Below are 72,089 nucleotides of genomic sequence, written 5' to 3'. Positions count from 1 at the left end.
CTATCTGGCATGAATCCCAGGCTGACAAGCGGTACTCAGGTATCGGTCGAAAGAGTGTTTTGCAAGGTACCTCTTCTCCGGGTGGTGTGGGTGGACTACACTTCCTGACGATTCTTCCGATGAATCTGTCTGGCGTCTGCCTTACTTGCAGTTAGTTTTATGTGGGCGTTCCAATTTACTTCACTCTTTGCGCATGCCCTTAGGTAGTCAATGAATGTGACTGCTTTCACTGATTGTCTTGCAGGCATATAATCATGCAACAATCGATATTAGTGTCTGTTCAGGCAGAGTACGTAAAATTACTTTGCGTTGTGTGTCAGCCGCCAGTCCTCGTACCAAGCATCGATCTTCTGCAGGCCTTTATATATTTCTTTACAGTTTCCTAGTGCTGCGATCTCTGTGTGTGCAACAGCATCTTGATGGAGCTTTCAACGTTATCCACTCGGTCGTTCACATGTTTTGTGGAAAGTAATGGCCTACAACACTCCATTAGTCTACGCCTGAAATTATTTTTACATGACATCCTGTGTTATCTTTACTACGAACTCTTCAATCAATCGAACCGCTGAACCGCTTAAATGATATTCCGTACGATCGTACGCGGCGGTGCGGGGCTGTGTCAAACTGCCATCTGGAATTCAAGGAGATCGGTATCAACCATGGCACCGCTATGTACTAGTTTGTGAGACTGGTGGACCAAAGTAGCGAGCTGATTTTCAACCATAGTTGTTTCAGAATCCATGATTGATTCGTACGAAGACATTCGGTCTCTGTAACTGTCATAATACGACAACAAATTTCACAATCCTGCAACACATAACATCAGCAATATAAGCCTGCACAATTATGCGTCTGATGAACGAATCTTCTTGAAATGGGAATGATCTGCGCTCTCTTCCTATTACTTGGAACGTGTCGGTCCTCGAACAACCTACAGTAGACTGCTGCTAGAAAGGAGCAAGTTCTTCTGTAAACTTTGTTTAAAGCCCCAGAGATATCCTTCTAGATCCTGGGGAATTTTCTGTGTTTAGCAGTTTCACTTGTATTTCTCTCCCGTAGATACCTGTCATACTGACGCTGGTAAAAAGATTTGAAGGAGGAACCACCGAACGATATTCCTCATTGAACCACTTTTGGAAAAAAAGTCAAGAAATCTAATGTTCGAAGATTTTAGCGTTGTATACCAAGGGGGAAGACGCATCTACTTCAAAGACAGTCGTTGTGAGATTTGAAACAACTACACTTTATTGCACGAATACAAGATGCAATGAACGAGGGAATGGAACACGGAGTTCACCCAACAGCGTAACAATACCGTACAAATCTTGGAAAGCAACTCGTTGCTCAGAGTAGAGTAGTCGACTGAACAGGCACCAACAAACAAAGCTGAGTCCATTTCAGAGAACAGAGTTTACAACAGAGCACGTGTTGACGTTTCTCAGGTAGATCGTGATGGTAAACAGCACTGACACAGTATCATGAGTATGTTTATAATGCCATAGTGGATCCCTTTTATCCCAGGTATGAGGCGACAGGCCGCGGCGACGTAACACGGCGTGGCCTGTGACGTCGTCGCTTGGTTCGAGTCTGGCGGTGTGGGGCCCCTGCCGACACACCACCCCAATACCCGCGCAACTATCACTGGTCGGTCTGCACTGCTGCATACTAAAACGACAACAGACGTAAAGCAAAGAAAGAAATGACGTCTTCGTCCTTAAGGAGAGGTGTCATTGTTGGTCTTTTCGCTATGAGGACGATTCAACCTCCACCAGAAGTATTTATGTGAGCAAACTAATTCGCAATATACGAGTTTTCTGTTTCGTCAAATCACTTCACTTTGAACTATGTAGCTTTCAGTCATGTGTTATACGCCTTATACTCACACTAAAAACTTTATTTTTGCTAACACGTGGCAAGCAAAGAACACAATATTTCAGCATTTCTCTAGCGGAAACTTTTCCACAGTGGCTGGCACCGCTAGGAATTTCTGAGGAGAAAGAAGACCACACTGCGACTTCCGGGCATCATCATTACAACAAGATCTGCTCCCACAAGGTGCTGCAGCACACTGTGAAGACCTCTGATGATTCCAGTGCTAAAATATTCCTTTTGGTACCAAGAAAGTCTAAGAGTCCAAATATATAGTAGAGCTTAAAAGACATTACAGTAGCAGTGTTTTTGCTATATAATCATAAACAATTAATCCCAAAGTAAGATTAATCATGATGGTACAAAATCTTAGATATTTGATGATCTAGTCAAAATTGGCCCTCAAGAGGCGCCAAGCATATGAGACTCCAAGGGATCTAGCCTTAATCCGTTTATAAAGCTGTATATGCTACTGAGTAATTCGCCGTTAAGCTAAAACTGAGTTCAGGCCTCAACTGGAGGATTATACTGTGACATGAACATGTATGTCATGAGGAATTACTGACTCCTGCTTTATTCTGGAATCTTTAGATATGGATCTTGAAATGCAGTGAAATAAAGTGGCAATTAAGTGAGCATATCTGCTCTTACCAATGCATACCAACCCAGTTACAATTAAATCATAAAAAGTCTACCAGCCAGATACTAATGTGTCAAGATCATTTGGACTGGAACAAGTTGGAGATAGACGAATGTTCGAGTGGCTCCGAGTACTATGGGACTTAACATCTGAGATCATCAGTCCCCTACAACTTAGAACTACTTAAACCTAACTAACCTAAGGACATCACACACATCCATGCCCAAGGCTGGATTCGGTCCTGTGACCGTAGCTGTCGCGCAGTTCCGGACTGAAGCGCCTAGAAATTCTGAGCCACCGGATAGAGGAATGTATATAGAAACTATGTCTGAGCTGTCAGCAGAAGTGAGAAACGCCATTCAAAAATGAGGAGCTCCTCAGTATTGTCAGCTTCATTATTGTTGTTTACCAGGTCGTCCTGAGCGCCGTCCTGGCCGTGGCCCTCGCTAAGCCTGGCTACCTGGGAGCAGCTCGCGCCATCGCCGCCGCCCCCGCTATCGCCGCCGCCCCCGCACTGGCCTACGGTGCTGCTCCTGCACTGGCCTACAGCACTGCCCCCGCCGTCGTCGCCGCCCCCATCCACGGCGGATACGCCGCCTACGGCCCTGCCAACATCGTCGTCGGAGCCGACGGCATCCCCCTGGACACCCCAGAGGTGGCCGCCTCCAAGGCAGCCCACCTGAACGCCGTGGCTGAGACGCGCGCTCGTGACGCCATCGTGAACAGCGCCGCCACCATTGCCTCCGCCCCCGCCATCGCCGCCGCCGCCCCCGCTGTCATCGACGCCAGGACCGTCGCCGCCCACGCCATCGCCGCCCCCGCCTTGCGCTATGCTGCTGCCGCCCCCGCCGTGACCTACTCCGCCGTCCACCCTGGGTACGCCGCGTACGGACCTGCCAACATTGTCATCGGCCCTAACGGCGTGCCTCTGGACACCCCTGAGGTGGCTGCTGGCAAGGTGGCCGACGCCGTCGCGCACCTGGAGGCTAAGGCCCGAAACGGCCTGATCCTCTGAACTGTCACGAATATCTTGACAAACTGCAAAAGTGTCTGTCGAAGATTTGGGCTACAACATTTTGGACTACTTGCTGTGATATTTAAATAAACTGCTGTGTACAAAGATACTTCATATTTCTTCATTTGCTTTCCTTGCATCTTATGTGCAGGAACGCCAAAATTCAGATATAATACTACCAGTTCCCTTATCCCTACTGTATGTATGTTCAAATTCAATAATTATGTTACTTTTACATAAGTTTGATATCCAGGTTCTTCTTATAAGACACTACGAGCTGGACATGTACCCCAATATTTAGTGAATTGTATCCAGAAACGAATTCGATTACTTATTGCTGATACTTGAGGAGACTTACAGCACTGCCGAATAGGTCGCCAGTAAATGTTCACTTGCTGTTCAAAAATTCTTACTTATTGACGTAATTTGGTCACATTGCTCGAGCTAAGGCCACACTAAAAGCAGAGACACTACCCATTGATATTAAACATTACATACAAAAGTATTTCGATTAACTAACATGTGTCGTAATTATTCTGCCCCAGAGCTCAACCTCCTACAGGCCGTTGGCATCATATTGTGTCCGTAGATCCATCGACCTCCGACAGGCTCAACTGATGGTATACACACACACACACACACACACACACACACACATATTGCTCGTTACAAAGAGAGAGTCCCGTTTTCCAAAGTGCAGCGGAATACTTCACTGGCGTAGCGCGTACATCGCGTTGGAGCAGCATTTACTCGTAAATCACAGCGGACGTATGAAGTCTCGTGAAGCCACAGCAAATCATCAGTAGGTAACTTGAACCTGTTACGCAGTGTACCACCACAACATTATTTTCTAACCTGAACCTCATACGACAAATGAATTTTGTTTCTGGGTTCTCCTTAAGCAGTACACTACTTGTTCGGAAGTATCTGGTCACCCGTATGTACTAAGCAACTGACCACTAGATGTCACAGAAGGTGGACACGCCAGCGCAAGATGAAGAGGAAAGTATTGTTTCGTCTGTAGAGAAGAAGTAGCAGTAGGTTGGGTCGGAGAATTCAAGGGACCTCAAACGTAGATTAGTTACTGGATGTCACTCGAATATGAAACTCATGAAGTACATATCAGCCCTACTAAAGATGCGTAGGTCGACTGTTGATGATGTGAATGGGTGGAAACACAAAGGGACAACCACACTTAAACCAAGACCGGGGAGACCTCATGTCTCATGTAGTGACGGACAGCGATCATCAAGCATTCCTGACAGTGGTCGTTAAAAATCGCTTAAAATCAGCTTTATGAATCAGCCATGAGTTCCAGAGTGCTAACAACGGTCCATCTAGCGCAATGACTGCACGTAGGGACTTAAAAAGAATGGGTACAGTGGTCGAGCAGCTGCTCATAAGCCACACATTTCCATAGTTAGAGCTAAGCGACGCTAAAGATGATGTAAAGAACGACACCAGTGAGCCGTGTGCGACTCGTGTTCGTGCCGTTTATTGCTTGACATCTTGTCTTTGCGGTACCGCCGTCCCGTTTCTTATTCGATTTACTGGCGTCACTAAGTTACTGGCCTGCCTGCCCGTGAGTGACAGCAGCAGCGCTATAGACTGTCATACTGTCTTTGGAGCGACCACTTGTATTTCCGGGTCGTGGTGTGCGACGAGTTCAGTCGGGATTGAGAACCAGTGAGGCCCAGACAGCGAGTACTCGCCCGACCGTTTCCAGGCCCCTTCAGTTTGTCATCTTGCGGGACGTGGGTCGGTTCCTTATTTATGCGGAGATGTCGGGTGGCCAATAGCCAAGTGTTCACTCGGCATGGTTGGGTCCGAGCCAGTGTCTCCGGGTCGTCGTACGTCCGAAGGCAGTCGCGACGGACCAGCAGTGAGATCCAGACAGCCATGACTCGCCCGACCCTTGCCGACACAAATGACTTGAGTGGGGGCGATCTTGGTTGGTTGTTCGTCTCATTGGACGACTTGTATTTGGTCGCCGACCGCTTCTGGGTTCTCTGTGTGTGTCGACTTGTGATTCGTCCTTGTGGTTCCACAGTGACCGTTTTAGTATTGTTCGAGTTGTTTGTGGAAGTGTTCCGCAGAACCGTGTGTAGCTTGTGTGGTTTTGACTGAGCAGTTATTTAAATGCTGCCTGCGTGCTGGATTGGGTGAGTCGGTTGGGACGGAGCAGCAAGCAAGTCTCCGCGGCACAAGCCCAGGGCCTCTCCCACGTCGTGTTGTTGCTGTCCAGCACGGTGTGTAGTTCGAGAGCCTTTTAAGTTGTTTGGTTCGTATTTGCTTAGAGTGGTTATTGTTTCCCTGTCTGTTTTTAGACGGCATTTTAAGTAGGCGTAGGGCTGTTCGTATTCTCGTTCTCGGTCGGTATTCTCCATTGTTGTGCCGTTGGTCGGACGGAAGAGAATTGGTTAAATTGTTGGTCAGTCCTTGAGCCGTCTCTAATTTTGATTGCCATCCGATTACCTAACTTTAACTCTTGGCTGGCCTGTCTGACTTGTTGTTCAGGCCCTCAGCCGTTGTTTCAAATTTGTTTGTGGCCTTCAGCCGAGCAATAAGTTAATCGGGTTTCGGCCGTTCTGTTGTAAGTTTAAAAAGAAATTTTCTTGCTTAAAAATTGTTTATTAATGTGCCTTAATTATAGCTGTCGTTCAGACGTATAGTGTAGGCCTTCAGCCGTTAACTGTTTTCATTGCATGTTTTTTAAAAGAAAAAAAATTACCTTCTATTTTTAATAATATTGCTTTAGATTTCTGAGCCATGCCTTCATCCGTTCTTGTGTTTGCTGTGTGGTTTTGGGCCTTCAGCCCAGAAAGCATCTCAAGTTTTCTTTAACTAGGCCTTCAGCCGTATTGTTTAGTTGTGATCTTTTAAGCCAATGTGTAAATAAGTTGTTCTTAGAAAAATAAAGTTGTGTGTTTGATAGTGCAACTCACAGTATCTTTTACGTCCCCATCCACAACCTTAACCTTATCTTGTGCGCTCTCTGACTACCTACCAACCAGGTTTCAACTAGTGAACAGTGGGCGACAAAACGAGTGATTTCGAGTGATGAATCACGCTATACACTATCATTCCGATGGAAGTGTTTGGGTTCGGCGAGTGTCTCGAGAACATGACATGCCATCAAGTGTAGTGCCAACGCTGAAGTAGAGAGGTGGTGGTACAATGGTATCGTGGGTTATTCGTAGTCAGAGTGTGGTCTCTGTACTGTGGTCGAGAAAACGCTAAATGCTGGAGGATATGAAAACATTTTGCAACATTACGTACTGTGTAAAGCAAACTAACAGTTCAGAGAGGATAATTATTTGTATCAGCATAACAATGCAACCTGTTATACAGCAGCATCTGTGAGGCAGCGGTTTGTGGGCAGTAGCATTCCTTAAAAGGACTGGCTGGCCCAGAGTCCGTACTTGAACCCAATGGAACATCTTTTGTGGTGAGGTAGAACATAGACGTCGCTCCAGATCCTGGCGATCTTCTACAGTTTGGCTCTTGAGGAAGAATCGGCTGTCAGTCCTCTATACATAGACAACTCACTGAAAGAGTTCCCAGGAGAGCTGAAGCCATCATAAAGACGGACGATGTGCACATACCGTGTTAATGCTCACTAGATGTCTGTATACGTTTGATCAGACAGTTTATGTCCAATCTGTACAAATTTATGAAACGATTCAGAGATGTAAGACTAGAAAGAAGGATGTGAACTCTATGGTAAAACACTGTCAGTCAAATTAATGTGACAACGTATCAAAAGCCTGAATAGGCACCTTTTGCAGCACGTACTTGCAGGGGGACAACCAGTGAGGTTCCGGAAGGTACCGACAGGGATGTGTAACCATGTTGACTCCAATGTCCTGTTCAGCAGCGCTAGGTTTCTCGGTTGAGGATCCATGGCGCGAACAACGCGTTAAAGGTGGTCTCACAGATTCTCGACTGGGTTTAGAGCCGGGCCGTTCGATGGATAGGGGAATACTGTAAACTCATCCCGGTGCACTTCGAACCAACACGTACACTGCGAGCTGTGTGACACGTTGCTTTGTCTTGCTGATAGACGTCATCGTGCCGAGGAAAAAACAAACTGCATGTAGGAGTGGATCTAGTCCCCAAAGAAGCATGCATACTTCTGTTGATCCACTGTACCTTCCAGAGTGAGGAGGTCACCCAGGGAATGATAGTAATACATTCCCCAGATCACAGCGCTTCCTCCTTGGAGCTGGACCCTTTCGACGATTGTTCCAGGGCCGCATACGTCAAGGCCACCTGTCCGATGGAACATAAAACGTGATTCACCTGGAAAAACCAACTGTCGCCACTCAGTTGGCGTGCAAATTCCAGCCTTCGTTGTCGACGAACAGCAGTCATAACGGGTGCATTAACTAGGCGGTGAAGGCTCATATGCTGAACGGTTGTTGAGGACATGCAACTGGCAGCCCCTTGGTTCATCTGGGAGGTCAGCTGCTCGACAGTTGCACGTCTGGGTGCATTAACGAGACGGTGAAGGCTCATATGCTGCACGGTTGGTGAGGACATGCAACTGGCAGCCCCTTGGTTCATCTGGGAGGTCAGCTGCTCGACAGTTGCACGTCTAGGTGCATTAACTAGGCGGTGAAGGCTCATATGCTGCACGGTTGGTGAGGACATACAACTAGCAGCCCCTTTGTTTATCTGGGAGGTCAGCTGCTTGACAGTTGCACGTCTGTTCTACGGTACATATCTCCACAGCCTTTACTCACTCCTGTAACTATGGATTGTGTTGCGCCACAGTTGCCTCAACCCAGGTTTTGGATAGCTTCCTTTTTCCATGCATGATATGCCTTAACCATGGCGGCACGTGAACGATCTACAAACTTAGCTGTATCAAAAATATTCCATCCTTGGCCTGAAAGCAAAGGATCATGCACTTTTGGACGTCAAATAAATCCCACATTATTACCAAGATTGCACTGTTATGTGCGTCTGTCTGACATGCTTTATACCCTCCACTGCAAATGCTGCCACCTACCGTCTGCGATTGGTTATCACACGATGATGGGCGGGGGTCACGTTAATGTGGATGAACCGTGTAACAATGTTTGTGAAGGCCGTAACCAGAGTGACTGAGGAATGAGGAACTAAGTACATGAGACATTCTAACCACCACTGTAACAAAATCATCCAGATAATTTACACCAACTACCATTGTGGAACTATGTGTTCCCACAACAAGAAGAAATTACGAAATAGAGATTAATACGCAAGAAGCCGAATAAGTAATTAGATGTGCAAAATAGAAATGAAAAACTGGTAATAATCGTTGACAGCTGAGTAATAGTGTCGTTGGAAAGTGGGGGATTATTACTGGAAAAGGAGTTAGTTGCATCGAAGAGAAGGAGTTAGAATGAGAAGGAGATTTGTGTTCTTTGAAAGGTTTCAATCTGTTAGTGCATATAGGCATTTTACAAACTTGAAAAGAAATGGTATGATCAAAATACGCTGGCTAATATGGAAACATATCCACAGCTCTACACAAAGACAGATATAAATTCATAAACCACGTACTGGACTCTGGATTATATGGAGGCACAGATACGGACATAGACTGTCAGAAGTAAAGATGATTGGGCGCGTAAAAGCCAAACCAGGACAGGAGTAGAGAAATTACGATATAGTCATGTAGACGTTTAAGAAAGATGTGAAATATTCAGAACAAACAAAAAGTGATTGTAACGGCAAAGAACATCCAGGATTATTTATACGGAACTTCTATATAATGTAAGTTGCATAACATCTTTGATTACAAAATAACAGACACAATACTATTGAGACACGTCTTTTAGCAATTCCTCGCATACTCCCCGCTCTGGACGACGTCCAGAGGTAGGCAGGCAGTACAGACCTGGTGAGGTGTCTTCCATCGGCAGCTACGAGGATGGCAGTGCTTGGAACTCCATCTGGTTATGAAACTGGTCCATGATCCTAATCCCACGACGAACTGTAACACGTGATCCAGTCAAAAAACTGGAATATTCGAATGCTCTGAGTACCCGGTACCTTCAGACAACCAGATTAATCGGTAGACAAAAATAATTCAGAAATCTTATATTTTATCTTATGGTTAAATCAATTATGCAAAATTATTTCACTTTGCTGCTAAGGTACTGAACTTTACAATAAGATAATATTTCAAAATGTGATGATGGTGTCCTCTTGGGGAAAATATACCGGAGGTAAAATAGTCCGCCATTCGGATCTCCGGGCGGGGACTACTCAGGAGGACGTTGTTATCAGGAGAAAGAAAACTGGTGTTCTACGGATCGGAGCGTGGAATGTCAGATCCCTTAATCGGACAGGTAGGTTAGAAAATTTAAAAAGGGAAATGGATAGGTTAAACTTAGATATGGTGGGAATTAGTGAAGTTCCGTGGCAGGAGGAACAAGACTTTTGCTCCGGTGAATACAGGGTTATAAACACAAAATCAATTAGCGGTAATGCAGGAGTAGGTTTAATAATGAATTAAAAAATAGGAGTGGGAGTAAGCTACTACAAACAGCAAAGTGAACGCATTATTGCGACCAAGATAGACACGAAGACCAGGCCTACTACAGTAGTACAAGTTTATTTGCCAACTAGCTCTGCAGATGAGGAAGAAACTAATGAATTGTGTGACGTGATAAAAGAAATTATTCAGGTAGTGAAGGGAGACGAAAATTTAATAGTGATGGGTAACTGGAATTCGACAGTAGGAAAAGGAAGAGAAGGAAACGTAGTAGGTGAATATGGATTGGGGCTAAGAAATGCAAGAGGAAGCCGCCTGTTAGAATTTTGCACAGAGCATAACTTAATCATACCTTACACTTGGTTCAAGAATCATGAAAGAAGGTTGTATACATTGAAGAACCCTGGAGATACTAAAAGGTTTCAGATAGATTATATAATGTAAGTCAGAAATTTAGGAACCAGATGTGGACTCTGACCACAATCTGTAGTTTAAAACTGAAGAAACTGCAAAAAGGTGAGAATTTAAGGAGATGGGACCTGTATAAACTGAAAGAACTATAGGCTGTACTGAGGTTCAGGGAGAGCATAAGGGAAAAATTGACAGGAATGTGGGAAAGAAATACAATAGAAGAAGAATGGGTAGCTTTGAGGAATGAAATAGTGAAGCCAGCAGAGGATCAAGTAGGTAACGAGGGCTAGTAGAAATCCTTGGGTAACAGAAGAGATACTGAATTTAATTGATCATTGGAGAAAATACAAAAATGCAGTAAGTGAAGCAGGCAAAAAGGAATACAAACGTCTCAAAAATGAGATCGACAGGAAGTGCAAAATGGCTAAGCAGGGATGGCTAGAGGACAGATGTAAGGATGTAGAGGCTTATCTCACGAGGGGTAAGATAGATACTGCCTACAGGAAAATTAGAGAGCCTTCTGGAGAAAAGAGACCCACTTGCATGAATATCAAGAGCTCAGATGGAAACCCAGTTCTAAGCAAAGAAGGGAAAGCAGAAAGGTGGAAGGAGTATATAGAGGGTCTATACAGATGCGATGTTCTTGAGGACAATATTATGGAACTCGAAGAGGACGTAGACGAAGATGAAATGGGAGATATGATACTGTGTGAAGAGTTTGACAGAGCACTGAAAGACCTAAGTCGAAACAAGGCCCCGGGAGTAGACAACATTCCATTAGAACTACTGACAGCCTTGGGAGAGCCAGTCCTGACAAAACTCTACCATCTGGTGAGCAAGATGTATGAGACAGGCGAAATTCCCTCAGACTTCAAGAAGAATATAATAATTCCAATCCCAAAGAAAGCAGGTGTTGACACATGTGAAAATTACCGAACTATCAGTTTAATAAGTCACAGCTGCAAAATACTAACACGAATTCTTTACAGACGAATGAAAAAATTGGTAGAAGCCGACCTCGGGGAAGATCAGTTTGGATTCCGTAGAAATGTTGGAACATGTGAGGCCATACTGACCCTACGGCTTATCTTAGAAGCTAGATTAAGAAAAGGCAAACCTACGTTTCTAGCATTTGTAGACTTAGAGAAAGATTTTGGCAATGTTGACTGGAATACTCTCTTTCAGATTCTGAAGCTGGCAGGGGTAAAATACAGGGAGGGAAATGCTATGTACAATTTGTAGCAGATGGCAGTTATAAGAGTTGAGGGACATGAAAGGGAGGCACTGGTTGGGAAGGGAGTGAGACAGGGTTGTAGCCTCTCCCTGATGCTTATCAAAATGGCTCTGAGCACTATGGGACTTAACGTCTGAGGTCATCAGTCCCCTAGAACTTAGAACTACTTAAACCTAACTAACCTAAGGACACCACACACATCCATGCCTGAGGCAGGATTCGAACCTGCGACCGTAGCAGTGGCGCGGTTCCGGACTGAAGCGCCTAGAACCGCTCGGCCACCGCGGCGGCCTGATGCTATTCAATCTGTATATTGAGAATGCAGTAAAGGAAACGAAAGAAAAGATATAAGTGTCAGGAGGTCGTTTCTGTAAGTATTTGTATGGAGTGTAGCCATGTATGGAAGTGAACCATGGACGATAAATAGTTTGCACAAGAAGAGAATAGAAGCTTTCGAAATGAGGTGCTACAGAAGAATGCTGAAGATTGGATGGGTCGATCACATAACTTAGATGAGGTATTGAATAGAATTGGGGAGGAGTTTGTGGCACCATTTGACTAGAAGAAGGGAACGATTGGTAGTACATGTTCTGAAGCATCAAGGGATCACCAATTTAGTACTGGAGGGCAGCGTGGAGGGTAAAGAACGTAGAGGGAGGCCAAGAGATGAATAAACAGATTGAGAAGGATGTAGGCTGCAGTAGGTACTGGGAGATGAAGAACCTTGCACAGGATAGAGTAGCATGGAGAGCTGCATCAAACCAGTCTCAGGACTGAAAACCACAACATCAACAACAACAAGTAGTATCTTTCGTTATAAACAATATGTGTATATAGCAACCTAAACTGGCGATGCGACATGAAGATGGTTGATTCTGTGCTTGTAAAGAGTTCATGTGCTATTGCATGATGGAAGTTGAGAAATGGTTGTAAAGAAGTTATTATTCTTTTCTGATGCGTCACGAAAGGTTATATGCCATTTTGTGTAAAAGAGAATTTATGTGTAAGAAGTTTATTTCGAGTACATATTGTGAAGTTAAACCCTATCACCCTCCAGCATGCAAGAACTTTATCCTTCTGGACGAGCCAACAAAGACAACGAAGACATCAAATCACGAAAAGGAGTTAAGTAATGTATTAACTGTCAACTAATTATGTTCACAACCCATAATAAATGATCAATTCTACATGTTCTTCTTACTTGCTAAATCCATTACGTAAACAAATGCAATGAACTGAATTGCGAGGTAAGTCATAACCTGCTAACTATAATTTAAAAGTAAGGAGAAGCACGTTTGAACGCATGCCTTCTTTCGGCTTGCACTGTTGTCTTCTTCCACATGTGCTGTTGGATAGCTTCTTCTTGCAGAACGAGGATGCCAGCGACTCAAATATTCATCGATCTTCCATTTGGGTGTTTGACTCGATGGAAGTTGCGCAAGAGCATGAGATGGTTCTTACTCCAGCGCTTCCACAAACCTTCTCCCATTGTCTGACTGAGTCTGAACTCTCTTGTGAAATCTGTTACGATTGGTGGCTCGCATACTCCTGGCAATTTCCTGAGCTTCTCTGCCACGAGAAAGTGTGCTGGAGTGAACACTTCCTCTTCAATTTCAGAGATTGGCCTCATGTTGAGGGCAGTTTCACTATACAAGAGCACAGTTTGTAGTCCCTTTGTCGTCCACACTGGAGGTCAAATGGCTCTGAGCACTATGGGACTTAAAATCTGAGGTCATCAGTCCCCTAGAATTTAGAACTTCTTAAATCTAACTAACCTAAGGGTATCACACACATTCATACCGGAGGCAGGATTCGCACCTGCGACCGTAGCGGTCGCGCGGTTCCAGACTGAAGCGCCTAGAACCGCTCGGCCACTCTGGCCGGCAGAGACAGCATGAAGGTGGTTCATTGGACTCTCTTCCAGGCACTTTATTGTGAATAGCAGAGTAATCACGTTGATGTAGATGTAGTTCAGTTAAAGCTGGAATTGATCCACGTAGCCTCTTCTCTATCAATCATAATTTTCTTCCCTTTTTACTGCGGTAACACCATTCCACTGCTAATACGTACATATTTGGTGGAGGGTCACAAGGCCACTTACACTATCTACGGTGCCTCAAAGCGGCCAGCGTGCTGTTTTAGCGGAATGAATAAAACTTTGTCCAGTGAGAGTAAGTGTTTTTCGATCAAAGAGTTATAACACCCCTCTGCTTCCCGGGATTTGTGAAATTACAAGTTAACAATAACCGTGAATTATGAATTTTTACCCGTGTCGGGATAAGGCATCCGAATCCGAAGCAAATAATGATTATTCCACGGGAAACAGGAGACGTTATAACATGATCGTTATTGAATGAGTAATTTCATTCAATAACGATCGATAAATGAAATAATGGAAATAATTTGGAAATAAATTTTGCCAGTGGAAATTTTGCCGAAAGAAATGATTAAATTGTAAAAGCAATTAAAAAATCGGTCGCCAGCTCAAATGATGAGTGACAGTACTGTTAAGTACGTGAATAATTGTGTCAAAAATAAAGGCAGCACACCCGTGGATATTTTGACTAAAGGTTACCTGTTTGTAGCGCAGCAGGTGGAACGGGAACTTTTACGTAAGTGCTGTGTCAGGCTCAGTAGTCATAAAAATAATGTCATAACAATCTAACTACACTTAAACATTAATGGTTAACTTTCAATAAGAATTTTGATAGTTATTTTGTTCATAATTTGTCAGCTAAGTGCAATGCTGACAACACAGATAATTATCTATCGAGATTTTGAATAATGGACTGTCATTCTGTCTTTAAAATTACGCACTTTGCACAGTTTAATCTACTGACAATGGAATATATTGCCAATAATTGATTAATTATGTTTTGAATGATAATAATTGATTAATTGGGCGATTGTCAGGTGGAATAAGCTTTATAGTTTCATGAAATATCCTTGAATTAACTTCAGCTGAATATGCATTGAAATAAATCTTAATAATCAAATTTATTACTTCAGTCTATTATTAAGTTACTACGGTTGGCGTAAGCTTATTACGTGCAACAGATAATTACGATAACCAATCGTTCAAAACAGTCTGAAATTTACTCTTCGCCGTCTATGCAAATAATTTGGTAATTAACATATCTTCTCTTGTTAATGGCGTAACACACTCGGTTCGCCGGCCGGAGTGGCCGTACGGTTCTAGGCGCTACAGTCTGGAGCCGAGTGACGGCTACGGTCGCAGGTTCGAATCCTGCCTCGGGCGTGGATGTGCCTGATGTCCTTAGGTTAGTTAGGTTTAATTAGTTCAAAGTTCTAGGCGACTGATGACCTCAGAAGTTCAGTCGCATAGTGTTCAGAGCCATTTGAACACAGTTCAATAAAGTAAGGATCGGAAGGGACCTACTTGCTGTTATTGTCGGGTGGAATGTAACTGCAACACTTCGATGATAAAGTGCTTATTATTATTTTTTCACCTTCAGAGAAAAGCACAGTCACTGGCAAGCCTTCTACAATTTTATCCTACGAAAATTACGTAGATCTTACTTCGCTCGTGGTCGGTGGATCGACGGAAGTACACGGCGGCGATCCAATGTGGCAGCGGGCTTTTACTGTTGCGACTTGGGCCCACAGTGCGCTTCACATTTAAGCCCTCGTTTCTTCAGTACTGTGATCATTAATCCATAATAACTTGCACGGCCATGCTCCCAGATATGCCAACCATTACTTTCCCGTCGTACTTAGATCCACACACTAGCCGTTAGACGTAACACAGCTAGGACTAGCAGCACTCGACTGTACGTCTTACTCCGAGCACGGCGTCACTGCTACTACTGCCCGCTGGCGCGCTCCCGCGACCAGCGGCACGACCAAACAATCTACATCTACATCTACATCCATACTCCGCATGCCACCTGACGGTGTGTGGCGGAGGGTACCCTGAGTACCTCTATCGGTTCTCCCTTCTATCCCAGTCTCGAATTGTTCGTGGAAAGAAGGATTGTCGGTATGCTACTGTGTGGGCTCTAATCTCTCTGATTTTATCCTCATGGTCTCTTCGCGAGATATACGTAGGAGAGAGCAATATACTGTTTGACTCTTCGGTGAAGGTATGTTCTCGAAAGTTTAACAAAAGCCCATACCGAGCTACTGAGCGTCTCTCAAATGGTTCAAATGGCTCTGAGCACTATGAGACTTAACAGCTGAGGTCATCAGTCCCCTAGAACTTAGAACTACTTAAACCTAACTAACCTAAGGACATCACACACATCCATGCCCGAGGCAGGATTCGAACCTGCGACCGTAGCGGTTGCGCGGTTCCAGACTGAAGCGCCTAGAACCGCTCGGCCACACCGGCCGGCGAGCGTCTCTCCTGCAGAGTCTTCCACTGGAGTTTATCTATCATCTCCGTAACGCTTTCGCGATTACTAAATGATCCTGTAACGAAGCGTGCTGCTCTCCGTTGGATCTTCTCTATCTTCTATCAATCCTATCTGGTACGGATCCCACAGTGCTGAGCAGTATTCAAGCACTGGGCGAACAAGCGTACTGTAATCTACTTCCTTTGTCTTCGGGTTGCATTTTCTTAGGATTCTTCCAATGAATCTCAGTCTGGCATCTGCTTTACCGACGATCAACTTTATATGATCATTCCATTTTAAATCACTCCTAATGCGTACTCCCACATAATTTATCGAATTAACTGCTTCCAGATGCTGGCCTGCTATTTTGTAGCTAATTGATAAGGGATCTACCTTTCTATGTATTCCCAGCACATTACACTTGTCTACATTGAGATTCAATTGCAATTCCCTGCACCATGCGTAAATTCGCTGCAGATCCTCCTACATTTCAGTACAATTTTCCATTGTTACAACCTCTCGATACACCACAGCATCACCTGCAAAAAGCCTCAGTAAACTTCCAATGTTATCCACAAGGTCATTTATGTATATTGTGAATAGCAACGGTCCTACGACACTCCCCTGCTGCACACCTGAAATCACTCTTACTTCAGAAGACTACTCTCCATTGAGAATGACATGCTGCATTCTGTTATTTTGGAACTTTTCAATCCAATCACACAATTGGTCTGATAGTCCATATTCTCTTACTTTGTTCATTAAACGACTGTGTTGAACTGATCGAACGCCTTGCGGAAGTCAAGAAACACGGCATCTACCTGTGAACCCGTGTCTATGGCCCTCTGAGTCTCGTGGACGAATAGCGCGAGCTGGGTTTCACATGACCGTCTTTTTCGAAACCCATGCTGATTCCTACAGAGTAGATTCCTAGTCAAAAGAAAAGTCACTATACTCGGACATAATACGTGTTCCAAAATTCCACAACTAATCGACGTTAGAGATATAGGTCTATAGTTCTGCACATCTGTTCGACGTCCCTTCTTGAAAACGGAAATGACCTGGGCCCTTTTCCAATCCTTTGGAATGCTACGCTCTTCTAGAGACGTACGGTACACCGCTGCAAAAAGGGGGGCAAGTTCCTTCGCGTCCGCAGCTCGTGGTCGTGCGGTAGCGTTCTCGCTTCCCGCGCCCGGGGTCCCGGGTTCGATTCCCGGCGGGGTCAGGGATTTTCTCTGCCTCGTGATGGCTGGGTGCTGTGTGCTGTCCTTAGGTTAGTTAGGTTTAAGTAGTTCTATGTTCTAGGGGACTGATGACCATAGATGTTAAGTCCCATAGTGCTCAAAGCCATTTTTGAAGTTCCTTCGCGTACTCTGTGTAAAATCGAACTGCTGTCCCCAGTATCTCTTTGACTTCAACGTTAACTAAATGTGCTCTGACTTGCCAGTGTTAAATACTACATAATTTAAACATAGTATTTACAATACATATTTACACTAGACAGTACATCATATACAAACAGTTTCATGTTTTAAGTAAGCAAAAAAAAAAATCGTAGCAGGGACTGCGCTGTAGCGTCACAGAAGCGTTTTCCAGCACGTGCCCTCGAGATGTCCAGACACCTGCCAGCGGCTAAGCAGTCATTAGCCTCCTCTGAGCGCGGCTGCCTAATAGCGGCCGCCCGGTCCACCTGCAGCCGGCATTGCGCCAGGGCGGGGTCTGGCCATGGGCGACGCCTCCCTCCCTACCAGGGGGACCGCCGCCCGCCGCCCACCTCGTTCTCACGGTCGGGGACGCGACTTGCTATATATACCGTCTGCCGAGCCGATGGGGGCACAGTTCAGCAGCAGCAGCAGCAGCATCAGCAGCATGAAGGTCCTGGTGAGTGAGCGCTCCTTACTGCCACAGGAAGCCATCTGATAGTAGTTTTTTCGGCTGTAGGAATGAGTAGCCGCTGACGAATTCACAGGAAGATAGAAGCCGTTACGTCTGCCACAAGTTACAGGTTCAAACGTTCTGAGCAAAGTTTGGATTTGTAAAGCGTTCTACAGTGCCTCTGTTTGGTTCTTAAAACAAAATCGTTGCTCGAATGGAAGTACATGTTCAAATTAGTGATCGCCCCACTTGCAAGAAGGCCTTAGTAATTTATTTCGTAGGATTGTGGTAGCTTTTACTGCAATCGTAAAGGAAGATTGCAGTAAATTGAACAAAACTACCATTGAGTACTGAGCTACACTGATTTTTGTAATAAAACTATAGAAGATGAACTGAAATATGAAGGAAATGCAGTCAATACAATGTAGTTGAAATGCACATGAAAGCTACAGCTATTGATAAACACTGCAGTTCATCCTGGAGAAGAAGAGACCGAGGGAGAGATGTTAGAACATTAGTCAAAGTAGAAATCTGTAGAGTCAGAAAATTATGGAATAGTACACATGTGTTGAACACAACACACCACTGGATCTCATAGTAGTACTTAAAACGCAAAGGGAGTTAATGTGGAAAATGAGCGGCGGTTTATAATTTTCTTGATAATATTCGTGTTGCGGACATGAGTACCATTACTATAAGGAAAGACAACAGACGGTGAAAGAGAGGTCTCAGTACTTATCATATACATAATAACAAGCGAAGCTTATTTAAGGTTGTATGTGTCCTCGCAGTAACCACCAGAGCTATATAAATATGTGCAGCTTTGCAGTTATTCCTTTGTTCCATCGTTCCAAAGTAAAAAGTTTAGTAATAGAGCAACTGAAGTAGTCTGCATAAAAATTAACTTTGCCTTTCGGGAAAGTAGAAACAATAAAAATAGTGCTGCAGATATAAAGCAGAAACAAGGTAGATATCCTCTTATATTCTCTCTAGAGCACATATTTAAATTCGAAACCGACGGCACAGATTTCAATGATAAACCGAAAAGCTTCCTTCTTCCTCTTCTAGATGATTCAAATGGCTCTAAGCACTATGGGACCTAACATCTGAGGTCATCAGTCCCCTAGACTTAGAACCACTTAAACCTGTTTAACCTAAGTACATCACATACATCCCTGCCCGAGGCAGGATTCGAACCTGCGACCGCAGCAGTCGCGTGGTTCCGGACTGAGGCGCCTAGATCCGCTCGGCCACAGCGAACGGCTCCCTCTTATAGAAAAAGGCAGTTATCAGTAACTGTTTCAAAGACCATACAGTGACATTCAGTTTGCTCACCAGCAGTATTAACGCATCGCAGATTGTTCACTGGTATACGTGCATAGTTGAGGTAGTAAATAACAAATAAGAATAAACACATAGAGGACGTATTACAATCATCCCAGTACATGAGAGAGCTCATAAATATTTGTCAATGTGGGACCAGTATGTTCGATGCAATAAACAGTAAAAAGTTGAAATATGTTGTATAAATAACGATAGTGGAAGAGGTCCTGATAGCTACAGAAAATGATGTTAGTAATGAACTGAAATACTCCTATTACACGGTACAGATCGACTTTGTAAGTTTTCCCAAACTCTTGGAAAGTCAACTCATTCTTCTTACACCTAAATATTTCATACTTGCAACTGTTCGTCAGCATACTTGCAAGCAATAAAAAACAGGACAAAGGCCTATAAAAGTAATCTGCATGAGTGAGAGAATTCAGGAAATTCTTCGAACGTGGAAACAGCTGAATACATCCACTGCTTGAAACGAATAATAAATTTGAGCAAATAAAGCAGGGGTAGCTATAGAAAATTATGGATGTAATGAAGATCAACCAGTTTTTCAGCCTAATTCTTGAAATGTTGAAGAAACCATGACACAAATGTTTTTCATGAGAGCTACCTTCAAAGTATTCTGTTTATTTTCTTGAATTTTCTGTATAACATTATAACTATTCACTATGCATGAAAGCGTAAGGTTCTTGTAGGCACTGTACGTTTTCATCGGTGCTGAGAAAGAAGGACAGGTTTACCAACCGACTGTTTGTTTCAGGTCGTCCTGAGCGCTATCCTCGCCGTGGCTCTGGCAAAGCCCGGCTACCTGGGAGCCGCTCGCGCCATCGCCGCCGCCCCCGCTATCGCCGCCGCCCCCGCACTGGCCTACAGCGCTGCTCCTGCATTGGCCTACAGTGCTGCCCCCGCCGTCGTCGCCGCCCCCATCCACGGCGGATACGCCGCCTACGGCCCTGCCAACATCGTCCTCGGAGCTGACGGCATCCCTTTGGACACCCCTGAGGTGGCCGCCTCCAAGGCAGCCCACTTGAACGCCGTGGCTGAGACACGCGTGCGCGACGCCATCGTGAACAGCGCCGCCGTCGTTGCCGCCGCCCCCGCTATCGCTGCCGCCGCCCCCGCCGTCATCGACGCCAGGACCGTCGCCGCCCACGCCATCGCCGCCCCGGCCCTCCGCTATGCTGCTGCCGCCCCCGCTGTGGCCTACTCCGCCATCCACCCTGGATACGCTGCATACGGACCGGCCAACATTGTGATCGGCCCCAACGGCGTTCCTCTGGATACCCCTGAGGTAGCTGCTGGAAAGGTGGCCGACGCCGTCGCCCATCTGGAAGCTAAGGCTCGCAACGGTCTGATCCTCTGAACTGTCACCGATGGCGTTACGACGACTTGATGCAATCAATGGTACCTGTGAGGCTTAATCTTTTTGAAAACGTTGCTGTGATACCTGAATAAAACTGTACATTTCACATTTGTCTCTTGTCATTCGTTTCCTTTCATTTCGCGACAGAAGTAAATCAAAATGGATATCCATACAATGATGCTGAAAGCATTTCAAACATTTTATGGAAGGGACTCGCCATCATATGATGGCTACTGGGACAGTGGCGTTGAGTCATATAGGCAATAAGTTCGATACTAGCAGACAGTTCTCTGAGCGTGGAAGTATGCAGAAATATTTCACCTGGTACGCTTTAACTGACTGTTAATATTAGGTCCTCAATATGTCTTCACAGATAGGAAATTTGTATATAAGAGACAGTTCAAAGTAAGAAATTTTGTGAAAGCAAATGAAGCCACTGTACCATTTTGAAACATTTAGGAAAAAAGTAAGTGGAATTTAACAGAAAGAAAACAATATGTCAAGCCAGATAAGCGACAGCGCAAACAGATACAACAGTCTTTTCCAATGTCATTCGCCTTGTACAACCTACTATCACAGATAGTGTTTCTTTGCCTGAGTGGAAACAGATATTTTAGCGGAAGTAGTGGAAACGATCAGTAGGTAAGGATTTTTCATCACTGAAGAGTACTGAAAGACAGTCAACATCAAATGAGTTTGTAGTTTTGAAATCCGTACTCAGGAAGTGAAGCTACGTTTAAAATATGAAAAAAGGTCTAAATCAAGCAGTAAACTGCCATCTCCCTAGAAAGCTTTCCAGTCAGCTCATTTTCTGGAACATTACTGACATCAGAATTAATCTTCAGTGAAGTTTGCGATGCTATGAGGCGTGGCGACGTATTAAAATTGTATGCCGTACTGGGACTGTCATATTACGGTGGGCAATCCTCCTACCACCTATTTCTCACAGATAGTGTGTTTCAGTACTTTTGGGGAATTTTGGTAGAAAATCTTTCACTAAGTACTTTTAGATACAGAACTATTTGTCATAAGTCAATTCGTCGGCCTTTGTTTTCTTAAACAACTTACAGACCACATAGTGCGGTATCGGCCACAATAGGGGCGGCCGCTTTTTAAAATACGTGCACCGCCAGTCACTTCGGCATGAGGGCGCTGCCACGAATGCGTACAATGATATGCAAGGATTTTCTCTGTGAAGCCCCAACGGCGGATTTACCTAAGTCCAAATATAGACGCACAGAGCCCAATTTTTGTGTGTTTGCCACTTCATAGCATTTACAGACTTTCATAGCGGTCAGGACTCGACGTCTACGGAATAGTCATTGTATTGAAGACTGCCTGAATAGCAAAACTCTGTATCTCTATATGTATTTCAAGATTCAAATTTACTGTCAGCAACTGTTGTTGCAGCTACAGCAAAGATATGTATTATTTTTAATAGTTGATATTAGATGTAGACTAAACTAATATCTGAATACTTTGTCTACGAACCGCATCAGTTCCTCGCTCCTGTATCCACTAAAGAACAAAAAGCGTGCAAAGGAAGTTACAAGACGTGGAAACTGTACTCAGTAATAACTGGTATACATTACAAAGGTGATTACTATCTGCAGACTAAACAGACATCTGGGGCACTATCGTCCAGTTCCGCTCTGTTTATGCTAGTGTTTCACAGACCAAAGTCTTCACAAAACCACATAAAATAAAATCGTTAGTGTCTGATACCTGCCGATAAAAGTTATGTTGATGTTGACGGGCGAACTGGTATTGTGCAGTGTCACGTTGCGAACACTTGCTCTTGCGGGTAACAAAGGCACAGTTTCGACGCACTATGGCAACACATTTCGAATGAGCACCTGAGAACATGCGCCATTCAAAAGAGTTCGCATTCATTAAGGTTGTATTAGTGGGTCTCGCCTAATTGTAGTTGCTAGTGATTGGGGACGAGCAATGCTTATAGATTTTCAACGTTCCACATATTACTTTTGCCGCAGTTGAAAACCACATCACGGTTGGAGCAGACCTCATACACGGACAAAACGACTTTTATAGTTTGCTGTGGCTGTAGTGCCCTGGATGATCCATCGACCGAGCTGTACTTCGAGTTAAAAATCATTTAATCTCGTTGTTTGAGCGCACTGCTTGTGACAGGACTGTAATTATTGCTCTGTCAGTACCCTCCCTATGCTGTTCCTCTAAGTGTGTATTCTACAGAAAGTTCAGTGATGTTTATTGACGGATCTTATCTCACGTGAACCAACACCATCTTCTCAGTAAACTCTTCCGGGCTAAGTTGCCGTGGTCGATCTGTAGAACTTCTTCTCCCTGACGTCTCGTTCTCAACTACGGATAACATCTTCCGAGGTGAGTCGACTCACCTCGGAAGATGTTCTCCGTAGTTGAGAACGAAACGTCAGGGAGAAGAAGTTCTACAGATCGACCACGGCAACTTAGCCCGGAAGAGTTTACCGATAAAGACGCCGGCCGTGAAAGCCTACATGGAATGACCATCTTCTCAATTTCTGCTGTCGACAGCCTTAGAAACTTTTGTGTGACGTAAACGGCATAGTGTCTCAAAATTTTTTACCAGGGGCCAAAAATTTGTTCCAATTTTTGTGATAATATTTGTTCCAATTTTTGTGCTAATATTTGTTCCAATTTTTGTGATAGCTGGAATGGTGGACTTACGAAACCTATGTACTGAGAGGTTAGAATTACAAGTGCAGCTACTTACCAGGAGTCCAGCGTGGGATGTAATTGTCGTATTGCAGCGTAACTTGGTAGATATTTTAATGTGTCAATTTGCAAACGACTTAGGCTCAAAAAAATGTAGTTCGAATTTTGGCTACCAGATACAAATCAGGCTCTGTGAAAGCAGGAAAGACGCTTAGAAATATTTTCATATGTAACGGATTAGGAACGAGAAGCGTGCAGAAAACGTCAGACAAGTGAGAAAGGCATAATGTTGATTTTTATTACTAGGCGCTGCTTACACAGTTTGTTCAAAATGAGCACTGGAGACGTCGAAAAGACACGCTTTCGTTAGATGACGTGATGAACAGTTCCTCGTAGAAGTTCCAGTGGGATCTGAGCAACGTGTTCCAGTATATTGGCCTTCAGATCACGTAAAGCCCGAATTTGTCCCTAGTAAACGCGTTCTTTTAGATACCCCGAGAGCCAGATCAGGTTGTATTCCAGGCTGTGTACCTGGAAAACCTGTGGAGATAACCCGTTTGTGGACCACTGCTTTAAGCAGATCTCTCACTGGGCGAGCAACATGAGGCCTTACCTCATCTTGCATGAAAACAGTGATTTCCACACAGTTGCGCTCTCCAAAGCAGGAATCACGTATTGTACAAGGGGGTGTCGATGACGTGCAGACGTCACAGTACATCTGACAGCCGCTTTGGGTGTATTCTCTAGAAAGAAGACTGTACCGAGAATGAAGGTGCTTGTGAATCGACACCACGCAGTCACAAAAAGTGAGTGTAATGGCCCTTCGTGCACAACACGCGGCTTAACAGCACCCCTAATTCGGCAGTTCTGTGTATTCACTGCACCATTTAGTGTAAAATGTGCCGCGTCACTCCATAAAATATTGTCTGGCCACGTGTCATCAACTTCAATACGTGCCAGAAACCGAAGAGCCAATTCAAAACAGGAGGCCTTCCTCGCCGAGATGCCACACGAAGCTCACTCGTGTTTTCGAATCTCATTATCATCTTCTTTAAATCATTTGATGACATCGGGCCTCACTCAGGCCTTTCAGTCGGGGATACTCTCTCAATGCTCTACTGTAATTCCTGCCGTTCACATAAAACAGTTTCACTAGCAGCGCACGCCCTATCTTCTCCACAGCCATAAGGTTCGCTCACGTTATGGCTTGTCAAGTGACAGTGTGGATGTCATACCGTCATACAAACAGTGTACAGCGCCAGATTTGTAAACAAAATCTGAACTATTTTTTTCCATCGTAAGTTTGTTTCGCACTAACACATTAGCAAATCCATTAAGTTTCGCTGCCACACGGTGATTACTGCTCACATTGGGCCTCTGTGAATAGCTGAATTTCAATTGTAAGCAACTGGCGCTTTCACATCCGTTCTATGCTTATTGTTGAAATGCTTTTAAGAACTGAAAGAAAGTTTCGTTGAAATGATAAGGTGCTTGCTCGACACTAAGGGAAGAAAACCTAGAAGCTTAATTTAGAATCAGCGTACTACTCATTAGAGACGAAGAACTTGCTCAGATGGGTGAGAGCAACGGAACTGTCCTTTTTGCAGAAACCACTTTCACGTTTGTCCAGAAGCTATTGAGGGAAATAAAGAAAAACATATATACAGGCGGCTGAATAACGTTGCTAAAAATATAAAAACATAATCTCAAACTATTAAATACTTAATCTCGTTCTCCCCTCCCCGCTGTGTCACTTACCGTCAGTTGGAGGATCCATTATCTACCGATTTGACTTGAGGCAATTATTGGGATGAGTGTTGAAAGAAGGTCATAGCCGATCTCTTTCTGCGGTGAGAACTTGTGATTCGTGTTTACCAATGTCAACATTGATGTACCTAAATATACACTCCTGGAAATTGAAATAAGAACACCGTGAATTCATTGTCCCAGGAAGGGGAAACTTTATTGACACATTCCTGGGGTCAGATACATCACATGATCACACTGACAGAACCACAGGCACATAGACACAGGCAACAGAGCATGCACAATGTCGGCACTAGTACAGTGTATATCCACCTTTCGCAGCAATGCAGGCTGCTATTCTCCCATGGAGACGATCGTAGAGAGGCTGGATGTAGTCCTGTGGAACGGCTTGCCATGCCATTTCCACCTGGCGCCTCAGTTGGACCAGCGTTCGTGCTGGACGTGCAGACCGCGTGAGACGACGCTTCATCCAGTCCCAAACATGCTCAATGGGGGACAGATCCGGAGATCTTGCTGGCCAGGGTAGTTGACTTACACCTTCTAGAGCACGTTGGGTGGCATGGGATACATGCGGACGTGCATTGTCCTGTTGGAACAGCAAGTTCCCTTGCCGGTCTAGGAATGGTAGAACGATGGGTTCGATGACGGTTTGGATGTACCGTGCACTATTCAGTGTCCCCTCGACGATCACCAGTGGTGTACGGCCAGTGTAGGAGATCGCTCCCCACACCATGATGCCGGGTGTTGGCCCTGTGTGCCTCGGTCGTATGCAGTCCTGATTGTAGCGCTCACCTGCACGGCGCCAAACACGCATACGACCGTCATTGGCACCAAGGCAGAAGCGACTCTCATCGCTGAAGACGACACGTCTCCATTCGTCCCTCCATTCACGCCTGTCGCGACACCACTGGAGGCGGGCTGCACGATGTTGGGGCGTGAGCGGAAGACGGCCTAACGGTGTGCGGGACCGTAGCCCAGCTTCATGGAGACGGTTGCGAATGGTCCTCGCCGATACCCCAGGAGCAACAGTGTCCCTAATTTGCTGGGAAGTGGCGGTGCGGTCCCCTACGGCACTGCGTAGGATCCTACGGTCTTGGCGTGCATCCGTGCGTCGCTGGGTCCGGTCCCAGGTCGACGGGCACGTGCACCTTCCGCCGACCACTGGCGACAACATCGATGCACTGTGGAGACCTCACGCCCCACGTGTTGAGCAATTCGGCGGTACGTCCACCCGGCCTCCCGCATGCCCACTATACGCCCTCGCTCAAAGTCCGTCAACTGCACATACGGTTCATGTCCACGCTGTCGCGGCATGCTACCAGTGTTAAAGACTGCGATGGAGCTCCGTATGCCACGGCAAACTGGCTGACACTGACGGCGGCGGTGCACAAATGTTGCGCAGCTAGCGCCATTCGACGGCTAACACCGCGGTTCCTGGTGTGTCCGCTGTGCCGTGCGTGTGATCATTGCTTGTACAGCCCTCTCGCAGTGTCCGGAGCAAGTATGGTGGGTCTGACACACCGGTGTCAATGTGTTCTTTTTTCCATTTCCAGGAGTGTATAACCTTCCCTCTCTCTCTTTCTTGGAGATATGTACCAAAAGGTAAGGAAGTCTGTCAATCAATTTTTTTTTCCAAACTTTCTTATGCTGTTATGCTGGTGGCGTATCGGGCCATATGCCATTCTCAAGGTTCTAGGCGCTTCAGTCTGGCACTGCGCGACCGCTACGATCGCAGGTTCGAATCCTGCCTCGGGCATGGATGTGTGTGATGTCCTTAGGTTAGTTAGGTTTAAGTAGTTCTAAGTTCTAGGGGACTGATGACCTCTGATGTTAAGTCCCATAGTGCTCAGAGCCATTTGAACCATTTTGCAATTTGTTGTCATTCTGACCAGTGGTGATATTTCTACAGCGGTTTGAAAGTTTAACTTTAACTATAATCACCCTGTATGTAACTCTTCAGGCTTTCCCGGCGATCTAATGACATCTTGGGTTGTCGGGTGTTCTGCCGGATATCAGCGTCGTACCCGACAACCCAAGATATCACCCTGTATATTGAAAATTGGATGGACTGATAAGATAAGGAATACGGAAGTTCTCTGCAGAATTAGGGATACAGGAACATATGGAAAACACGGACAAGAGGAAGAGACAGGACAACAGGACACGTGTTAAGACACCAGGGCCCAGACTCCATCGTACTAGAGGGAGCTGCAGAGTGTAAAAAGTAAAGGGGAAGACTAATAATAATAATGTTGTGTGGCTAGGGCCTCCCGTCGGGTAGACCGTTCGCCTGGTGTAGATCTTTCGAGTTGACGCCATTTCGGCGACCTGCGCGTCGATGGGGATGAAATGGTGATGATGATTAGGACAACACAACACCCAGTCCCCGAGCAGAGAAAATCTCCGACCCAGTCGGGAATCGAAAGCAGGCCCTTTGAATTGACAGTCTGTCACGCTGACCACTTTTTTTCCTGCTCTTTTTTTCTTTTTCTTCTTTTTTTTTTTAACTCTATCCACTGAACTTTTTTTTCTAATGTCAGACTTACAACCTTTGCTGACATACATGTTACCACTCAGCTACCGGGAGCGGACAAGGGAAGGACTGAGACTGGAATACATGAAGCAAATGATTGAGAAGGTAAGGTGTATGTACCACTCTGATACGAATATGTTAGCACAGGAGAGGAATTAATGCCAAACCCGTAGAACCAACTGCAAGACTGATGAACGCCCCTCTCCCTCCCCCAAATAAAAAGTTATTGAGTTCTTCTCTGCACTATAACACTCAGTGTACGAAAGTAGCAACAGAGGCCCGACGATCTAAAGGAAGCTGTCCCAGTCTTGCATTAAAAGGAAACGTCGGTGAACGGTTGGCAACAGTGAGAGTCCTTGAAAAACCAATTGCTCAGTTTGGGGTAAAAAAAAAAGCCAGCTGGCAACGCCCTGGTTGGTGGCTCACGTACACGCCTGCTGGAGGAGGCCCCAGGGGCGTGAGGTCACACGCAAGTGCGTGCGGGCGGGTCCGGTCCGGTCGACGGAAGGACGCGCCAGCCGGCAACTTTCACGGGCAGCCGGCCCTCCTATATATACGCAGGCCGGCGCCGAATCGGCACAGTTCAGCTGTAGCGCCGCGCATCCCGCACCCACAGCAGCATGAAGGTCCTGGTGAGTGGTCTCCACACCTGCTGCGGCAGCGTCGGTAGGCACTCGTGCTGGGAGCCGGTTCTCGCGTTCGTTAACGGCTTCGTCTTGAACGAACGTTTCGTCAGCTTTCCTCTTCATTTTCTTCAGACGTAGTACTGGATTCTTGTAAGGAAGGAGTTACGCCGGCGACTCCTGACAAGCTCCTAGAACAACGCAGGAAGATGGGGTGTTGGAAAGACCGTGAAATTTTGGTTGAAGACATAATAGTTTATCAGCTGACATCGCGAGGTTTCATCGTGGAGATAAACATCTAGTAACATAATACTTCAGGCTAATGCCAACGAGTTTAAGTTTTTCACAATGCATAACATCTGTTAGAGAATATATATACTAAGATGGTATCTGTTCTTTCGGTGATGTCCGAAAGAACAGATACCATCTTTATATATATATATATATATATATATATATATATATATATATATATATATATATATATATAGTTAAGGCTCACCGGCCACTTGACCATCTTCTTCTTCTGTGCGAATGCACAAACAGTGCCCGAACTATTACGGGAATCGGCAACGCGCCGGGAGTAATGAGTATAATGGGTGGGGGGCACTACGAATGTAGTGCGGGACAATACGTTGAGAATGTGGGTTTCGCGGGAAGCGTGCCAGAGATAGATCCCTGCAGTCGCGCTATCCTCTGTGTCCTCGGTGGCTCAGATGGAAAAAAAAAAAAAAAAAAAAAAAACTGAGTCAAGGAATCAAGGATCAACTTGAACGGATGTCTCGTGACGTCCGCACAGACCAAACGCAACGAACTATATATATAAAAAAAAAAAAAGATGGATAGAGCGTCTGCCGTGTGAGCAGGAGATCCCGGGTTCGAGTCCCGGTCGGGGCACACATATTCATCTGTCCCCGTTGACGTATGTCAACGCCTGTAAGCAGCTAAGGGTGTTCAATTCATTGTAATCTGTTAAAGAAGTTAGTCGTTCTCTTCCGTTTTGTCGATGTTATATGTAAGATGTGTCCGGTCTCGTTCTCTGTCCACTGTCATTTTATCATTCAGTGTGTTGTAAGAAGATACAAGATGGCAGCTCGATATTTAAACAACGTGAGACCAGTCTGCTTTTCCGTTATTAATGATTTTTGTTCCCTGTACATGCCATTATAGAACGGCCGAAGTAGCTGCTGAAATGGATTACACTGCTTAATTACTTTCGTCTCATTCTTTTTCGTTTTTGTCCGCCTTGCTTACTGTGGTCAGTGTGTCCTGTGTATAACTCTAACGGATTCTGATTTCAGTTACAATCTTCTGCCAAGATACTAGTTCAACAGTGAGTATAAAAAAGGAGGAAGAATTTCAGGCTCATGTCACACGTTATTTGCTGGAAGGAACCTCCAGTGATCTGTTGATAATTGAAAAGTGGTAAGATTACAGTTTCATGATGTTTCCAAAGAACGTGTGATATTTTCGCTTAGCTGTCTGTCGAATGGTTCCAGAAAATATTATAGAAAATATGACTACTTTTCATAATTGTTATTCCATTGCTATTACTATATCAAACTACTCCAACTCTTGTACATGAGAAGTGCGATGACACCAAGACTTATGTCATTGTACTATAGATTGTATTGCTTAGATAGCATTAGGGTAGCGCAGTATGTCTTATCAACATCAAATTGTATTACATTGTGCTGTTCAACAGCAATTGTTTAAGTTGAGCATTCTGCTTATCTTTCAAAAGTGAGCTAGTTATCTAGATTATTTACACGCATAATTCCAGATTTGGAATTCACCGCCAGAAGTGCTGCATCGGTCCTTACACATGGGAAGAGGGGAGAAGTTGCTAAAATGTAGTAGCCAGGGCTGACTGACACCTATTGTATGTGGTCTGCAGGTTTTCAGTATACGCTTGAGTCACCAGCATGGTCACACAACACGGCAACAGCATATGTTCGTCTGAGAACTAGTAGAGGATAAAAGAAATGTAGCCCAAAAATGTTAACACCTAGAGGCATTTAGCTTGAAAATTAAGACATAAAAGTAGATAGAAAAGGGAAAAATAAAGGTCTATAACAAATATAGTTTATTAAAGGCACAACAGAAATGACTGCAATGTGTGGAACAGGGTTTCCTTTAACACTTGAGTTATTCATATGAAATTCTTAATGAGTTCGACAGTGTCTTCAAAACTCAGTGGAAAGAAAGAGTGAAATCTCAACGTTTGCAGGTCGTCCTGAGCGCCATCATGGCCGTGGCCCTCGCTAAGCCCGGCTACCTGGGAGCAGCTCGCGCCATCGCCGCCGCCCCCGCTATCGCCGCAGCCCCCGCTCTGGCCTACGGTGCTGCTCCTGCGCTGGCCTACAGCGCTGCCCCCGCCGTGGTCGCCGCCCCCATCCACGCCGGATACGCGGCCTATGGCCCTGCCAACATCGTGCTCGGAGCCGACGGCGTCCCCCTGGACACCCCTGAGGTGGCCGCCTCCAAGGCAGCCCACCTGAACGCCGTGGCTGAGACGCGCGCTCGTGACGCCATCGTCAACAGCGCCGCCATCGTTGCCGCCGCCCCCGCTATCTCCGCCCCCGCCATCGCCGCCGCCGCCCCCGCTGTCATCGACGCCAGGACCATTGCCGCCCACGCCATCGCCGCCCCGGCCCTCCGCTATGCTGCCGCCCCCGCCGTGGCCTACTCCGCCGTCCACCCTGGGTACGCCGCGTACGGGCCTGCCAACATTGTGATCGGCCCCAATGGCGTGCCTCTGGACACCCCTGAGGTGGCTGCTGGCAAGGTGGCCGACGCCGTCGCCCACCTGCAGGCTAAGGCCCGCAACGGTCTGATCCTCTGAACTGTCCTGCTCTGAAGAGTTCTTGCAGAACATTTCAGAACTGTACAAACATTCGTGCTGTAAATAAAACATGTACATTACAGAGAAATGATTTACTTTCACCTCATTCAAAAATAATATCCCTTGATTTGAAGTACAATATATAGGTTGGTCAGAAAGAGTGTGAAGAGCGTGAAGGGTGCAGCATAGAGTTTGTGCTAAGAAATAACTGTTCAGAAAATAATTTGATACTTCATGCCATTTACGAATTACTTACAAGGGAACCTCCCCATCGCACCCCCCTCAGATTTAGTTATAAGTTGGCACAGTGGATAGGCCTTGAAAAACTGAACACAGATCAATTGAGAAAACAGGAAGAAGTTGTGTGGAACTGTGAAAAAATAAGCAAAATATACAAACTGATTAGTTCATGGGTAGATAGGCAACATCAAGGACACAAGGACCACGGGAGCGCCGTGGTCTCGTGGTAACGTGAGCAGCTCCGGAACGAAAGGTCCATGGTTCAAATCTTCCATCGAGTGAAAACTTTAATTTTTTATTTTCAGTTTATGTGACAAACTCTTATGTTTTCATCACTTTTTTGGGAGTGATTATCACATCCACAAGAAAACCTAAATCGGGTGAGGTAGAAGAATCTTTTTACCCATTCGCCAAGTGTACAAGTTAGGTGGGTCGACAACATATTCCTTTCATGTGACGCACATGCCGTCACCAGTGTCGTATAGAATATATCAGATGTGTTTTCCGTGGAGGAATCGTTTGACCTATGACCTTGCGATAAAATGTTTTCGGTTCCGATTGAAGAGGCACGTCCTTTCGTCTACTAATCGCACGGTTTTGCGATGCGGTCGCAAAACACAGACGCTAAACTTATTACAGTGAACAGAGACGTCAATGAACGAGCGCACAGATAATAACTATGCAAAAATAAAGAAAGTAAAATTTTCACTCGTAGGAAGACTTCAACCAAGGATCTCTCTTTCTGCAGCTGCTAACGCTACCACGGGACCACGGAACTTCTGATCTCACCTTTTCCTTGATGTTGCCTATGTAGCCCATGGACTACTCAGTTTGTATATTTTGCTTATTTTTTTACAGTTCCACACAACTTCTTCCTGTTTTCTCAATTGACCTGTGTTCAGTTTATCAAGGCCTATCCACTGTGCCAAGTTATAACTAAATCTGAGGGGGGTGCGATGGGGAGGTTCCCTTGTTGGCGTTGAAGTTAGCCAATGAGAACATTCAAGCACTTTTTTCAAAAAAAAAAAAAAAAAAAAAAAAAAAGGTTCAAATGGCTCTGAGCAGTATGGGACTTAACATCAGAGGTCATCAGTCCCCTAGAACTTAGAACTACTTAAACCTAACTAACCTAAGGACATCACACACAGTTATGCCCAAGGCATGATTCGAACCTCCGACCGTAGCGATCGCGCGGTTCTAGACCGAAGCGTCTAGAACGGCGCGGCCACAGCTGCTGGCTTTCAAGCACTTGAAATTCAAGCACTTGTACATGTTAAAACGCGATAACGCTCAGGCATCTGTGTGCCCATGAGTTACATGTTCAAGTTCTCATTACCAGTTAAAATGTGCCTTTTTCAGAAGTGACAAATTAAAACAAGATGAGCAAAAGCTATGTTCGGTCGGTTTGAGGAAGCTAAACGAAGAACACGTTTCACGTTTGGTAACACCGTCCCTGGCAGACTGCTTGAATTTGCGCCCGCGACCTGACTGGCTGAATTCAAGCTAAATAGCACAGAAATGGTGCAACGTATCAAATTTTTTTCCTTCACAATAATTTCTCAACATAGCGTTCCCTTAATCACCCTTATAAACTTTTCAGACTGTTTCTGACCGTCCTGTATTTGTTTTCGCTTAATCTATGACATTGGTCTTTTTCTGGCTGAGCTACGTGTGAATATGTTCACTGCTACTTACTGGATTGTCAGAAGGGGTTGAAACTTAGTAATCTTAGTAATATCGAGTTGTTAGATTAGAAACTAGAAACAGAAACCTCCAGTTGTAATTCAAGAAGTAGTAAATTCCATGAAGCAGAAGAGCTACACCATGTGGATGCAATCAGTAAAATATAAATGAGTAATATGAAATTACGAACACAACTTTGGAAATCTGCTAGTGGAAGGTCCTCCTTTCTAGACACTGCATTGTAAACCTAACTAAATGTCGTTGCAGTATTCCTATCTGATTTGAACTAGAATATATTCATCACAGGTCATCGGGGCTTATTTCGAAGCGGAACCTATCACCGAAGACTATTCTACTCCACTCACTGCTATACCAGGCCGAATACGTGTCCAGAGATGCTCTGGTGCGGTGGTACACCAACCTGACTGCCACTCGCCATCCAGCCCGGTGGCCAGAAGTGATCGTCTGGGGTGCCATTTCATTTCAAAGAAGGACCCTTTTGGCTGTAATCCACGACACCCTTGTAGAACAGTGGAACGTCAACCCCTAATACACTCGATTTTGTTGCCCTTTATGGCAAGGCATCCTGGGCTTACATTTCAGCAACATAATGTCCTTCTGCAAACGGCGAGAGTTTGCTTGTCTTCATGCTTGCTAAACCCTAACTTGGCCTGCAAGGTCTCTGAATCTCTCCCCAACTAAGAACGTTTGGAGCATCATGGGCAGGGCCCTAGACCCAGCTCGGGATTTTGACCAACTAAGACGTCAGTTAGGCAGAATTTGGCACGATATCCATCAAAAGAACGTCATGCAACTCTGTCAGTCAGTGCCAAGCCGACTAACTGCTTGCATTAGCTCCACAAGCGGACCAACACGTCACTGACTTGTTCAACTTACGAATCTACTTCAATAGTGGGAAAAAGTTGGGGATACAAAATTCTGCTTATGTGTCGGTAATAAAGTGGTAGTGCGACCTCCAGACTAAATGAGAGGAAATGCACATCACAGTAAACCGTAAGTAATTACTTCTTTACACAAGAAGTCGCGACGTGAACTGTTTTGTAAAAATAACAAAACTGTATTATTGTAGAGCCAACTGATGATGCCTTAGAACAAGAAAAGGGCGAAACGCGAGTGGGAAAAATAAATCAAGCTGCAGGAAGAAAAGGCGGCTTTATTTACAAAACAAGTACATTTGACTCTATACAAAAATCTAAATGAACTATCCAGATGGTCTCTTATTTCATATATCTTTGGGCCACGATCTGCGGAAGTTGATGGGATTACATTCTCCTCTCTGTTTAACCAAACCGACAACTTCACTTAAAACATGCTACATACACAAACATACACACACACACACACACACACAAATTTACTCAAGGCGCCGCTATTCTATTGGCTACACAAATAGCAGATGCGAGAAACCAGGTAGGCTACGCAATGCGCTGCTGTTTCAGGGTTCCATATGCTAAATCAAAGAACGGACCAAAGGAATTACACGCTATCCAACTTATCAGTTGGTAAACCGATTTGAAGTGCGAGTCCAGAGCAATTGGCGTGATCTGTGCCGACGCGGCTCAGCCAATTCCAGCGATAGTTGGCGGATGTGAGCAAAGACGCTTCTCTCATCGGAAATATTACGGCAAAAGCAACGGGTTTAACACGACAGGAATGTCTGAAGGCCAGTATCATTCAAAATAATTAAGTATTGAGTTTTTATCGAAACAAATCACAAACTGAACACGTGATCGTAAACGTAGCGGGCTTGGACAAAAAACTATCATATAATTTACAAAAATTACTAGGATATATAGTGGTTACTCTAAGAATTACACTAATGTGTTCACGGAGTGGCTACGTGTAGTGTCCATGTCTTCACAAAGCCAGGAACCACCCTCACATGTCATGTACTGTGAGCAAAAATCAAAATTGTTCGCAGAAAGAAAACCACCTGAAAATTTACAAAACCTGCAGAAAACGCGCGCCTCTCATTTAAGAAAAATTATCTTAATGTTTTTAACACGAAAGAACATTGTTGTTGTTGTTGTTGTTGTTGTCTTCACTCCTGAGACTGGTTTGATGCAGCTCTCCATGCTACTCTATCCTGTGCAAGCTTCTTCATCTCCCAGTACTTACTGCAACCTACATCCTTCTGAATCTGTTTAGTGTATTCATCTCTTGGTCTCCTTCTACGATTTTTACCCTCCACGCTCCCCTCCAATGCTAAATTTGTGATCCCTTGATGCCTCAGAACATGTCCTACCAACCGGTCCCTTCTTCTTGTCAAGTTGTGCCACAAACTCCTCTTCTCCCCAATTCTATTCAATACCTCCTCATTAGTTATGTGATCTTCCCATCTAATCTTCAGCATTCTTCTGTAGCACCACATTTCGAAAGCTTCTATTCCCTTCTTGTCCAAACTATTTATCGTCCATGTTTCACTTCCATACACGGCTACACTCCATACAAATACTTTCAGAAACGATTTCCTGACATTTAAATCAATACTTCAGAAATGCTTTCCTTGCCATTGCCAGTCTACATTTTATATCCTCTCTACATCGACCATCATCAGTTATTTTGCTCCCCAAATAGCAAAACTCATTTCCTAATCTAATTCTCTCAGCATCACCCGACATAATTCGACTATATTCCATTATCCTCGTTTTGCTTTTGTTGATGTTCATCTTATATCCTCCTTTCAAGACACTGTCCATTCCGTTCAACTGCTCTTCCAAGGGATTTGCTGTCTTTGACAGAATTACAATGTCATCGGCGAACCTCAAGGTTTTTATTTCTTCTCCATGGAGATTAATACCTACTCCGAATTTTTCTTTTCTTTCCTTTACTGCTTGCTCAATATACAGATTGAATAACATCGGGGACAGGCTACAACCCTGTCTCACTCCCTTACCAACCACTGCTTCCCTTTCCTGCCCCTCGACTCTTATAACTGCCATCTGGTTTCTGTACAAATTGTAAATAGCCATTCGCTCCCTGTATTTTACCCCCGCCACCTTTAGAAGTTGAAAGAGAGTATTCCAGTCAACATTGTCAAAAGCTTTCTCTAAGTCCACAAATGCTAGAAATGTAGGTTTGCCTTTCCTTAATCTATTTTCTACGAAAAGTCGTACGGTCAGTATTGCCTCACGTGTTCCAACATTTCTGCGGAATCCAAACTGATCTTCACCGAGGTTGGCTTCTACCAGTTTTTCCATTCGTCTGTAAATAATTCGCGTTAGTATTTTGCAGCTATGACTTATTAAACTGATGGTTCGGTAATTTTCACATCTGTCAACACCTGCTTTCTCTGGGATTGGAATTATTATATTCTTCTTGAAGTTTGTGGGTATTTTGCCTGTCTCATACATCTAGCTCACCAGATGGTAGAGTTTTGTCAGGACTGGCTCACCCAAGGCAGTCAGTAGTTCCAATGGAATGTTGTCTACTCCTGGGGCCTTCTTTCGACTCACGTCTTTCAGTGCTCTGTCAAACTCTTCACGCAGTATTGTATCTCCCATTGCATCTTCATCTACATCCTCTTCTATTTCCATAATGTTGTCCTCAAGTACATCGCCCTTGTATAGACCCTCTATATACTCCTTACACCTTTCTGCATTCCCTTCTTTGCTTAGAACTGGGTTTCCATCTGAGCTCTTGATATTCATACAAGTGGCTCTCTTTTCTCCAAAGGTCTCTTTAATTTTCCTGTAGGCAGTATCTATCTTACCCCTAGTGAGACAAGCCTCTACATCCTTACATTTGTCCTCTAGCCATCCCTACTTTGCCATTTTTCACTTTCTGTCGATCTCATTTTTGAGACGTTTGTATTCCATTTTGCCTGCTTCATTTACTGCGTTTTTATATTTTCTCCTTTCTTCAATTAAATTCAATATTTCTTCTGTTACTCAAGGATTTTACTAGCCCTCGTCTTTTTACCTACTTGATCCTCTGCTGCCTTCACTACTTCATCCCTCAGAGCTACCCATTCTTCTTCTAGTGTATTCCTTTCCTCCACTCCTGTCAATTGTTCCCTTATGCTCTCACTGAAACCCTGTACAACCTCTGGTTCTTTCAGTTTATCCAGGTCCCATCTCCTTAAATTCCCACCTTATTGTAGTTTCTTCAGTTTTATTCTACAGTTAATAACCAATAGATTGTGGTCAGAGTCCACATCTACCCCTGGAAATGTCTTACAATTTAAAACCTGGTTCGTAAATCTCTGTCTTACCATTATATAATCTATCTGATACCTTCTAGTACCTCCAGGATTCTTCCATGTATACAACCTTCTTTTACAATTCTTGAACCAAGTGTTAGCTATGATTAAGTTATGCTCTGTGCAAAATTCTACCAGATGGCTTCCACTTTCATTTCTCTCCCCCAATCCATATTCACCCACTATGTTTCCTTCTCTCCCTTTTCCTACTCTCGAATTCCAGTCACACATGACTGTTAAATTTTCGTCTCCCTTCCCTACCTGAATAACTTCTCATATCTTATCATACATTTCATCAGTTTCTTCATCATCTGCAGAGCTAGTTGGTATATAAATTTGTACTACTGTAGTAGGCATGGGCTTCGTGTCTATCTTGGCCACAATAATGCGTTCACTATGCTGTTGGTAGTAGCTTACCTGCACTCCTATTTTTTTATTCATTATTAAACCTACTCCCTCATTACCCCCATTTGATTTTGTATTTATAACCCTGTATTTACCTGACCAAATTTCTTGTCCCTCCTGCCACCGAACTTCACTAGTTCCCACTATACCGAACTTCAACCTATCCATTTCCTTTTTAAATTTTCTAACCTACCTGCCCGATTAAGGGATCTGACATTCCACGCTCCGATCCGTAGAACGCCAGTTTTCTTTCTCCTGATAACGACATCCTCTTGAGTAGTCCCCGCCCGGAGATCCGAATGGAGGACTATTTTACCTCCGGAATATTTTACCCAAAAGGACGCCATGATCATTTAATCATACAGTGAAGCTCCATGCCCTCGGGAAAAATTACGGCTGTAGTTTCCCTTGCTTTCAGCCGTTCGCAGTACTAGCACAGCAAGGCCGTTTTGGTTAGTGTTGCAAGGCCAGATCAGTCAATCATCCACACTGTTGCCCCTGCAACTACCGAAAAGGCTGCTGCCCCTCTTCAGGAACTCCACGATTGTCTGGCCTCTCAACAGATACCCCTCCGTTGTGGTTGCACCTACGGTACGGCTATCTGTATACACGCAAGCCTCCCCACCAACGGCAAGGTCCATGGTTCATGGGGGTAGTGAAAGAACATTACAAAAGCGAAATTCTGTTTCCATTCGGGCGCTCATACTGTATACACCACGCTCATTCTGTCTGCACCACACGTGGAGTGAACAGAACACATTTAGAAACACATCAAAATTCACAAAATAATTCCGTAAAACTTACGGCAACACAATTCCTGTCCTTCATCTAGAGCACTTCCTATCTATATTTGTACACAGGATGCATTGCTATGGACACTGAAAGTACCACTTGGCAAAGCTCGCCAACATACACCCCGATACACATCACAAAGAAAATACCATAAACTATTATATTCTCCCCACAAAATTTGTGCCACGAACTGAAATCATTTGTACTATAGTGAAAAAAACTATACTGCTCTCTGCTGTTCGTGTTAACTCCCTAAGACCTACCTGCTCTTACTACACTACTGGCCATTAAAATTGCTACACCAGGAAGATAACGTGCTACAGCCGCAAAATTTACATCTACATCTACATCTACATGAGTATTCTGCAATTCACATTTAAGTGCTTGGCAGAGGGTTCATCGAACCACAATCATACTATCTCTCTATCATTCCACTCTCGAACAGCGCGCGAGAAAAACGAACACCGAAACCTTTCTGTTCGAGCTCTGATTTCTCTTATTTTATTTTGATGATCATTCCTACCTATGTAGGTTGGGCTCAACAAAAAATTTTCCCATTCGGAAGAGAAAGTTAGTGATTGAAATTTCGTAAATAGATCTCGCCGCGACGAAAAATGTCTTTGCTTTAATGACTTCAATCCCAACTCGCGTATCATATCTGCCATACTCTCTCCCCTATTACGTGATAATACAAAACGAGCTGCCCTTTTTTGCACCCTTTCGATTTCCTCCGTCAATCCCACCTGGTAAGGATCCCACACCGCGCAGCAATATTCTAACAGAGGACGAACGAGTGTAGTGTAAGCTGTCTCTTTAGTGGACTTGTTGCATCCTTTAAGTGTCCTGCAGAATGAAACGCAACCGTTGGCTCGCCTTCCCCACAATATTATCTATGTGGTCTTTCCAACTGAAGTTGTTCGTAATTTTAACACCCAGGTACGTAGTTGAATTGACAGCCTTGACAATGGTACTTTTTATCGAGTAATCGAACTCCAACGGATTTCGTTTGGAACCTATGTGGATCGCCTCGCACTATTCGTTATTTAGCGTCAAGTGCCACCTACCACATCATACAGAATTCTTTTCTAAATCGCTTTGCAACTGATACTGGTCTTCGGATGACCTTACTAGACGGTAAATTACAGCATCATCTGCGAACAACCTAAGAGAACTGCTCAGATTGTCACCTAGGTCATTTATATAGATCAGGAACAGCAGAGGTCCCAGGACACTTCCCTGGGGAACACCTGATATCACTTGAGTTTTACTCGATTATTTGCCGCCCATTACTACAAAGTACGACCTTCCTGACAGGAAATCACGAATCCAGTCGCACAGCTGAGACGATGCCCCATAGGCCCGCAGTTTGATTAGAAGTCGCTTGTGAGGAACGGTGTCAAAAGCCTTCCGGAAATCCAGAAACACGGAATCAACCTGAGATCCCCTGTCGATAGCGGCCATTACTCCGTGCGAATAAAGAGCTAGCTGCGTTGCACAAGATCGATGTTTTCTGAAACCATACTGATTACGTATCAATAGATCGTTCCCTTCGAGGTGATTCATAATATTTGAATACAGTATATGCTCCAAAACCCTACTGCAAACCGACGTCAATTATATAGGTCTGTAGTTCGATGGATTACTCCTGCTACCCTTCTTAAACACTGGTGCGACATGCACGATTTTCCAATCTATAGGTACAGATCTATCGGTGAGCCAGCGATTGTATATGATTCCTAAGTGGGGAGCTATTGTATCAGCGTAATCTGAAAGGAACCTAATCGGTATACAATCTGGACCTGAAGACTTGTCCGTATCAAGCGATTTTAGTTGCTTCGCAACCCCTAAGGTATCTACTTCTATGAAACTCATGCTAGCAGCTGTTCGTGTTTCAAATTATGGAGTATTCCATTCGTCTTCCCTGGTGAAGGAATTTCGGAAAACTGCGTTCAATAACTCCGCTTTAGCGCCACAGTCGTCGGTTACAGTACCATCGGCACTTCGCAGCGAAGGTATTGACTGCGTCTTGCCGCTTGTTTACTTTACATACGACCAGAATTTCTTCGGACCTTTTACCAAATTTCGAGACAATGTTTCGTTGTGGAACGTATTAAACGCAAGCCGCATTGAAGCCCGTGCCAAATTTCGCGCGTCTGTAAATTTTAGCCAATCTTCGGGATTTCGCGCTCTTCTGAACTTCGCATGCTTTTTCCGTTGCCTCTGCAACAGCATTCGAACCTGTTTTGTGTACCATGGGGGATCAGTTCCATCTCTTACCAATTTATGAGGTATGAATCTCTCAATTGCTGTTGCTACTATATCTTTGAATTTGAGTCACATCTCGTCTACATTTGCAAAGTCAGTTCGGAAGGAATGGAGATTGTCTCTTAGGAAAGCTTCTGGTGACACTTAATCCGCTTTTTTAAATAAAATTATTTTGCGTTTGTTTCTGGTGGATTTAACCGACAGGACGAAGATGCTGTGATATGCAGATGATTAGCTTTACAGAGCATTCACACAAGGTTGGCGCTGGTGGCGACACCTACAACGTGCTGACATGAGGAAAGTTTCCAACCGATTTCTCATACAGAAACAGCACTTGACCGGCGTTGCCTGGTGAAACGTTGTTGTGATGCCTCTGTAAGGAGGAGAAATAAGTACCATCGCGTTTCCGACTTTGATAAAGGTCGGATTGTAGCCTACCGCGGTTGCGGTTTATCGTATCGCGACATTGCTGCTTGCGTTGGTCGAGACCCAATGACTGTTAGCAGAATATGGAATCGGTGGGTTCAGGAGGGTAATACGGAACGCCTTGCTGGATCCCAACGGCCTCGTATCACTAGCAGTCGAGATGACAGGCATCTCATCCGCATGGCTGCAGCCACGTCTCGATCCCTGAGTCAACAGATGGGGACGTTTGCAAGACAACAATCAGCTGCACGAACAGTTCGACGATGTTTGCAGCAGCATAGACTATCCGCTCGGGGACGATGGCTGCGGTTACCCTTAACGCTGCATCACAGACAGGAGCGCCTGCGATGGTGTACTCAACAACGAACCTGGGTGCACGAATGGCAAAACGTCATTTTCTCGGATGAATCCGGGTTATGTTTACAGCATCACGATGGTCGCATCCGTGTTTGGCGACATCGCGGTGAACTCACATTGGAAGCATGTATTCGTCATCGCCATACTGGCGTATCAGCCGGCGTGGTGGTATGGGATGCCATTGGTTGCACTTCTCCGTCACCTCTTGTTCGCATTGACGGCACTTTGAACAGTGGACGTTACATTTCAGATGTGTTACGACCCGTGGCTCTACCCTTCAAAAAAATGTTTCAAATGGTTCTGAGCACTATGGGACTTAACATATGAGGTCATCAGTGCCCTAGAACTTAGAACTACTTAAACCTACATAACCTACGGACATCACACACATCCATGCACGAGGCAGGATTCGAACCTGCTACCGTTGCGGTAGCTGTTCCAGACTGAAACTCCTAGAACCGCCAGGCCACACCGGCCGGCCTCTACCCTTTATGCGATCCCTGCGAAACCATACATTTCAGCAGGATAATGCACGACCGCATGTTGGAGGTCCTGTACGGGCCTTTCTGGATACAGGAAATGTTCGACTGCTGCCCTGGCCAGCACATTCTCCAGAACTCTCGTCAATTAAAAGCGTCTGGTCAATGGTGGCCGAGCAGCTGGCATGTCACAATACATGAACCGTGGTATTGTGTTGAAGCTGCATGGACAGCTGTACCTGTGCACGCCATCCAATCTTTGTTTGACTCAATAACCAGGCGTATCAAGGCCGTTGTTACAGCCACAGGTGGGTACTGATTTCTCATCATCTATGCACCCAAATTGCGTGAAAATGTAATCACATGTCAGTTCTAGTATAATATATTTGTCCAATGAATAGCTGTTTATCATCTGCATTTCTTCTTGGTGTAGCTATTTTAATGGACAGTAGTGTAGTACAAAGCCGTTATGACTACGACCTAGAGAAGCTCTCAATCTGCCAAAATTAAAACCATTATTGCCCCGTTCGGTACTTGTGCACTTAGACTAACTGCAGCGCCTACAGACGTATTCTTACCTCTTATTGCCATACTGTAGCCGCAGCGCCTCTGCGGCTCGTCCTCTCTCCAGCGCGCTCCAGCTAACAGTAACGTTGCAGAGGTCTCGTGACCAGACCCAACGTTACTTGTTTGAATCTCTCGCTCTCATTGGCTGATGACCGACCGGTACCTTCTCTGCTCTAGCCAAACTGATTTGTCTCAAGCATCACAGCCCATTCCTGCTTTGAGCCTGGCTAGTTTCTGCATTCAGAAGCCTACTGCCCTACTACCACTCTGTGGAGCTACAGAGACCCTTCTAGTTCTTATTTCTTTCACAGATCGTCACGCTATTACACCTGGGAGGAGGATCATGGAAAGGACCAGGAAGTGTTGCCCAGCACTACGTTTATTGAAATAAAACACTGATTTGCTCCATTCTTATGTCCAAAAGTTGGCGTATGCAAATAAAAAATAAAAATAAAGACCAATGTAATGTTGATAGTAACTTGTAATTAACTGAACAATTCATTATCCAACAGCAGTTGTCATTCATATTGTTTACTAGTGAGTTTCGTCAGTGAGGCGCAATGCTAGTACCGCTTCAGAAACATCTATTTTTTCTGAAACTGTAGTCTTATATTTGTCGGTACATGTAAATCAGATTTGCCAATTTCCGTCCCATTCGGATAATTCATAAATGGTACTTCCTTTTTTGTCATAGAATGTGCATGAATTCTTCCACATAAACGGAGGGATCACGTTAGTACCACGTTTTGTAGATGCAAGGCAAGGAAGTGTCGGAATAGCGTGGTTCGCGTATCGCTTTACAACTTATATTGTAATACCTTGTACTGGTCACCGGTTTGACACAAGAGCGTAGGATGAGCGAGAAGTAAGACATCAGTACCATTTTCATCTTCAAGCAATTATGAGTAAAAGTAATCTGAAGATGGCTGAGTGATGCTCTGCTAAAGCACCGTGGCAAGATGTCGACATTCTCCGGCTGCAAGCCCGGAACCTCACGGACTACACAATACACCAGAAATATTTCATGAGTCACAGCACCAAATCCTATCTTATCCAGATTGTGAGTGATCAGCACTCGTGACACTCCATCTTCCTGGATGTCCATATTAGAAGCAAGAAGTATATCGTGAGTAGCTCGATTGTCGGAAAAATCTCACCACCAGACTTTTGTGGAAAACGACCTGTTGTTAATATGGTTCGCGTTTGATTACGGCAGACTTTTATATCTGACAGAAAGGCCGCCTCGTTGTAGTGTAGATAAACCAACACCCTACAGGTGTACCTCTGGTCGCTACGCTGTGACATTACTAGCGACTAGCTCGCAAAGGTATTTGTGTGAACGCTGGATATTTGAATGGGCGGTTTGTGGCCAGTAAGTGGCCGTACTGTGGCCAAACTATATGAGCCAGGTCTGGTCCTGTCAGCGAGAGATAGGCATTAATAAGCAGCGATCAGTGGGGTGTTTCCCTGGGGGAGAGGGGAGGACGCAGACTCAGGCGGCGCTCCGGTTAGGTGATCTGTGGTAGTATTGTGCCTGCCAGCAATCATGAAGACAAGTAAGTCCTACAATTACACAAATTAGAAAATAATTACAAACAATTTACTTAATGCAAAGACATACCTAAACTAACATTCCTCCATATCAGTATATGCCATCGGACCACTATGACTATCCCACTTCCTTAGCCAACTGACTATCACGGTTAAGTAACTATTAGTCAATGTTTTTAATGTATTTAAAATCGGTGTTTTGATTAGAATCACGCCACAGTGACAGATGTGTCGAAGTAGTCATAAATGTGTTCTAAGTTACTAACACCGCCCGAACAGGCGATGAAGGCCCAACGGCACTGACCGGCCGCCGTGTCATCCTCAGCTCACAGGCGTCACTGAATGCGGATACGTAGGTGCACGTGGTCAGCACACCGCTCTCCCAGCCGTATGTCAGTTTCCGACACAGGAGCCGCTACTTCTCAATCAAGTAGCTCCTCAGTTTGCCTCACAAGAGCTGATTGTACCTCGCTTACCAACAGCTCTCAGCAGACCCTATGGTCACCCATCGAAGTGCTAGTCCAGCCCGAAAGCGCTTAATTTCGGTGATCTGACGGGAACCGACCACCGCGGCAAGGCTGTTGGCCATATATATGTTCACATAAGCTAATAATAATGTAAAATCACTCTATAGCGATGTTGTAAACTGAGAATGAATATTTATTCCGTATTACAATATCTGCCTATATTAAGTTTAATCTCAAAACGATAGAACTGCGGTTTTATGATGGTTACTGTAGTGGTCATCTGGCCGAATCTTTAAATAAGCATGCAGAGCAGGACTCGTATAGTCTTTTGGACGGTGTTCTTCATTTTGGTAAGGTCTTGTGTCGTGTTTGGGCGGCCAGAGCGCCGCTGGGATTCAGACTATGTTTGTGGGACTTATAAAATATTGTAATCGGACGTTGAATGCTTGTAAATATCTCGGGGCTGAATTCTGATTGGACGTACAATTTTCAAGTTGCATTCAGTGATTGTTTTACAACCATGCGAACTTGGTCGTTATTTAACCGTTTATATGCGGCTGTGAAGCTTAGTGATTTTTACGAATTGCGTGATTTCAGTTCAGGGATGAACTTGTTCGATATTAGTCACAATAAATCTCTTGATAAAGAACTTTAGATCTCGCTGTGAATTCTAATAATGCATGGCCTTATGCGGTTAGTCTACTCTTTCTACTGTATATAAATGCTCTGCTGGCATAGCGTAAACATATTTCTTTCACTGGTTTGAATATTGTTTATTTAATTTATTAGTCTAATGAGTAGCTAACATTACACATAGTTTTAAACTTATTTAAAATAAACGTCTGGTTAAAATTCAAATTATCGTAATGTAGACAACACCATTATCTTTTTCACATATTTACCTTTCCTTTTAAAAATTTGTTTACCGCTTACTTCCTGTTCCTTTTTTTATTTTGCTGTTGCTCACATCAGTAAAAGTGGCTCCAAGATTTATTACGTGATACGATTTGGGCTTAAGAGAAACGGCGTGCGACTAGCCTCCATTGATTGCAGCGAGCCAAAAGAGAAATATTAGGTCGTGAATTGCTCAAGCTGTTTGTCTAATCGAAGGGACGCATTTTCTACAAGAAACCTAAAGCCGTCCCTGTCGTAACGCGTCATAATATGCATAGGTTACTATGGGTGTAGGAACTTCATTGGATACAGTCCGAGTGGAAGAACATCCTTTGGGGCGGCCCATGTTGGTGCACGTTGCTACAATGGAAGGCTACGAGTAAGCCAAAAAGCACCCGGGCACCATTCATGTCGATTTTTGAGGTATTCTCTTATGGCATATGTTCACACAGGATTTAATACGGCAGTTGATACTATTCGATTGTCCTTTATTGCCGATCATGTACAACTTATTTTTTATCTGCAGCACACCAAAGTCAATTTGCCGCACTAATTACGTAACGTACTCCATGCACATTACGTTTCAGTTTTGGTTTACAGGTCAAACGACCACAATCGTCTTGAACAGACTGTGGAATCTATAGAGCAGGTTGCGCAGGTCTTGGATGCAGCATCGACAATTCTCTACAAATGTTGGATGCCGGAGAGCTTTCATGGATGAGGATGGCTCCACAACACTTTCGGTGCTGCTTTCGTGTGCATGTGTGTGTGTGTGTGTGTGTGAGTGTGTGTGTGTGTGTGTGTGTGTTTGTAATTTTGCGAACTAGTGTCAACAAAATTGTCTGGTCAACCACGGCAGGGATAAGAGGTCGAAGGTGACAGAGATAATTCCGTAACGAATTATTTCTCATATTAACAGAATCTTCCGTCAGTTCTTGGTAGAACAACATTATAATAATAAATGAAAAGCACCAGTTTGCTTTTGTTCTACAATATTATGTTTATTGCTAACCGGTTTTCGGCTTACAAGGCCATCTTCAGGCATTTACTGAGTATTATCACCCCATACTATCTTCATATTAGTTGAACCAACCATTAGCTTTTGTAAGTAGGCTGTTTAGCTTTTTTATTGGTAACGCCACCTCTGTATGAAAATCACTGGCTGTGCTGTGTGCAGTCTGTGGGTAGTTTGCATTGTTGTCTGCCATTGTAGTGTTGGGCAGAGGCAGCTGGCTGTGAACAGCGCGTAGCGTTGCGCAGTTGGAGGTGAGCCGCCAGCAGTGGTGGATGTGGGGAGAGAGATGGCGGAGTTTTGTAATTTGTCATGAACTGCTATATTTATATATGATGATATCAAGGTAAATACATTGTTTGTTCTCTATTAATATCTTTCATTTGCTAACTATCCCTATGAGTAGTTAGTGCCTTCCATAGTTTGAATCTTTTATTTAGCTGGCAGTAGTGGCGCTCGCTGTTTTGCAGTAGCTTGAGCAGCGAAGATTTCTGTGAGGTAAGTGATTTGTGAAAGGTATAGTTTAATGTTAGTCAGGGCCATTCTTTGGTAGGGAATTTTGAAGGTCAGATTGCGTTGCGCTAACAAAATATTGTGTGTCAGTTTAAGCACAGTCATATATAAATTGTTCAAAGGGGACGTTTCACTTTTTAAGCAGAATATAAATATAATATAGAGCTTGAGGTATGTAAATCGATGGTTATTTGCCTTACTTAAGCGTTACCTTAAAAGCAGTAACGAAATTTGGATACTACAACAAGTAGCTGAATATAATGACGCAATAAATTAAATGTTGTAGCGAGGTTTTAAACATCAACAACTGGCAGTGATGTGGTTGAGAGGTTGAATCGCTTTCCTAAGGAGTGGGCAGCCATCCTAATGTTGAAGTTGTCGTCAGTAAGTCACACAAGGATAGGCCGGTTCGATCTGCCATCCTTGTTGTACACCTACATCTGTATTCCAGAAGCCACATTTCGATGTGCGAATGCATTACTTCTCATATTCTCCATGTTTATTTTACTTGTATAGGGGGGTTCAATGGTAACCCTCACTAAGGGAATGTGCAATTCTTACTGACATTGTGTAGCTAATCTTACATTCTACTAGCTCTCCTGAAGTTTGGAAGGTAGGAGACGAGATACTGGCGGAAGTAAAGTTGTGAGGGCGGGTCGAGAGTCGTGCTTGTGTAGCGCAGATGGTAGAGCAATTCCCCGCGAAAGGCAAAGATCCCGAGTTCGAGTCTCAGTGACTCGCCCTGGCTTCACACGGGTAGCACTCAGTAACTACTGCTGGACGATCTGTCTATTATATGTAGTGATATACACATACTTTCCCCGTGAGTCGTTGTATTGGTGAAAGCCATAACAGAATCCCAACAGAAGGTTTTGAGATTATCGTTCACATATAAACGGAAAAACGCAACGGAGGACATTAAATTTCGGCTAGGAAGACATGCTCTTTGTAATGGCATGATATACGTTATTTACAGTTTTGAAATACAGGGTGACAATTATTGAGCTGTATGAAATAAAATCGTCATAACTTCTGAACGGTTTGCGTTAGGGCGCTCAAAGCACACGGTTGGCCGCGGGGCATGATGGGAATTAGTATGCGCTGTATGGTTTGGTTTAACGACGAACCACCTTTCATTTCGATGGGTTTGTCAGTAAGCAAAACTGACTCATTTTGGGATTGAGAATCCGCATTCCGCGATCGATAAATCTCTTCACCCTCAATGGGTGACTCTGTGGTATGCAGCGTCCAGTCAAGGAATAATCGGTGCGATATTGCTTGATGGCACAGTGACTACCGAACGGCACGTGGAAGTCTTGGAAGATGGTATCATCCCTATTATCCAAAGTGACTCTGATTTCATAATATGTGGTTCATACAAGACGGAACTCGACCCCATCGAAGCAGGAGAGTGATTAGAGTCGTGGAAAAGCACTTTGGGGACTGCATCCTTACTCCGGGGTAACCAGAGGCCACTGGCTCGGCTCTCGATTGGCCGCCAATTCTCCGGGTATGAACACATGCGACTCTTTTTTGTGAGGATATATTAAAGACAAGGCGTACAGCTATAACCCGAAAACCATTGCTGATCTGAAAACAGCCTTTCAGGGGTTCACTGACAGCATCGATGTTCCGACACTTCAGCGGGTCGTGCAGAATTTCACTATTCATCTGTGCCACATCATCGCCAATGATGGCAGCCATATCGAAGATGTAATAACCTAAATTCGAATATCTGTAGTGACGTCTACATGTTGGATAAAGTGTGTGCACGCCGTAGTTTGTTACTGATTTACGTTTTTTTTTTCAAGTAGTATCTGTTTGGAGCTATTTCCATCTGTCTTCTACTGATGCGTCTATTATTTAGGGTCAGACATAAAACTTTAACAAGAAACGTAATTACGTCATTTACTTTTTCAATATTTGTGATGAACCCACATTTTGCAGCAAGCCTTAGGTCCCTCGAAATTGATTCGCAAGTGCTCCTCGGCGGGCTATGGCTGTAGGAAGCGAAGAACTGTTTCCTTCAACGTAGCAGACGGCTGAGACAGTGTACTTGTGGATATCAACAGATTCTTTGGCCGTTTAGTTTTACTCCTTCGCCTTCGTAATATTTTCATTTTCTGTATACATGATTACATTATGTATTTTTCGAACTCTAGTGTCGGCAATTATAATTAAAAATGGTTAAAATGGCTCTAAGCACTATGGGACTTAACATCTGAGGTCATCAGTCCCCTAGAACTTAGAACTACTTAAACCTAACTAGGAGGTACCCCGTGACTTTAGTCACCTCATTCTATATGAGTACTCTGTCGTAGGGCTTCAGATGGATAAATTGTCTCTGTGCACAAGTAGTAGTATAAACATCTGTGAAATCGATACTTAAACGCAACTAACCTAAGGACATCACACAAATCCATGCCCGAGGCAGGATTCGAACCTGCGACCGCAGCAGCAACGAATTATATTTACTGTTGTGGTTTTAGCAGCTTCAATGTTTTAACTGCTTCACCTACGGAGCGTTTAAATTTCCACGTTTTGACTCTCTTTCTGGGGATACTTTTTTTCGTATGTCCGAATAAACTGAGTCCGCAGATCGTGGTCTCGCGGTAGCATTCTCGCTTCCCGAGCACGGGTCCCGGGTTGGATTCCCGGCGTGGTCAGGGATTTTCACTTGCTTCGAGATGACTGGGTATTGTTGTGTCGTCTTAATCATTCATCCTTATTATGGTCGGAGGAAGGCAATGGCAAACCACCAACGCTAGGACCTTGCCTAGTACAGCGGTGCGGGTCTCCCGCATCGTCCCCTATGCGCTATCAAGGAGTATGGGACTTCATCATCATCATAATTAATTTATTATTGACTATACATTTTAATAAGAGTGACATCTCTTGTAACATTCAAGTAGGTAAGATTTAACAAGTTATATGCTTCCTCATTTGTTTTATTCTGTATCTATTAACCGGAAATCTAAATTTGCTTTCTCTTATTGTACTTGTATTGTAATTGGGTTACTTTACACGGTACTTAATTGTTGAATCGGGAAACGGTTCTTTGGTGGTGCACAGCGACGCACAAGAGCCAATCTTCTGGTGAGCACGTATTGAATGATTGGACAATTTTCTGTACGTACTGCACCCTTATTGGTTACGGCCCACAATGTGATAAACGATACCAGTGATGTTGGAAGCTGCGGTACGTTACCCTGTCTTAATTTTGTAATATTACAAAAAGAATACTTTGTTGTACGCCGAGCCTTACACAATGTGATTTTCGATGTTCATAATCGGTTCCCATTGCTTTTTGGAGAACTGAAGATGGTCGTTGAAAAACTGAGACGTGTTATCGAACTGGTTCCTTATCTTCTTCTTTCGTTTCACTCTCTTTGGGGTACGCTGGATCAATCATTTCTTTGTGCGTTGTTCTTTTCTTAGGGCCCACTATTTCTTCACTCTTTCTGATCTTCTTTTCCTCTCTTCTTCCGAGATGAAGGGTTTGGAATTTTGTGTAGATTTGTTTTGGAACCGTATGCTTCATATTTAGTAATTAATTTAGCTGTTCGATCAACAAGTGAAATTTCGGCAATCTTTAATTCTAGTAGGTCTTTCTCAGTTTCTTTTAACCAGTTGGGTTTCTTTTTGCGGTTACGTAAAAACTCAAAGATATGTTTAGTTAATATGTTGAAATTCATTCTGAGAAGATGACCATAAAAATTTATTCTCCTTTTTGTCATAGTATCTGAAAGTTTTTCAGTTTTGTTGTAGAGAGTTTCATTTTTGATGTATATAATCTTATTGTCTTGAAATTTTGGCCGTATGATTGTTTTTAAAATTTTTCTTTCCTTTAGCTCAAGTTTCTCCATTTGGCCTTTGAAATTCATGTTCAGTTTTTCTGCTGCATACAGTGCTTCTGGCTTAATCACTGTCTTGTAATGTGTAATTTGGGACCCTCATGAAAGGGATTTTTTGTTGTATGTTTTTTTCTTTGGTTGGAAGGCCAGTTCAAGTTTATTATTTTTCGATTCCATTTCTTTGCTTTCCCCAGCATTCCAACTAATCCATTCTCCTCGATATTTGAGTTCTTTTACTTTTCAATCATCTATTCTTGAACTTTGAGATATTTACATGAGTGCTTGATGTTTGTCAATATCGTAGTTTTTCTCAAACGAGATGTGAAGACCTTTAGCTGCTTGTTTCTTTTGTTTAGGATTTGCTCCCGTGCTTCTTCCATTGTTTCAGCAAACAGGGCCATGTCATATACCACTCTTAATATTTGTGTTCCATTCTCTGACTACTTTCTCAAGCGCACAATTGAACAGCAACGGTGAGATCCCATCACCCTGTCGCACTTCCGTTTTTATTTCAAAGGATTCCGATATTTCGCTCATAAATATAACTTTCGAAAATGTATTTATAAGGGTCGCTTTTATAATATTAGTTGTTTTCTTATCCAAACCCATATCTTCCAGGAGTGATAATAGAGATTCTCTATCAATCGAATCATATGCTTTTTTTAAATCAATGAAGGAGTTTACGTATGTCTTTCTCCTTGATTTTTGGTATGCCATAATGTTTCCTTATATTACGATCAACACAAATAAATTTGTAGTGATCTCTAGTAATACATTTAAGTGGTAAACTATTCCAAACACGATCAAGTCCGATGCAGTAACGAACTGGAATATCAGTGCTGCACCTGAAGTTTCACGTTAATGAGACAGCGCTGGCAACAAGGTGACTGGGTGCCGTGACGAAGTGCAGCAGCCGTGGAAATCACTCCGCAAGTAGCATTCCGGCCTTGAGCGAGGGCGGTACTTGGGCGAGCACGACTCCAGCCAGGCCGGGGTCCAATTTACGCCGGCCGGCCGGCCGGCCAGCCGCGAGGTTTGCACCGTAACCCTCATGTCGGCGTCACCGGAATTACGGGAATAAATAATTAAGTGGGCACCACGCCGCTAGAGGCGGCTGGGGCAGTCGTCGTCGTTTTTGCGAGACCCGGGGCCGCCCAACTGGCCGATCCGGCAGAAGGACGCGGCCCTTTCACGCCGGACGAGCGCGCTATATAAACGTGACGCGCGCTGAAGAAGCCACAGTTCAGCAGCTGCAGACGCCACACGCTCTCCTCAGCATGAAGGTCCTGGTAAGTGGCGCCTCAGACTGCCCACCAATGTCTTCTGCATCTGCCTGTACACATGCGGCGGTATTCAGCTCCCCTTGCCAGTAAGTTTTATGCAACCCGCAACGCCTTCAAAAACACCTTGGAAGATTTCGATATTGTTATCCCGCTACTTGGAAACGATCAGCCCTACAGAAAAAAAATTAACAGGACCCTTTTGTAGGCAATGTTGCTGAATTCTGTAGTGTGGTACGTTTTTCCATGGGTCCACAGTTCCACTTTATTCAAGTGAAAACATGTTTGAAGGTCACTTTCGTGCGTTTTCCTTGAATAATTCTAAAGCTACGGCCTCTAGCGAAAATGTACCGAAGTATAAAATTTAACTACCTTAAACTTCCTAGAAAAATTTCTGTTAATTTTTTTCTGCTAGAATAACACTTTGCATGTAGTGAGCGTGACAATATGTAAATATGTACATGGTATTTCAAGGCATTACAGGTTGCATAAAACACATTGGTAGGCGCAGTTTAATCAAAAATGGTTTAAATTGGTCTGAGCACTATGGGATTCTACTTCTGAGGTCATCAGTCCCCTAGAACCTAGAACTACTTAAACCTAACTAACATAAGGACATCACACACGTCCATGCCCGAGGCAGGATTCGAACATGCGACCATAGCTGTCGCACGGTTCGGCAGTTTAATCATCCTGTATACTCTGCAAGACACTGAACAGTGCCTGATGCTACACCTTACCACTACCAGAGTTTTTCTGTCGTTGTAGAGTCGTGTAGTGAGGAATCTAAAAGCCAATCTAGAGACTGCAAAGAATTTGCAAGATCGGTTGAACAGGACAGACCATTTGAATGGAACACATATTGGCTTATGAAGAGGCTATAACACGAATTTCAACAAAAATGAAACAAGGGTAATGAAATGTTATCGAAGTAGTCAGGTAATGCTGAGGGAACTAGATTAGAAAATGAGACACTGAATCTTGTAGATGAGATTTGCTACTGGGGCGACAGAATAGCTGCCGATGGCAGAAGGAGAGAGGACATAACACTCAGATTTCCACAACCGAGAGTAAGATATTTGAAAATGAGTTATTTGTTAATGTCGAACATTAATTTAACATTTAAGGAGCCTTTCCTGAACGTCTATCGAATAAGATCTTGAACGCAATGGACACGTGGACGAGGAACAGTTTGCATACGAATAAAAGCTTTGGAAATGTGGTTCTGGAGAAGAATGCACAAAATCAGTGGAGTGAATGAGAAAATAAATGAGGAAGTACTCGATTAAATTGGGAAGGTATGAAATTTGTGGCACAATGTAACTAAGGGAAAGGATCTGTTGATAGGAGACGTACTGAGGAATAGTTAAACTAGTAATGGAGGTAAGAGCGGAGGAGATAAAAACTGTAGACAGAGATCTAGATTTGACTAAAGTAAGTAAGTAGATCAAGTGGATGTAGGCTCAGTAGCTATACAGAGATTAAGAGACTTGCACAAGACAAATTTGCGTGGAGAGCCAATCGAACCAGCCTTCCGATTGAACACAGCAGCATCAACAACGACATTCGCCCCCAAATCTCTCGTATCTTACTCTCATGGTCTCTACGTAAGATATACATAAAAAAAAGTTCAAATGTGTGTGAAATCTTATGGGACTTAACTGCTAAGGTCATCAGTCCCTAAGCTTACACACTACTTAACCTAAATTATCCTAAGGACAAACACAAACACCCATGCCCAAGGGAGGACTCGAACCTCCGCCGGCACCAGCCGCACAGTCCATGACTGCAGCGCCCTAGACCGCTCGGCTAATCCCGCGTGGAACGTAAGATATACGATGGCGGTATCACAATGACTGTGCAGTGTTCTTAGAACAGAAGTTCTCAAAATTTATCCATCAGAAATTTGTGCAAATGACGCCGTCCCTCCTTTAGAGATTCCCCTTTAAACTACCTGTCCTCCATTTTTTTATACATTCTCATAGACCATACCGAAATATCATCCTAGCAACTAGACTCTAAATTTGTTCATGACATTATCTTTCTCTGTTACACATTTTAATGTGATCAGTTTAATAACAGTTTTTATTTTGACATCTGTTACTTAATAATGTTATTCTTTTCATCTCAACGTACACGAAACATGTCACTCTTCATAACATTTTAATACCTACCTTACCATATCTGGGAACCTAACATTGTAGTAGTCACTACCTGATAAGAACTGTCTGTCGGTTTTCCCATACTTCTACGTTGTTCCGTAATCTGACTGTATAAGCAAGTACAAGAAAACATAGCTTTGATTCGAAAGCAAGTACGCTACCATACAAATGTCGTATACTGTCTTTAGGCCACTGAATTTGTTTGCAAAACACCCTGTGCTCATAGCCGTCTAACATCCAAAGTACCCGTGTTTACTGTTGCGAAATCAGGTAAAATCTGGTATCGTCCTACAACACGATGCTGACTCTTCTTAAAATTTTTCTTTCCTTTAGCTCAAGTTTCTCCATTTGGCCTTTGAAATTCATGTTCAGTTTTTCTGCTGCATACAGTGCTTCTGGCTTAATCACTGTCTTGTAATGTGTAATTTGGGACCCCCATGAAAGGGATTTTTTGTTGTATGTTTTTCTCGTTGGTTGGAAGGCCAGTTCAAGTTTATTATTTTTCGATTCCATTTCTTTGCTTTCCCCAGCATTCCAACTAACCCATTCTCCTCGATATTTGAGTTCTTTTACTTTTCAATCATCTATTCTTGAACTTTGAGATATTTACATGAGTGCTTGATGTTTGTCAATATCGTAGTTTTTCTCAAACGAGATGTGAATACATTTAGCTGCTTGTTCCTTTATTTTAAGAACAATCATAGGGCCAAAATTTCAAGACAATAAGATTATACACATCAAAAATGAAACTCTCTTCAACAAAACTGAAAAACTTTCAGATAATATGACAAAAAGGAGAATAAATTTTTATGGTCATCTTCTCAGAATGAATTCCAACATATTAACTAAACATATCTTTGAGTTTTTCTGTAACCGCAAAACTAAACCCAACTGGTTAAAAGAAACTGAGAAAGACCTACTAGAATTAAAGATTGCCGAAATTTCACTTGTTGATCGAACAGCTAAATTAATTACTAAATATGAAACATACGGTTCCAAAACAAATGTACACAAAATTCCAAACACTTCATCTCGGAAGAAGAGAGGAAAAGAAGATCAGAAAGAATGAAGAAATAGTGTGCCCTAAGAAAAGAACAACGCACAAAGAAATGATTGATCCAGCGTACCCCAAAGAGAGTGAAACGAAAGAAGAAGATAAGGAACCAGTCCGATAACACGTCTCAGTTTTTCAACGACCATCTTCAGTTCTCCAAAATGCAATGGGAACCGATTATGAACATCGAAAATCACATTGGGTAAGGCTCGGGGTACAACAAAGTATTCTTTTTGTAATATTACAAAATTAAGACAGGGTAACGTACCGCAGCTTCCAACATCACTGGTATCGTTTATCACATTGTGCGCCGTAACCAATAAGGGTGCACTACGTACAGAATCTTCGTTTGTCTGCGAAACTAGAAAGATATTTGCTACTTCAGAGTCATGTTCGCACATAGCCTTATACCTTCATAAGTGATAGGTTGCCAGTATAAATCATAATAATAATTAATAAAGAGATTTTCGCTAATATATTACTCACTTTCTCCAAACAAATTATAAGAAAATAGTTTAGCACTTACAGTGGCCACAAGGTCACGCCTAAAACCTGTCGAATACAACGTCCGTTCTAGGCTGTACCTTCCATCCGCCGCTGCAGCACCTGCAGCTGACCATGCTACGCCTGGCAATCAAAACTGTCTTTAGATGAAAGAGTTCTGATGTGATGTAGAACATATGAAACAAAGCAACAGGGGAACAATGTGAAATTCTGAAGGAAACTGCATAATCTATTTCACTTATTGTAGTCTTTGTGTACATCTACAGTTTGTCAGCAATGTACGTGTGGAGTATGGAGTTACGGGTGATGGGAAAGCTAGGAAGAAGTTAATCGAAGAGTTTTAGACATAGTATTACAAAAAAACGCTGAAAATTAACTGTGTACTTGAGATAAGGAATGAAGAAGTTCGCAGCAGAGTCAGGGAGGAAACGATCATATAGAAAACATTAACTACGATAAATTATAGAATATGTGATATCAAATAAGGGAATAGCTTTCACGGTCCTAGAAAAATTGTAGTAGTTAAAATGTGTAGAAGCAGGAATTACATACGTAACAACTAAGAACTTTGGATAGAAGTCGTACTCTGAGATGGATACTGGCACGCAAGAAGAAATCACGGTGGTCGCATCATAAGAGTCAGAAGACTAACGATCAAAAAATCTACTTCTTAAAGCCTTAGCAGTGGTTCCTTTAATTCACGCCACCTACAGGAACAAACATTTTCCTGTTGGCATCTTTGTTTTATTTCTTTTCCGTGTTACCTAGCAAGTCCTCATAATCTTATTTTCATATATCTGCACTCTACTTTCTGTCGAGATTTATATGGATTTCTTCTTCGTTTGAATGGTATCACTACATTTTCTGTTTCATCTTAGCAATTAACATACTGCAGCATCACTGCATTTAAAATTCTTCCATTAATCCGAATCTAGTCAGATGTAATAGTACAAAATACTACTAAATTTCTTCTTTTGCCTTATGCTTTACATCTCATACGTCACTTACATCTATGATACAAACAACTTTTGTAACATTTTTGCCTATTGTCTAGATGCGCACACATAAATCATTTCATGTAGGCTGTGTAATGGATATGCAGAAGATATTAGTACGTTTGGATAGTGATATAACTGGATGCGAGTACAGAACAGCCTCAGCTTAGGACATTGTAGATGCGAGCGTTTCCAAAACCGAGCTTTCGGTTTTCTTTTGAGTAGCTATCTCAATCATTCGTCAGTTAAGGTCACTGTTTGGTACTAGCAGTCTTATTTCGGTCATGAGTGCAGTCTAAGTCTACGTTACTCTGCTTTATTTGTCCTTCTTGCTTCGTATGTCGTACATTATTTTCTTTCAAGGTAACAGAATTCCTTCTCTTCGCTTACTTCATCGCTTCCAGCTGCCAAACCTCGTCAACTTCATAGTTCTCAATTCTGATGCTAAGTGTATCACTGAATTCATTCCAGCAACACCTCATGAATTTTATCTTTTTTTGGTTTCCTCTCAATCCATTCGCTATACTCGGTAGACTGTTCATTCTACAGTATTCAGTACGTACTGTAACTCTTCCCTGCTTCTACTGAGGATAACAATATCATCAGCGAGTCTACTTATTCATATTCTTTCATCTTGAGTTTTAATCTCAGTCCTCATACTTTTATTTCCGTCATTGATTCTTCGATGTACAGATTTAATCGTGTAGGAGAAAGGAAGCATGCCTGTCTTACAGTGTTTATAATATGACCTGCTCGGTCTTAGTGTTCCATTCTTATCGTTCCTTCTTGGTTCCTGCATGTATTGTATACTATCCACATACCTTGTCTTCCTATCACAGTACAGTCCTTGGAAACATCTGTAATCGAACCATATAGCCACTGGATCCACTTTAAATCCATATCAGGATGACGAATGATGACACGATAACTGTCAATTCCAGGTCGTACTCTGCGCCGTGGTGGCCGCGGCGGTGGCGAAGCCCGGATACCTGGGACTGGGCGCCGCCCACAACTATGCCGCCGCCCCCGCCATCGCTGCCGCGGCCCACACCTACGCCGCCGCCCCCGCCATCGCAGCCGCCGCCCCCGCAGTGGCCTACTCTGCTGCCCCTGCAGTCGTGGCTGCTGGCCCCAACTACGCCGGCTACGCCGCCTACGGCCCCGCCAACATCGTCATCGGCCCTGACGGCACTCCTCTCGACACCCCTGAGGTCGCTGCCTCCAAGGCCGCCCACCTGAACGCCGTCGCCGAGACCAGGGCTCGCGACGCTATCGTCAACAGCGCCGCTGTGGTTGCTGCCGCCCCTGTGGTCGCTGCCGCCCCCGCCATCGCCGCCGCCCCCGCCGTGATCGCTGCTAGGACCTACGCCGCGCCTGCCATCGCCGCCGCTCCCGCCGTGATCGCTGCTAGGACATACGCCGCGCCTGCCATCGCCGCCGCCCCCGCCGTGTTCGCTGCTAGGACCTACGCTGCCCCCGCCATTGCCGCTGCACCTGCAGCTGTCGCTTACTCCGCCGTCCATCCCGGTTACGCCGCCTATGGCCCGGCCAACATCGTCATCGGACCCAATGGCGTGCCCCTGGACACCCCTGAGGTAGCTGCCGGTAAGGTGGCCAACGCCGTCGCTCACGTAGAAGCCAAGGTCCGCAACGGTGACCTGCTGGGCTGAACTGTCTGCCTACACGAACGTGCTCCTTAGATAATGACCCTGGAACAGTCATCTCACGCTCGCGCCATCATGTTTCTGTACATATGTAAATCATAAGTTATAAATACATTTTCAATTACTTGAGAAAGAATAGTTTTCAGTTATTTCCAGTTATAAAAAGAAACACCTGAAAATTCATGAAACTGTGTGGTACATTATGACATTCTTATGAGAGATCCTTTTCTCTTTTAACCTTCGGCAACTAAAACTTGGAAGGTACAGGGAAAATGGGATCTACCTGAACCAATCATGAGTGCTCTGCTGATGGACTCATGTAGTCACCGCTTTGCTTCTTCCACTTGCGAAATATTCTTACTTCTTTACTGCCCAGAACTGTACAAGCAATAAGTTGTTTTTGGATACTTAGCCATTACTTCAGAGTATGTGTTATACTCTGGATTATTTCAACATGTATGCAGATATATACAGTACCTCACAACAGGCGTCGTGCAAGCAGCTGATCTCTCCAGCGCTCGAGAAGTAACTGTTGTTCTATAGGAGGCCCTGTCCAACCCTCAGACTGGTAGAAACTTTCGCCACCCGCATTTAGTTACCAAGGGCATAGAGCTGGTGGGATACACGTGATAATATCCTCTATTAAAATGCAGACTTCTCTCTTACGTTTCACAGGATCCAGGCAACTGACAATCTTACTGGTAATCCATTTATCTCATATGCGAAAATCTTCGTGCTTTATGAAAGGAGTAGGGGATATGCAGGCACTGAATTCCAACTTCTCTCTTCTTTCATGTACATAAACAGGCATGGCGTCATATACGTAATGCAACTGTTTACCAAGTATGTCAAAGTAGCCAAAGTCTATAACATTCGTAAAGCCTCAAAACGGGGAATATCTCAGGCTGAAAGATCATCATCGAACTGATACAAGTTTGACGAACGTGGGTTGATAAGCATAGGACTTGTGAGTACTGGTATCTATAACCGTTATGTCAGAGTGAACAATATATCTTGGTGGTAACTTGTATGTCATTAAAAAGACTTGGATATTTACTTTACCACCTGCATCATAGAAACAGCATCAAGTATACAAGTGGATATACGTCCATGTTGTGGATGGTACAGCGGCAAAATCCTCTTGGTTACCTACTTCGCCCGAGTTGCAATTGACTTGTGCAGCTAAGTGGAGAACAGTATGACTCGGTCTGTATTGTTCAATTTGGAATCTGGTTTCGCAGGACAGAGCGGATCAGGTTGTGGAAAGGGGCCAACATCAGTTACTGTTAGTTACACCAGAACACACAACTTTATTCCTCGAAAACTAGTACACAGTCTTCTCTTTAAAACAACAAGGATCACATCACGGCTGAGGGCCCAAGTAACTTCTCAATAATAAAATTTAAATAATTCTTTTGAAACACAAGGATTTATAGAAACTACTAAAGGCTTTACTTAAGTAAAATTAAAATATCCTTAAATAATTCCTTTTAACGCACCAGAATTTAGACAAACTGCTGAAGGCCTCACTTAAGTAAAATTAAAATATCTTCTCGACTGAAGGCCCAAATAATATATCAGATCAGCAAAGGAAATTCTTTCAAAGGCAAGCATCTACAAATCTCGGCTAAGAGCCTTATTAAGGAAAATTTAAATTAATTCCTCGGCTGAAAGCAAAACAATATTTCAACATAATAAAAGGCAACCTTTAAAGACAAGCGGTTACACAATATAACAGAAAAACATCTTAAGAAAACTTGAAATATCTTGATGGCTGAAGTCCCAAACAATTACACAAAATAATTAAAGACAAACCTTAAGATATGCATTTCCACAGTACGGCTTAAGGCCATTTTAAGAATTCTAGATAATTAAAGAGAAACCTTACAGACAGGAATTTACACATTACGGCTGAGAGCCACAAATTTTAACACAAGCACGGCTGAAGGTCTAAATCCAGAGCAAACAAGAATTTTAAATAAAACACGGCTGAAGGCCTAATCTTAAAATACTTCACATAAAGTCCGGCTGAAGGCCATATACTAAACATAGAACAGACAAAATTAATACACGGCTGAAGGCCTGGTAAAGTGCTTGTGACAGAAGAAAATCACAATCACAAACTACAGAACAGTGGTGCTCAGAAGTGTTCCAAGAGTCGGCCTGGGTGGGAAACTCTAACAACAGTTTAGGTGAGGCAGACAGCCAAGCGTAACACTAAATAATCGGGTGGTGTCACAACCTAGGGACGGCTGAAGAACCAACCAACAACCTAATGAATTCTTTTCCACGCTGCTCTGTCGCAATCGACCGACTGGCTACTCCAGTACGCCGACAGCATTCATCCGCTCAGCGGAAATAACAGAAGCTACAGACAGTTCCATGTAAACACTTGCACCAAGAAATCCGACAGTCCTAAAACCAATCACCGTGCAACGACAAGGAGAAATGACAAGTCACACACACACACACACACACACAGAGTTTCCATAAGCGGTCGGTGACCAAATACACGTAGTCCGATGAGACGACCGACCGAACGGCCAACCAAGGTCGTCCCCACTCAAGTCAGGAATGTCGGCAACGGTCGGGTGAGTCTTGGCTGTCCGGAGCTCACTGCAGCTCCAACGCGACTAGACTCGATGTCCGTTCGGAAGTCGGAGACACGGCGACCTGGGTACACTGGCTCCAACCCACCCATGCAGAGATGCAGAGGTAACTATTGCCCATCAGCGACGACATCTCTGCCCTAGGCTGGAACCGCCCCACATCCGGCAAGATGACCAACTGAGGAGGCCCACAAACGGTCAAAAGAGCAAATACACGTCGCCCAATGAGACGACCAACCGAGAGATCGATCGGCGGTCGTTCCCGCTCCAATCTCCTTCCGTCTGACAGTTCACTGGTTCCAACCCACCCATGCAGAGGTAACTATTGCCCATCAGCGACGACATCTCTGCCCGAGGAAGGAACCGACCCACATCCGGCAAGATGACCAACTGAGGAGGCCCACAAACGGTCAAAAGAGCAAATACACGTCGCCCAATGAGACGACCAACCGAGAGATCGATCGGCGGTCGTTCCCGCTCCAATCTCCTTCCGTCTGACAGTTCACTGGCTCCAACCCACCCATGCAGAGGTAACTATTGCCCATCAGCGACGACATCTCTGCCCAAGGAAGGAACCGACCCACATCCGGCAAGATGACCAACTGAGGAGGCCCACAAACGGTCAAAAGAGCAAATACACGTCGCCCAATGAGACGACCAACCGAGAGATCGATCGGCGGTCGTTCCCGCTCCAATCTCCTTCCGTCTGACAGTTCACTGGTTCCAACCCACCCATGCAGAGGTAACTATTGCCCATCAGCGACGACATCTCTGCCCGAGGAAGGAACCGACCCACATCCGGCAAGATGACCAACTGAGGAGGCCCACAAACGGTCAAAAGAGCAAATACACGTCGCCCAATGAGACGACCAACCGAGAGATCAATCAGCGGTCGTTCCCGCTCCAATATCCTTCCGTCTGACAGTTCACAGGTGTGGCCAGCGGTCTGCAAGTACTGGCTGTCCGCGCCTCACTGGCGCTCCGTCCGCGACTGCTTCGTCCCCCCAACTGAACTCCCGACGGACTAACGGTCGCTCCAGAGATAGTACGACAGTGCACTTCTCGATAAGCGCTGCTGCTGCCTCTCACGGGCAGGTAAGACAGGAACCTAGTGACACCAGTAAACCGAATAAGAAAACGAGGCGGCAGTACCGTAAAGAGAAGATGTGAAAAAATAAACGGCATGAACACGAGCAACGCATGGCTCACTATTCTTTCGCAAGAACATAACCGTTCTGTATTCACAAACTACACTGTTCAGTCACGTTAATGTGACGCAGTCAGTGAGTTTCAGGAAGGTACCGGCAGAGATGTGGAGCCACGCGAGCTACAGTGTCGTGGCCTGTTGTGCTAGAGCCGGCCGCGGTGGTCTAGCGGTTCTAGGCGCACAGTCCGGAGTCGCGCGACTGCTACGGTCGCAGGTTCGAATCCCGCCTGGGGCATGGATGTGTGTGATGTCCTTAGGTTAGTTAGGTTTAAGTAGTTCTAAGTTCTAGGGGGCTGATGACCTCATATGTTAAGTCCCATAGTGCTCAGAGCCATTTGAACCATTTTTTTGTGGTAGATTTCTTGGCTGAGAATACGTGGTGTGAACAGCCGATCAAAGTCGTTCCAAAAATTCTTGATTGGCTAAATCCGAGCAGCCTGGTATTCAGGGCAGTGCGGTAAACTCATTCTACTGTTCTTCGAACTACGATTTACACTGTGAGCTATGAGGAGTTGTTGCATTGTCCTGCTAATAGATGCCCTAGTGCCAAGGAAAACACAAACTGCATGAAGAGGTGGACATGGTAGCCAAGGACAGATGTACATTAGTGCTGATCCTTTGTTCGTTCCAGAAGGACAATATCACCCAAGGAATGCCATGAAAACATTCCCTGACCATAACACTCTCTCTTGCGGCCTGGAATCTTGCGACGACTGCTGCAGAGTTGTACATCTGCCTGATGGAACATAGAATGTGAAACTTCCTGGCAGATTAAAACTGTGTGCCCGACCGAGACTCGAACTCGGGACCTTTGCCTTTCGCGGGCAAGTGCTCTACCAGCTGAGCTACCGAAGCACGACTCACGCCCGGTACTCACAGCTTTACTTCTGGCAGTACCTCGTCTCCTACCTCCCAAACTTTACAGAAGCTCTCCTGCGAACCTTGCAGAACTAGCACTCCTGAAAGAAAGGATATTGCAGAGACATGGCTTAGCCACAACCTGGGGAATGTTTCCAGAATGAGATTTTCACTCTGCAGCGGAGAGTGCGCTGATATGAAACTGCCTGGCAGATTAAAACTGTGTGCCCGAAGGAGACTCGAACTCGGGACCTTTGCCTTTCGCGGGCAAGTGCTCTACCAACTGAGCTACCGAAGCACGACTCACGCCCGGTACTCACAGCTTTACTTCTGCCAGTACCTCGTCTGCTACCTTCCAAACTTTACAGAAGCTCTCCTGAGAAACTTGCAGAACTAGCACTCCTGAAAGAAAGGATATTGCAGAGACATGGCTTAGCCACAGCCTGGGGGATGTTTCCAGAATGAGATTTTCATTCTGCAGCGGAGTGTGCGCTGATATAAAACTTTCTGGCAGATTAAAACTGTGTGCCCGACCGCTGCAGAGTGAAAATCTCATTCTGGAAATATAGAATGTGATTCATCTAGAAAGGTCACATGTCACCGCTTTGTGGATTTCCAGTTGCCGTACTGCAGTGCCAATTCTAGCCTTTGTCACCGATGCATAGCATTCAGCACAGGTGCCCGAACCAGGCGCCCGCTATGGAGACCCATACGCAGCAGCGTTCGCTGAACGGCCGTTGGGGAGATAGTGTCAGGTTCACCAGGGTGGTCAGTTGCTGGAGGTCAGTTGCTCAACAGTTGCATGTCTATTCGTCTGTACACATTTCCCCAGCTGTCGTTCACTTCTGTTATCTATTGCCTCTGGTGTGTCAAGGTTGCCTTTGGCGCCAGTTTTCAGTAGCTCCATCTAGACATGTATGGTATACTCAAACCACGGTGGCATGTGAACAGTTTACAAACAGTCATTTCCTAAATGCTTCCACCACTGTCAGGAAAGCCAATCACGGCCCTTTGGACTACAGATAAATGCCTCTGTTTGCACATTACGACGACGACTGCAGTGTTTTTCGCATCCCCTGACACTGCTAGTGTTGCCACATACCATCTGTAAGTGATTATTGCACATTGACATCGGACACAAGGGTCGGTTACATTAATGTGACTGCATCATTTGGGACGTCACTGACTGTATCATATGGGAACACGTGAGGAAATACTGACCCTACGACTTATCTTAGAAGCTAGATTAAGAAAAGGCAAACCTACGTTTCTAGAATTTGTAGACTTAGAGAAAGCTTTTGACAATGTTGACTGGAATACTCTCTTTCAAATTCTGAAGGCGGCAGGGGTAAAATACAAGGAGCGAAAGGCTATATACAATTTGTACAGAAACCAAATGGCAGTTATAAGAGTCAAGGGACATGAAAGGGAAGCAGTGGTTGGGAAGGGAGTGAGACAGGGTTGTAGCCTCTCCCCGATGTTGTTCAATCTGTATATTGAGCAAACAGTGAAGGAAACAAAAGAAAAATTCGGAGTAGGTATTAAAATCCATGGAGAAGAAATAAAAACTTTAAGGTTCGCCGATGACATTGTAATTCTGTCAGAGACAGCAAAGGACTTGGAAGAGCAGTTGAACGCAATGGACAGTGTCTTGAAAGGAGGATATAAGATGAACATCAACAAAAGCAAAACGAGGATAATGGAATGTACTCGAATTAAGTCGGGTAATGCTGAGGGAATTAGATTAGGAAATGAGACACTTAAAGTAGTAAAGGAGTTTTGCTATTTGGGGACAAAATAACTGTTGATGGTCGAGTAGAGAGGATATAAAATGTAGACTGGCAATGGCAAGCAAAGCGTTTCTGAAGAAGAGAAATTTGTTAACATCGAGTATAGATTTAAGTGTCAGGAAGTCGGTTCTGAAAGTATATGTATGGAAGTGAAACATGGACGATAACTTGTTTGGATAAGAAGAGAATAGAAGCTTTCGAAATGTGGTGCTACAGAAGAATGCTGAAGATTAGATGGGTAGATCACATAACTAATGTGGAGGTACTGAATAGGATTGGGGAGAAGAGGAGTTTGTGGCACAACTTGACTAGAAGAAGGGATCTGTTGGTAGGACATGTTCTGAGGCATCGAAGGATCACCAATTTAGTACTGGAGGGCAGCGTGGAGGGTAAAAATCGTAGTGGGAGACCAAGAGATGAATACACTAAGCAGATTCAGAGGGATGTAGGCTGTAGTACGTACTGGGAGATGAAGAAGCTTGCACAGGATAGAGTAGCGTGGAGAGCTGCATCAAACCAGTCTCAGGACTGAAGACCACAACAACAACATCATTTGTTAACATTCCCAAAGGACCGAGAGTGTACAATCTTGAAGTAATGACAGTCAATTCGAGAGGATCATCTCTAAGGAGATATCAAATTGCAACACGACACTTCAGAATCTCTTCGTGATTGCGAAAACAAACGAGAAGAAATTTGAGAGGGTGTAGACATTTTACATGAAAAAAGAAACGTATTGTAGGAACACTGAAATCTGTGATGCGGCGCTTTGACTGAAAACGGCTATTTTCCATCAAATAAATCCCATAATATGAAATACCTGTGGAATTCCCTATGGTAATAGCATTGTAGAACACCGTAGTGCTAAGAATGGTTCTACACCTTGTGGAGATATAAGTAGTATCAACGTATGAGAATGGCGAGGGAAAGAATGTTATGCTGAGAGTGACTGACAAGCTCGATACGGAAGTTGGAATCATATTGACCTGTTGTCTGAATAATAATTTCTTTATATGTAAACTTTTAATATGTTAAATTATACTTGTTTAATTTTCCATACTGTAATGAAAATACCTGGGACATAGAAGTACATTTTAAAGCAAAGACAGCTTTGCATCCGCCTTTTCCATGATTCGAGTACTAACTTCCAGCATTATTACTGTTACGGCGTACCATCAAGCGCTGGCACATTGGCCTGGATCGTTACACCAGAAAGGGTAATGAGGCGACGTTAGCCAATACTACGGTGACAAGGACGACACCAAGGCAGGAGCGGCATCAATACGAAGAGAATAAGACGAGCCATCATACAAACGCTGCAGCAGCAGTGACTTATTAACTGTATTGTTTTGCTTGCATCGAAATTGTGAATACCTAAGGACGGTGATTTTTTACATGTCGCCATTTGATTGCGACACACCCTTGTGAATATGCAAAGTTAAATATTGTCAGTTTAAATCACTGTAGTAAACTTCATCAGTAATCAGTAGAATTTGCTTGAACTGTACTCTAGCGGTCCGAGAAAACACCTTCCTAGGCACCCTATATTAGACAACTGTGCAAGATACTACATTGGCGACGAGCCACTATAAGAAGAGTCCAGTGCCTGGCGGCCACGGAATTTCCTTTTGTGTTTTTCTGGCACCTTAATTCTCTCTTCTCTTTTCTTTGCAGGGGTGTTTACTTGCTTTAATACCTTTCGTGTTTTGGCTAATCAGTGATTTCTGGTGAGCATTGAAGAAATTTTCTCTGCTTTTGTACTTATTTTTCTTGTTCGCCTTGTCTGTTCCTTGCATTTGTCTCTTCCAATATGCCCACCCCACCTATCCCATCTCCCTCTCAGGAGCCATCGCTGCCAGCATTAGATGCAATGCAGCTAATGCACATGTCTCAGTTTCAGAGCCAGCAAATATCCTCGCTGTTAAACACTGTACAGCATATCCTGGCGAACCAAACTACTACTGCAGCACAAGAAACACCAACTCCCAGTGCCATTCCGCCTTTTTGGCAGTTTCATGAACAAGAAGAGGAGTGGCTCGAGGGGTTGTAACAGTTTGAAGCCCACGTAATTGCTCACAATGTACTAGGTACAGTGAAACTTCCCTATCTATTGTCCATGGTAGGCAGTGCAGTGTTCTGCCTCCTACAGAAGTTATTTCCTAACGCTACTCCTAGTGAACTTTCGTATGATCAGGTTCCAGATTCGCTAACTAACTATAATGACCAACAAGTGAGTTTGGTAGCAGCTAGCTATCAATTCTTTAACTGCAGAAAACGGTCAGAACAAACTTATCGCGAGCAGGTAACGGATTTACGAGGTGAGATGAGGATATGCAAATTCAAATGTGCTTGCAATGCTTTATACTCAGATGTTATGTTACGAGATGCGATTGTGTACAGTATACCTGATGTCAAACTCAGAGAACAGGTTTTGAAACAGTCCTATCCATCATTTCAGCAAGTAGTGGAAATACTAGATTAGTACAATTCAGGTGTCCTGTCGGCCGATAAATCTGAGCAGCCAGCAATTTGTTGGGTTCATTCCCTTGTTTGCGACCGCCCTATCGGCAGCGGCAGCTTGCACTCGCCACGCCATGTAAACAACTCTCCACACTGTGTAAACATCTCGCTAAACAGGCAGACAGAATTAAGTCATGCCCTCGATGCTATTCACGGCACAAACGCCAAGACTGCCCCTCTCAATAAGCACAGTGTTACGATTGTGACAAGAATGGACATGTACAATGGAACAAACATAACAATTCGGCCAACTGACAAAAATCTAGTCACAAGGCCGATGTCACTAATGTAGTATATTCAAAGTTTGCAACATGCATTAGGAAAACTAGCAAGCAAGCAGTTTATTCAGTGCTATGCCAGTCCAACGAACTTTTTGTTCATTTGCTTCTTTGTGGGAAGCGTGGAAAGTTTCAGTTGGACACGGGTGTCTGTGTTACATTACTGAAACGTCACACATGTGAAATGTTAAGGTCCCGAATCCTGTCCAAAAGTAGCACTCACCTGACAGCTTATAATGGACAAGACATTCCCATTCTTGGAAAATGTACTTTGTCTGCCATGTATCGCTCACGTACCCAAAAAGTGACTTCTACTGTGCTTCAATCATGTGATTGTGAGAACATATTTGGTCTTGATTCATTTGGCTTTAACATTCAAGAAGATGTGTTTTCAGTTTCAGCATTCCATGCAAAAGACAGTGTAGGTAGCTTGCTGAAAGAATTCGTGGAACTCGTTCCCGAAGGTTTAGGCAGGGCTAACAATTTTGTTGTTCATATTACTCTGAAAGACAATACTCAGCCGAAATTTTCCGGGCCAAAGCTGTTCCCATTGCATTTTATGACAAAGTCGTTGCTGAACTTAAAGAATTGCAAGATAGTGTAGCTATTGCGCCCATCAAGCTAGTCAATGGGCAAGTCCACTGGTTTTGCTCCCCAAACCATCAGGTCGCATTTGCCTCTGTGTTGCCCTTAAGTCTACGATCAACCCACACACTGTAACAGATACTTACTCCTTGCCACGCCCAGCGTATCTCATGGACGGATTAGGTGCTGGTTGCTACTTTTCAAAAATGATTTGTGCGATGCTTACCTTCAAATACCGCTCGATGACGAATCTCAAAAAGTGTGGTGTGAACGAATACTCATTTAGGCTTGTTTAAATATTTGCATTTGCCTTTTGGCGGTGCTTGCACACCCACCATTTTCCAGTGGTATTTGTAACAACTGACTGCTCAAGTACCAAACTGTTCAGACTATTCGGACGATATTATCATAGCAGGTCGTACACCTGAAGAATATATTGCAAATTTATGTGCTGTGATTGTGTTGTCTGATGCAGGACTAAAGTGTAGACTGGACAAGTGTGATTTTTTAAAACCTGAGTTGCAGCATCTAGGTCATGCCATAAACAGTCAATGTGTGCATTGTGGTGGTACATAAAAAAATAATAATTTTTATTTGGTGGTGTGTGATAATGCTCTGAATACTCTGTAAAATTATAAGTTCCTATTTCTGTTGTGGTGCTTGATTTAAAGAGAAGTGGTCATCATTTGCATTGGGTTCTGATTTTGGCTAGCATGAGACTATTATGCAAACACTATACCGCCAAAAGCATTTACATATACCTTGGATTTTCCGCGGTGCGTGCGTAAAAACTTTTTGAAAAACTGCGCGCGACTCATCGCCTCCTACGGCTAGGTTTGCTTGAGTGGCTGCTATTATTAATTAAAATCTGCGTAAATCACGCGGAATGTTGTAATAAATAATAAAAATTAGTTCTCAGGAGGCAACTGGTTTAATTATGTGCCAGTTTTAAAACAACAATTAATACCTGAGATATTTCTGTTTTCATGAAAAGTAATAAAATGCTATGTTTATTTGTCATTAGCAAGCAAAGCTTAGGAGAGTCTCGTCATCTGCTGTTAAGCGGCGAATCGAAAATTTACCAGACTGCAACGAAAATATTAATGACTGGAACTTTAATTTAATTTTATTGGCTTTAGAATAGTGAATGAGAAAGACGGGGAATTCTCCTACACTTACACTTACATTTAATAAATGATTTAATAAAAATAATTGTTTTGCCGGCGTAATGGCCGACCTATGCTGCAAGAGAAATGGTGGTCCCCTCCAGAGCACACGCTAAAACAACGAATTTACAGAAAATATTGATTCACTGATATGAGAGGTGCGAGCTGTAAAAAAGTAAATTTTATTACATCGAAATATTATTTATATTCTGAATAGCTTTACAGAACTTACACACAATTATATCCAGCGTACAATGGCGCCTATCATACATATAAGAAACCAAGACAAGAGAGTGGGTCACATGATACAATGTCTCTGGTCTTTTTTCATTGACCAACACAGATAGAATAAGGAAGGTTCGATATCATTATCTTTAGTTCTCTAGATTTGTCTTCCAAATGTTAACGTTCGTTGCACAAAACATCTCGCACTTTAACACTTCTACCGTCACACGACGAATTATTCATCAGAATACAAAAACTCCATTTGTTTTATAATAAATATATGTGGCGTTCCACCACAGTATCCTCTTCAGTCATGCGACCTGCCAGTATCTCGCCATGTCACAGAATTGTAGTCAGTCTTAGGGAGAATGAACTGTTATATTCGAAACTTCCTGGCAGATAAAAACTGTGTGCCTCACCGACACTCGAACTCGGGACCTTGCCTTTAGCTTGGGTAGCTCAGATGGCAGAGCACTTGCCCGCGAAAGGCAAGGTCCCGAGTTCGAGTTTCACTCCGGCACACAGTTTTAATCTGCCAGGAAGTTTCATATCAGCGCACACTCCGCTGCCGAATGAAAATCTCATTCTGGCTATTATATTCGATGCATACCGAATGCTGCACAAATCGCAGCTCCATTGCATCGTTTGCTTCGCAAGAATGTCCCCTTTCTTTGGTCAGATGAGTGCTAAGTAGCTTTGCATTGCTCAGTGATCGATGCTTAGTTCACTTTGAGCCTGACAAACCAGTTGTTTTGCAAGTTGACGCTTCCTCTTACGGAATAGGTGCAGTGCTTTCGCATAGAATTGGTGATAAAGACAGGCCTACTGCTTTCACATCGAAAGTGTTATCTAAAGCTCAGGGTAACTATTCACAAATAGAAAAAGAGGCTTCGGCTATAGTGTATGGTGTCACCAAATTTCACCGCTACTTCTATGGCAGGAAATTCTTCTTAGTAACGGATCACAAGTCTTTGCAGTCCGTGTATCTTCCGAAGAAACCGGTTCCTCTACGAACTGCCCAAGAATTGCAAAGATGGGCTTTGTTATTGTCTTAGCAGCAGAACGAGACTGTGAACCATCCGACAGGTCAATATGGTACTGCGGACACACTTTCACGTCTTTCGATTCGCCCCGATACAGACTTTGACACTTGTGCTGCATCTTGTTGTCACATCGATGCTCAGGATTCTGAATTGCCTCGGTTTTTGCTGCTGAACTGTAGGAAAATTGCACAGGCTACGGAAGCTGACTTAAATTTCAACATTTTGCTAACATAGATTCGCATTATTGGCCTCGTTCCTTGCGTAGCATATAGAATTCTGTAGTGCGCCGATACTTTGCTCGTCGGCAAAGCCTCGCTATACAGAAAGGTGTGATTCTTGTTCAAAATTACAGGGGCAGTCACATGTGTTGATCCCTAAAGCTTTGAAAAAATAAGCGTTGCAGTTACTTCACCAAGGACATAGGGGATTGTTCTTACGAAACAGTTAGCCCGACGACACTGTTATTGGCTGGGTATAGACACCCAAACAGAACATATGACGTCAGAGTGTCACCCATACCCGGAAAATCAGTGCACTCCTCCGCAAAAATTCTCTGCTTGGCCTAGGTCGCAATCGCCATGGAAATCTGTGCACAAAGACTTTGCGGGACCTTTTTGGAACACTCATGGCGAATGTGGTTTACTCACGTAGCATGTTTCCTTTCGCTGTGCCAATGAACTCGACTACGTCACGTAGCACAATTGAGGCGATGGTTCAAATGGCTCTGAGCACTATGGGATTTAACATCTATGGTCATCAATCCCCTAGAACTTAGAACTACTTAAACATAACTAACCTAAGGACATCACACAACACCCATTCATCACGAGGCGGAGAAAATCCCAGACCCCGCCGGGAATCGAACCCGGGAACCCGGGCGCGGGAAGCGAGAACTCTACCGCACGACCACGAGCTGTCAGTCTGCTTTCGGCCGGTGAGCGGCGAGGACGTCTTGTTTACGTCCCGTCCGCAGTGTCCCGGTCCCGTCGGCAGAGTCGCGAGCGCGCGTAGTTTGTTTACTTCCTCGCCGCAGCTAATACTCGCGTCCGTTAACACTGAGTCGCCATGGCTCATTCGTACAGCAAAGCTACCATCAAGATCAGCTTCCAGCCCGACTACGCACGACCACGAGCCTTTGAAGTCGAACGATTTATCCGTGACGAAGTTCAAATACCAACACAGCACATCATCGGTATCCACCTATCCATCACAAGCAGCGTCGTTTACGTCAAGATGGTCGATGACGAGTTATGTCACGCAGTTGTGAACAGATGCGCGAACACTCTCAAGTTCAAACACTCCGATGGTCACATCGGAGAGGTTACTGTTGACCATGCTGGACTGGGATTACGCACACTAAGAGTCTTCGAACTCCCTTTCGAAGTACCACC

General features: G+C 44.1%; 3 protein-coding genes across 6 annotated transcripts in view; all 3 read left to right on the top strand.

Annotated features, from left to right (window-relative positions):
• LOC126473622 (cuticle protein 18.7-like) overlaps positions 1–3,633 on the top strand; it is a 4,204-nt gene extending 571 nt beyond the window's left edge. The window contains exon 2 of the mRNA XM_050100795.1: positions 2,922–3,633. Coding sequence (XP_049956752.1) covers positions 2,922–3,524 — 603 coding nt within the window. The 3' untranslated portion in view covers positions 3,525–3,633. The remainder of the gene's footprint in view (positions 1–2,921) is intronic.
• Positions 3,634–17,707: 14,074 nt separating this feature from the next.
• On the top strand, positions 17,708–31,119 carry LOC126473620 (cuticle protein 18.7-like). 2 transcript variants are annotated; one of them, XM_050100789.1, is made up of 2 exons: positions 17,708–17,892; positions 19,985–20,693. In XM_050100789.1, the coding sequence occupies exons 1-2, from the start codon at positions 17,737–17,739 to the stop codon at positions 20,585–20,587; spliced, it is 759 nt and encodes a 252-aa protein (XP_049956746.1). In that variant the 5' UTR covers positions 17,708–17,736; the 3' UTR covers positions 20,588–20,693. The 2 variants fall into 2 exon arrangements, with proteins under 2 accessions (XP_049956746.1, XP_049956747.1); XM_050100790.1 differs by lacking the exon at positions 19,985–20,693 and adding an exon at positions 30,417–31,119 and having other exon boundaries at positions 17,879–17,892.
• Positions 28,148–58,553, top strand: LOC126473621 (cuticle protein 18.7-like). 3 transcript variants are annotated; one of them, XM_050100794.1, is made up of 3 exons: positions 51,893–52,047; positions 57,695–58,116; positions 58,219–58,553. In XM_050100794.1, exons 1-3 carry the CDS (start codon positions 52,036–52,038, stop codon positions 58,421–58,423), a joined length of 639 nt encoding a protein of 212 aa, XP_049956751.1. In that variant the 5' UTR covers positions 51,893–52,035; the 3' UTR covers positions 58,424–58,553. The 3 variants fall into 3 exon arrangements, with proteins under 3 accessions (XP_049956750.1, XP_049956751.1, XP_049956748.1); XM_050100793.1 differs by lacking the exon at positions 51,893–52,047 and adding an exon at positions 28,148–28,195 and having other exon boundaries at positions 57,695–58,553; XM_050100791.1 differs by having other exon boundaries at positions 51,894–52,047; positions 57,695–58,553.
• Positions 58,554–72,089: the final 13,536 nt, after the last annotated feature.

This window comes from Schistocerca serialis, chromosome 4, assembly GCF_023864345.2.
Source record: "Schistocerca serialis cubense isolate TAMUIC-IGC-003099 chromosome 4, iqSchSeri2.2, whole genome shotgun sequence".
NCBI classification, from domain to species: domain Eukaryota; kingdom Metazoa; phylum Arthropoda; class Insecta; order Orthoptera; family Acrididae; genus Schistocerca; species Schistocerca serialis.
Note: the sequence above shows the minus strand (reverse complement) of the source record. Positions and strands in the feature narration are given on the sequence as shown.

Bases quoted from the DNA above. Each gene is read 5' to 3' on its own strand.
- LOC126473620 (XM_050100789.1), top strand. From the start codon at position 17,737: ATGGGCGACGCCTCCCTCCCTACCAGGGGGACCGCCGCCCGCCGCCCA. The intron at 17,893-19,984 runs GTGAGTGAGCGC...TGTTTGTTTCAG, and splicing joins TCAGCAGCATGAAGGTCCTG to GTCGTCCTGAGCGCTATCCT.